Source organism: Myxine glutinosa, chromosome 5 (assembly GCF_964187855.1).
Source record: "Myxine glutinosa chromosome 5, kmMyxGlut1.1, whole genome shotgun sequence".
Lineage (NCBI taxonomy): Eukaryota > Metazoa > Chordata > Myxini > Myxiniformes > Myxinidae > Myxine > Myxine glutinosa.
Window position 1 is genome coordinate 131,791,581 of NC_136265.1, and position 72,089 is coordinate 131,863,669.

Sequence of the window (72,089 nt, forward strand, 5' to 3'; positions counted from 1 at the left end):
CACACACACACACACGTACACACACACACACACACACGTACACACGTACACCGACACACATACACATACATACACATATACACACATATACACATACACACACACATATATATATACACACACACGCAAACACACATACACATACACATACACACACATGTACACACACATGTACACCGACACATGCATATACACATACACACATACACATATGTATACACACACATGCACACACATACACATATACACACACAGACACATACACATGCATACACATACACACATATACATACATACACACACACACACACACACGTACACACACATGTACACCCACACACATGCACACACATATATATATATATACACATACAGACACACATATATACACATACAGACACACACATATATACACACACATACACACGTGTACACACACATGTACACCGACACACATGCACACACATACACATATGCACATACACACATATACACACACATATATATACACATACACACATGTACACCCACACACACACATACATACACACCCACACACACACATACACACACAAACACACACACACAAAACACACACACACACACATATACACATGCAGACACACACACAAATACACATGCACAAAAACACACACACACATATATACACACACATACACGCACACACGCACACACACACGTACAGACAAATGTACATCGACACACATGTACACACATACACACATATGCACACACACATATATATATATATATATATATATATATATATACACACACACACACACACACACACACACACACACACACACACACACACACACACACACACATATATATATACACACATACACATATATGCATGCACACACACACACACACACACACACATATATGCACGCGCGCGCACACACACACACACACACACACACACACACACACACACACACACACACACACACACACGTCCCACATGTATATATCCCACATCCCACATGTATATACATGTTTAAAGTGTACGTGCCCTTCCCCCCTCCCCCGCCCGGCAACGCTGAGTACTTCTGCTAGTAACTAATGAAATAAAAACGAAGAAATATCTCTGGGTAATTTCCTGAAACTCGGTGAAATTCGCTGAAATTCGCTCGGTGTATCGGTGAAATATTTTATTTGGGCGGTGTATAATTGCTTCGAACGAAATATCTCTAAGCAATTTCCCGTCTGTGTTTCATGTCCATGCACACGTGAAATGGAGTTTGTTTTTGCACACGTGAAATGAACATGTGAACCTTTACTTCCGGATAATAATGTTGAATGAAATAAAAACGAAGAAATATAGTGGGGTCACCCGTGGGAATCCCACGGGCATGGACGTGTGTGACATTTCGACATATTCAGTTAGATGCTGCACATTCATTTTTACAAAATGGTTACTGGCAAGTCATCAGATCCAGAAATGGTGTAATGAACACAATTTATTTATTTCACATAATATGTGACCCCTCACTCCTCTTCACCTGACACTCTCCTCTCTCCACCTGACACTCTCCTCTCTCCACCTAGCACTCCTCTCCTCTCCAATCCCTCACCTCTCCAATCCCTCACACTCCTCACCTCTCCAATCCCTCACACTCCTCTCCTCTCCAATCCCTCACTCTCCTCTCCAATCCCTCACTCTCCTCTCCAATCGCTCCTCACTCGCCTCTCCAATCGCTCCTCACTCGCCTCTCCAATCGCTCCTCACTCGCCTCTCCAATCGCTCCTCACTCGCCTCTCCAATCGCTCCTCACTCGCCTCTCCAATCGCTCCTCACTCGCCTCTCCAATCGCTCCTCACTCGCCTCTCCAATCGCTCCTCACTCGCCTCTCCAATCGGCTTTCCCCGTCTCGTTTCTCTCGTTTTTCTCCCGTCTCATTCTTTTTCTTGCTCCAAATGGGCCCGTCTTGCCCGTCGGCCCGTCGGAATCAGAAATCGGCCCGTCTTGCTTTCGTGCTTGCGCGTAAATAAATTGTGTTCATTACACCATTTCTGGATCTGATGATTTGCCAGTAACCATTTTGTAAAAATGAATGTGCAGCATCTAACTCAATATGTCGAAATGTCACACACATCCATGCCCGTGGGATTCCCACGGGTGACCCCGCAAGTTTGCAATGACGTTCGTCGATGGACTCGTTCGGCCGTCTCATTCGTTTTCTTGCTGCATCCTGTTCAAGTCTGCGTTCTTCATCGATCGTCTCATTCATTTTGGAAATATAAGTTTCCACGCAGCGCATGAATTGTCGCGATCCTCAAGAGGAAGTGTCTCGTAATCATCAAATGATAAATGGCAAGTAAATTATATTGTGGAAAATTAAAGATTTCAAATAAACCTATTTAAAGTGTATGCGCACACAACTAATTAAAAAAAACGAAGAAATATCTCTCGGTAATTTCCTGAAACATATTTTACTTCCGGCTAATAATGTTGAATGAAATAAAAACGAAGAAATATATGTCGGCATCATTGTTGACGTTTTTGTGACGACTGTCATCAAACGAAAAAGTAATATATCTTAACGGAAAAGCAAAAGCGAATTTTTAATATATATATCGACACGTTGCCGTCGGTGTCATGTTGGGCGGTGTATGATACACCATGACGCGATTTTTAAAAATGTATCTCTGCATTTTCCCGCGTGTGTGGAATGTTCTCAATTATTGCTGACACCGAGTCCAAAACCATCGATAAAAATGAAATCATATGGTGAGTTAGATTGGAGATATAGGCGTGAGAGAGACTCAATGGCCTTGAAGTTACAGGCGTTTGAGAATTCATTTCGTTCTATAAACGGCAACTTTCATTGGATTTTCTTCCCGTTTTTTTTCAACCGAGTCTAAAACTATGTTAGCGACTGTGAAAAATGAAATGATATATCGAATTTGATTTGAAATAAAACTGGGAGAGAGAGCAAGACACCACGGGCCTACAAAACAGGCCTCAAAGCTATGCGAGTGAATAAAATGGTGGATATTTGTTTATAATTGTATGCAGCCACTCCCAGAATGGGTGGAGCTATGGGTGGAGCTACTCTGCAAACCGAGTAAGCCACACCCCGGACAGACGCCCAACAGACAGACAGACGGACAGAATCATCTACGGCTATTATAATATAGATAAAGGATCACGATAATTAGAAAAACAAGAATACGTCATGCAGAGCACGATACTTGCAAAATCCACCCCTCCCCAACATAAAATGTTGCCATGGATACATAAAATTGTCCATTTCATTAAGATTAAAATTGACGATCTTAATCAAAGCTCGGGCCAATCGGATTAAAATTGATGATTTTTCAAATGAAAATTGATATTGGAAGTTTGATTTTGAGTTGACCTTTGACCTTTTGATCTTGAGTTGACCTTTTGCCGTTAAATTGTTCGTTTCCAAAATCAGGGATACACTATGTAATTGCTGTTTAATTTCCAAGTTAATAGGATGAAAATTGATGATTTTTCAAATGGAAGTTGATGATTTTAGAAGTTTGACCTTGCGTTGACCTTTGACCTTCTGACCTTAAAAATAGTTGGTTTCTCAATTCAGTGAGGTACTGTGCAATTGCTGTATAATTTTCAAGCCAATTGAATGAAAATTGATGGTTTTTCAGATGAAAATGGATTTTAGAAGTTTGACCTTTGACCTTTGACCTTTTGACCTCAAAAATAGTTGGTTTCCCAATTTAGTGACTCGATATCCAAATGCTGTTCAATTTTCAAGTCGATCAGATGTAAAATGGCGATTTTAGAAGTTCGACCTCCAGATGACCTTTGACTTCAAAATCAATAGGCTTCTCAATTGTGACGACCTCTACAACTCGGTGAAGTTTAATGATGATCGGTTTAGAATTGTGACCTGTAGGCGACTGACAAACAGACAGACACAGAATAACAAACGCAACCGACCAATATACTGAAATTTTTATTTATTTTTGCAAGTAAAAAATATTTATAATCGAATGGCATGTTGGGAAATGGGCCTAATAGTCCAAGCCATTTAGCATTTGATGGGGAAAAAAACTGCAACACTACCGATCTCATTAGTATTGATTACCCTCAAGGTACCTTTATAACATACTAAAAGTATAAAGGTCTAAAAATATGGGGTGACTCTCAAATAATGCAATCAAGTTTTCTCCATTTAGCCCCATGTTAAAAGACGTACATATGCCGCATGCTATGATTATTGTCGCTCTCTGAACTTCTATTGCTTATTTTATACACTGGACCTAATCACTAGCACGATATAATAAATAAAGGATATCATACTGTACAATATTGTATATATAAGTGAAGTTTTTACTGTTTTAGTGTCTTATTTAACCACACCCCGTTTTACAAAGACTGCTCACTCCACAGCAAGCGACGGTACATCATTATTTGTTTGTGAACCATATATATCTTAGTTTTTAATCCCATCAATGACATGTATTTAGTATGTTTAGGTCTATTGGCAATAACATACAGTAATAGTATATTCAACTTTTCTATATTTGCAGGTAATCCAACCCTGAAGAATGGCGGCCAATTCGTGTGTGTTCTGCAATGAATCTGTCCGGTTTCTCCCAATGATTGATTTGAGCTCGAGCGACACTACATGCATCTACTCCACTCTCAACGACATTGCGCAACATGCTAAACAACATGATGTACCTACCATCATCACCTTTGATCAGCCACTATGGTGGAAGGCATTGTCGATCATTCTCTCGGAGCCAGATGGAAGCCCCATGCGACGTATTGTGGTAAGGCTAGGTGCCTTTCATATGGAAATGAGCTTCCTTGGCAGCATAGGGCACCTCATGGGTGGTTCTGGGTTGAAGGAGCTGCTAGAACTCATATACGCACCAAATGCAGTGGATCACATCCTAACAGGAAAAGCAATTTCCAGGGCTGTACGGGCACACATCCTCCTGGATGCTGTCCTGAATGCACTCCTCCTGTCTGATCCTCTTGGAGGAACACAATACAGAACTGCAGAAGACTTGCCAGTTCGGGATGAAGATGCAATGAGTGGCTTGGCCGATGATGATGTGATTCATCCAGATGTGAGTAAAGCAAGGACCCTGTATGATGCGTTGATGAAAGGCACACGATCTTCCAACGATGTAGCAAGTGATCCAATCCTTGACAAGATCAGCAAAGTCTTTCAAACACAGACAGAATCATTGACCAAAGACCGAACAGCGAAACTGTGGTTACAGTATATGGATATGGTGAAGATCTTAAGAAAATTCATCAAAGCCGAGCGTATGGGAAACTGGTCCCTGCACCTCGAAGCTGTATCTGATATGTTACCATATGTAGCAGCCTCAGGTCATTCACTCTATGCTAAGTCTGCCAGGATTTACCTGCAAATAATGCACAGCTTAGAACAGGACGATCCAGATGTGCACCGTAAGTTTACTCAGGGCTTCCATGTCGCCCGAAGAAGTAGTAGAGCTTGGGCTGGAATTTCCTCAGACCTGATGATTGAGCAAGTACTCATGAGAAGTATGAAGACCAGCGGGGGGTTAACAAGAGGAAGAGGAATGACAGAGCAACAACGGTTAACATGGCTTTTGTCCATGCCGGCTTGTTCGGAGACGAACAGATCGATGCAAGAGCTCACTGGAGTGAAGTACAGCACAGGTGAACAGAACAAAGAGATGGGCAAAACCAGGCAGCATCGCGACATGCAAGATACAAGTACACTACAGGTCGCTCTAGTTGACAGAAATCCTTTCAAGTGTCATCCATCCCTCAGGAACATAATGACTGGTGTCAACGCTGGCAGTAAGGTTGATGTCGACAATGCCAAGCTCATTGGAGACAAGATCATGCACTCCATGACAAATCAGTTAGTTGTCCACTACACGTTCAAGCGCAAAGACCAAGCCACCACATTTCTGAAGGCCAGATCATCTGTGCGAGTTGGTAAAGACCAGGTACAGATAGACCCAGAACTGCTATTCCAGCGTCTCATCATCATCTCAAAATCTGCTGAAGATAAGGAAGAGATGTTTCGCTTTGAGTTATGCCCTCATCCACCTGCGCTGTTTGATGAAAAGCTGATGCTACGTGAAGCCCAGAAGTCCGTACTCGGAGATGCTATCTGGTCTAAACTTGAACCAGGTACCATAGAGTCAATCAGCGAAATCCAGTATGTCTTGGATGGTGGAAGTCTGCTGCACCGTATACCATGGCCACGTGGTTCACCAACATATCGAGAGATCTGCATGCTCCACTGTGACTATGTTACAAGAAAGTACGGAAAGGCCATCATAATATTTGATGGATATCTTGGTCAATCAACCAAGCACATGACCCACCAGAGGCGAGCAGCAGGTAGAGGTGGACCAGAAGTGACTTTCACTGATGACATGAAGTTGACCATGAAGAAAGACATCTTCCTGGGAAACCTCAACAACAAACAGAACTTCATCAACATGTTGAGCAGATACCTCCGGCTTTCTGGATGCCAGACCCATCATTCCCAGGAAGATGCTGACCTGCTAATCGTCCAGACCGCAGTCAGTTCGGCGAACATGAGGAACACAGCCCTTATAGGAGAAGACACAGATCTGATCGTCCTACTCTGCTTCTACGCAAACCTAGAAGCACACGACTTGTTTATGTATAGTCAGGCAAAATCCACTACAAAACCAAACCACATCTGGAATGTGAAGTCCATGAAACGTCAGCTAGGTGCAGCTGTGTGTGAAAGCATCCTATTCATACACGCAGTATTGGGATGTGACACGACGTCTCGACTGTACGGCCTTGGCAAAGGAGCGTCACTGAAGAAATTCATGATGAGCACACTCTTCCAAACTCAATCCCAACAGTTCTTGGCTGAGGATGCATCACCAGATGTGGTCGAGGCTGCAGGAGAGATAGCACTCGTGTGTCTCTACAAGGGTAAACCTGATGAAAGTTTGGATTCCCTCAGGTACAAGAGGTTTTGTGAACAGGTCGCAGTCAAGACTTCGAAGATACTCCCACAGACCTTACCGCCCACATCTGCTGCAGCGAGATATCACAGCAGACGGGTGTATCTGCAAATACAGCAGTGGAAAGGAAACAACAGCCTACAACCAGTGGATTGGGGCTGGAGAATGAGCGACGGCAATCTTGTTCCTGTTATGACCGACCTCCCTCCAGCACCTCAGGATTTGTTGAATGTTATCCGGTGCAACTGTTCGACCGATTGTGGTTCCGCACGGTGTACATGCCGCAAGAACAACTTGGAGTGTTCTCCTGCTTGTGGTCAGTGCCGTGGATCTGGCTGCACCAACTCCGTCCTGGACAGTTTCAGCGACGACGATGACGAGGAAAATGATGATTAGGTAGTGGACTGTTGTTATAGACTGTTACATGCAGATGAATTAGTTAATTGTGGACATTTTTTTACTTTTAAGCGAATCCTTGACTTCCGACAGTATTTTATGAGTCAGTATTATTAGTTTCTCTATATGTGATTTTATTATGAGTTTGTGATTTTAATCAACAAAATGTGCCATAATTCTGAAACAGTCATGACAAGTGATTCATGTATTTGCATATCAGTGATCAGTATTTAGCTATTGGGAATTTTGTTTACGTGCTTATTTTTTTGTTCCGTACGGGCCGTACTGGGGCTGTAACATGCTGTAATTCCTGATATTAAAAGTATAATTATATACCATGTGCTCGGAATGTATCGCAAAATGTGAACAAATCGTACCGCAAAAGGATGAAAAGGGGGGTCCATGTACCAGTGATTTTGACAGACACCCCATATTTTTAGAGCTTTAGACTTTTGATATGTTATCTGGTATATATTACTGCATACAATTTCGCACTGATATGTAGTGTTGCAGTTTTTTCCTATCTGGGCCCATATTTGGGCTAAATGGCTTGGACTATAATGCCTGAAAATGAAGCCGTGTTCTATACTGGTGTAGGGGAGTTGCATGGAGTTTTCAATCGATGAACGCAAGGTTCCAATTTGCATATATTCATTGACTATACGTCAATTTAACAGTCATACATGTTACTGCTTGCTTACCTCATTGCTGCTAAAGTTTCACCAAAACTTGGCCTCAGTCTGGAAGCCTTTTCCCTCCACGAGAGGTGTTTTCCTCCTCCCTCATTTTAATTAAAATAACGATCCATCATCAAAAGACCTCGATCAATGTCTCCACGTTTTACTTGTTTGGGTCACCAGCTTCTTTGTTGGGTTTAAATTTGGAAGAATTTTGAAATCTTTGAATTTACAACTATTAAGAAGCGTTATGAGTATTGCGCTGCAATACATGTCCCCTCCCGGCAGTCTGTCGTCCGGAAAACTGTTGGGGAAATTACCAAAGTTCAAAGTGCCATAACTTTGTCAAAAATGATCGAAACGTCGTGAAGTTCGAACTTGATCTGTAACTTATCATGAGGAAACCATGTGCCAAGTTTGAAATCATTAGCATTAAGAGTTTAGGGAAAACGTCCGGAAAACTGTTCTTTGTGTGACAGACAGACAGACAGACGGAGGGACGGAGTGCAAACCTATAGTCCCCTCCGGTGTACACCGGTAGGGGACTAACAATGACGATGTCTCTCGTGGTGTTTTTCATTTTTCTTTCGTTAGAGGAGGGAAACATTCGCTTCTTGCTCCGTGGCCGGTCGGTCGCAATGGCCGTGCCTACAGAACAGATGGAAAGTTACAGCCCGGACAAGAAGCCGAACGACCCCTCGCACCACCTCGCCCTTGAGTGGGTGTATCCTTCCGAGAGTAAAGCTTGTGGTTTCTGTGGCTACCTTTAGAATTGAACACCCTACCAGCATGTGAAACAGCACCATCTGTCAAATGATTGGTGCTGATAGTGTTTAACTTCTGACGAGTAGTCTCTGGTTTATATATTCATTTCCTTGTTTTATTAGTGTGGCTGTTGTCCTTGATCATTATTGGACTTTAGCTATGGCTATCGTGGAAAGGACTGCCGCAGCAACGTGCAGCTCCTGCCATCGGGTGAGCTTGTCTATTTTGTGGCTGCTGTCGTGGTTCTACACAACCTGGAGTCGGGCAGCCAACGCCACTATCTGGGCCACGACGATGACATAAAATGGTAATATTGTTGCAGCAATGTTTGGATGTTGAGTGATTCTGCTTGCTTGTTGTTACCAGTTTTGTACCAATTTGTGACTCATTCTGTTTATTTAAACTGTTTCCTGAGTTATGCTTTGTCTATCAGCGTCCGGAAGGGCATCCGGCCATAAAAAAAACATTGCCTCAAACAGGGAACCATGATTGTCATGGGGCCCACAAGGCGAACCCCTGCTCTAGCGGGGAAAAATGGCCTTAAAACGATCATTCATTCATTTCATTCATTCATATCAGCGATTTGCATTGCGTTCTTTGATTCTCAGCTTTCTTCTTTTTCTTTGGCTTTCTTGTCTTTGTTTTGTAGCTTCGAGGTTGCAGTAACTTCCTGTGACATGAACATAAAAATATTGGCATGACATTTCCATTGTTCTTTGTTGACGTCCCACTTTATCAATTTCCTCCAAACTCTGAACCCTCCCATTGTGATTACTTGTTAATCAATATATCATTGTTCATGGAGCAAGGAAAATTCAAGGTGATCCATAGATTCTTGGTGGTGAAAATGAATGCAAGAAAATCTTTGTTTCCCCTTGCTGTTCTCTCCTCCGGCATCCAAAGTTTGGCTGTGCATCCTGATAAAAGTACGATTGCAACGGGACAAGTGGTCGGTGCAACCAAAGACAAGAAGGCAAGGACTTCACCAGTTGATGCATCAATTTGCTTGGATAGCATGAACGTTTTTGCTCCCAAACCCATTTGCGAATGTGTATTTGTTGCTTGTTAACTTTATCTCGAGTTTTATCCAATTTCCTGTTATTGCAATCTGATATCAAGATAATGGAAAGCTCAAAGTGGGTTCATCTATGACATAATGAGTAATTTTGTACGAAGAGATTTAGGATTGCATCAATTTGGAATGTGGAGAATTGAATTTTTTAAAGATAAATGTTATTTTTCCAACCGACTCTAATAAAGGCACAATATGACCCTAATGCACACACATGTATAATGTATATACCGTATATGTGTATGTGTATATATATATATATATGCAGGCAATCAACTGTGTATTATAGTGCATTTTCTGCTTTTCAATGTTTGTACGAGGCCAATCTGTTAGACATGAACAGTCATGGAGGTGGTTTACAAAAGATTGTCCATGTGCCCCCATCTCCTCATGTGTGCCTATACTTCCTCTCCAGGCTTTGCCTGCACACGTGCGTGTATGGGATTCTGCATCATTGGAAACGTTGCGTGTGATTGGGGAGGAAGTGCTGGAAAGAGGTGTCCTTTGCTTGGGTTTCTCCAAGGCGGTAAGAGATGGCATGTTCTTGTCACTAGAATTGGTTATGGAGGTTAAAAATCCCATTGTGTTCTTCCTGGAGAGTAGGTGAGCCATTGCTGGCAACAAGGGTGAAATCCCAAATTCTTGCTCTGATTCACAGAGGGGACTGCGCAGCTGCACATCTAGCAAATGACGTTATCTGCAGCGATGTGCTGCATATAAAGGAAGCACATGACTTTCATGTATTCAGCAACCTCAAAGGTCATGGCATCCACTTTAACTCCGTGTCTTCATCGGCACCCAAGAGGTCCTAAAATGCAGTGCTGTGGGTCTGTGTGTGGTGCTGGTGGAGCCCAATTAAAGTACCAATTTGAGGGAATTTCCATGCCCCATCCTTCCCACACCCCAGCCAGCACCACAACAGCTTCCTCAATGTGTACTTGCCGAAGGGGGTCACCCATTGGCCTTCCTTGATGTTCACATGGTTGGTAGAGGTCTTTCCTGCCACGTCAATGAATCTGACTCGACTCCAGCAGATTCCCATCTCCAGTCGCCTGCTGGATCAACTGGGGGCGAGGCAAAGTGGAGGGGCAAAACGCTCTTTCGGAGAGTTCACCAGGCCTGCGGGCACTTACAACACACCCCTACCATAAACCTTACAACACAATTTTCCTTCCTGGATGCCATACCATTCTACACTACTCCATTAGCCAATTGGGGATTTTCCCTGACCCCTTTTGAAACCCTGACCCTCCTGTATTGGGGCTACACATTCTCCCAGGATAAGCCCTTGCCTTACGAGCATTAACCCAACCCCTAGAGTGTTAAGCTGACAAGTGCGAGGGTCGACACGATGAAAGCAAGGGACAACTTGACGATCCCTCAGACGGTGCGCTCCTCACTGACTGCTGCCAGTGGTGCATTTCTGGCTCACCACTGCACTCCTTGCTCCATACACCTCTCACCACTGTGCTCCTCACTCCTCACACACCGCTGCCGGTACACTCCTCACTCAGCATTGGTGCAGCCCCGCATCCAGCAGTTTCTGGGTTGCCCCCCAACAGGGCTATATGTGCTTCTGTTGATGCTGCGTCTCAGACTGCAGATCTCTTGAGTGCCAGTTCGACCCATGTGGCATCCACGGGCACCATGTCACTCACTACAGGGGTTCAATCATATCCGTCAGAGGCTGCCTGTGTCTTACAGTTCCTGCTAAACCCCCTAGTTGCTGCTCAGTATCTTGGTTAATCTGTCTTTTCTGGTGTCAGGTGATGTTACCATGATAAAGCTCCTGGTCATCGTTTTCTTTGGAACATCATGGAACATCACCCATTGAAGAGGGTCTTCCACGAGTGGCAGTGGTGTGGGAGCTCTCTATGATAAGCTCCTCCCTGCTATACTCCACTCCATTGGCCTCGGTTAGTCATGGCCCCGAGCGCGAAGTGGATGGGGCACCAAATGACACCCTCAAAAAACTTTTCCATGCTCCATTTGATTGTACATAAATTACAATACGTACAACAGATTCCTTGTGAGAGCACGAGCCATAACTGTCAGAGCCACATTTTACATTTTAAACTCCATGCTAGGTATTAGTCATGTGACGTTTAGTCACATGACTCCAATTAGCGATGGCCAGGATCACGCGACAAGTTAGTTCTTTAACAATTTATTGTCCCTTTCTCTTTTTTCCTTTCAACGTCTTGGATTGGAATCCACTGATCTCTATACAAACTGGATAAGGTGCCAAATGTTAATTGGTCGGGCGGTCCTGAAGGCACCGGGAGCACTCCATCCGTGGTCCTGAAGGCACCGGGAGCACTCCATCCAACCTTATTCCTTCTCTCACAACACAGTCAATACAAATACTTGCTTCAAGGTGCATATTACCTACAAAAATTCTACCTTCCCACTTGATTTTTCTCCTTTTCGACTTGATTTTAGTCCATTCCTGGGTTGAAAAATGCATTGTTATACGATTTATGAAATGCTATCGTGTGACGCTTATGATTGTAAAAAAACACAATGGTCGGTCATGATTGAAGGAGAAGAAGAATATCACATTTCATCAGTGAGTGGCATTCACCTTAGTTACTTTGAAACTCATGGGAACTCTTGGTACAAACTCTTACAAACTTGTTGTGCTATAGTGTCAAATTCGTTTTGGTGTTGCTCAAGGCCGACAAGGGGAGATGGGTTAACAAGATTTTAATGTTAACCCCCAACAAGGGGGTTAACAAGAGGAGATGCAGAAAATAGGGCAAAATGGAGAAGATTGTCATGGGGCTCGCAAGGCTAAAAACCCGCTCTTGCAGGGAAAATGGCCTTAAAATGCCGGTTGTTGTTGTTGTTGTTGTTGTTGTTGTTGCTCAGGGCCGACTCCTTGGAATGCCGACGTGCAAATTCTGTCCCTGTTTTGACTCTGTTCCTCGTTCTGCTTGCCCTTTCTGCCTCCTCAGTGTCATCCTATCCTCCTCTCTTCAAAAAAAACAAAACAAGAAACACAAAACAAACAAAAAAAACAACTTTATTTTTCACTCCAATATGATCTCAATCTGCCTGAATTGATTTCTGCCTGTATTTCCTGTACTTCATTCTTTATAATATCTTTCTCAATATTTCCAAACTGAATCTTCATTGAATGAACTTTTTCCTTCATCCTCTATAAAAAAAATCTTTTTAAATGCTTCACTTTCCTTCTTTCTCTGTCACTGGTACACATTCCCTGTGGGAGCGACAGGAAGGGGCATTCCTTTCTGGAATATATAGATTACTGTAGATGTTCTTTCGGGCCTCAAGAACATTGGAGGTGTGGTCATTTAACATTGGAGGGGCTCTTCTTCTTCTTCTTCTTCTTCTTCACATGGATTATTTTCCAAATCTGACTCAAAGAAATCTCTAAACATGTCGTTCCTTCTGAAATTCTACAATATGTAATTGTATTTTACAGCGAGCTTTCGACCACTCGACTTATTATGAAGAAAGTTTGGTCAAGTGGTCCAGAACTTTCATTATCCTCCTACTGATGTGCATAGTTTCTTTAAAACATTTTTTACACCACTTGTTGTTGCATTACAATTTAAGATGTAAACCCATTGTTTGTTTCAGAATGGCGGAACACACTTGTGTGTTGTTGACAATGGGAATGAGAAGAAGCTGTCCGTATGGGACTGGAATAAAGGGGTGAAAATCTCTGATTCCAAGGTCAGGGGAATTTTTAGGAAGTATAAGCATAATTTCAGTGGATGTGCCTGTTTAAACTGTGAGGAGCATATGTAGCACATGCAAGCCATTAGTGTGCTTTATTAAAGCATGTTACTTGCTTAAAGTTTGCAGCTGATTGTTTGAATAATTTGTCTTTCTCGTGGACAGTGCTCTACAGAAGTTGTTTTTGTTGCGGAGTTTAGTCCTCATGATGATGCCTTTCTCGTGACGTGTGGAAAGAACAACATTACCTTCTGGAACCTTGAGGGCAAAGACCTTGTGAGAAAGCAAGGCATATTTGAGGTGAACATAATCTTTAGTTTTCACTCGGATTTTAAGGATGGTCACATTTTGAATTTCTCTCATGTAAGTGACCGTGTGGGCCCAGAGCCGCGAGAAGCCAAAGTACATCCTGTGCATCGAGTTCACCGAGAGTGGAGACGTGATATCGGGCGATTCAAATGGAAACTTGTACATCTGGGGGAAAGGTACGGATACTTCCTGCTTCACACCGCTTGCTTCAAAGTCAACGTATAATATAATATACAGTTACAGTGATCGAGTGGAATACAGTTTACGAGCCTTGCCTTGAGTTTTGAATACTAGGGAGATACCCATGCTACGCACGGGTGGGAGGCCAGAAGCAAACAGGTAATGCAGATACGGCGAATGCTAAAGCATGAAACCAATAAATTCCACATTCCTGTAGCACCTTCAGTCGCACGTCAGACATGGACAGCAAGTTCGTGAAGGACTTCCATGAAAAACGTACCCGTTCGCAAACAAACGGGTACGTTCACGTATAGAAACATCGATCCATCGATCGTGGGACCGTGGCGAATCTGCATATGGCGATCCGCGAAGTTCTCATGCAGAAAGTAGAAACCATCACGGCATGTCGTCATTCACTTGAACTCGATATCTCTTTTTTCATTCCAAACAACATAACTGTAATTAATCACAAAATAAACTTTTAACAACATTGTTAATGTTTCCTTCATTGTAAAAACTACCAAATCAACAGTTAAAAGGATTTTGAGCCAATAGCTGTTACGGCCTTGGCAAGATCGATGGAGACGGCGATCTGTTAGCGTATTCACCGCCCAAATAGCTATGTGGAATTCTCTCATGTAGAGATTAAATGTCGTTTGAACTTTGGCCGAGGTCATTATTTACTTTTAATGATGGTTATATACGAATGATGTTTAATGATGTTTATATTGATTTTTGGTCGTCCTTTCCGCATATCTCGTGGGATTGTAAGTTGGAGAGACGGCCGTGATGGCGGGGAGCGAGGGGGTTGGAATTCTCTCAAGCAGGGATTCAACCCGTGTCCTTATAAAAGGTCTTCGTCCGAGGTCACCGAGTTCGATCGGTGCAGCCGTTTGTGCAGCACCCGGGAAAACATCATCACAATGAACGTTATGCGAACGCGAATGTTATGCAGGAGTCCAAACCTGAGAATGCTGGCGACCAAAGCTGAAATTGGGAAAACTAAATAGCTTACTTTACTCTTGGAGATCCCAGGATTACCCACCCAAAATATCGTTGCGATCAGTTCAGCAGTTTTTACGGTACCTACGGATGGGCGGACGGACAGATGGATGGACATTTGGTGAATTATAGTAAGATGGATATTCTCAACTACAACCTTCTTTTTTTTTTTTTTCTTCTTTTTTGCGAGTGCAGTATATGCAAGTAGTTCTGAAAAGTACATTTCAAATTGAAGGCTGATCAAGTGTATTTGGAAGACCGCATTCGAAAAGATCCATTCTGACAATATAGTCGATAGCAAGTGCAAAGGTACAGCCACCCAGAGGTTTTATCCAAACGCAACAACTTGTAGGTGAGATGGTCTGCGCACAGAGTAACCTCAGCTAGGACCAAGCAAGCCAATTGTCCCATAGACATTGAGGAAGAGGAGATAGCAAAGGGTGGTGAATAAAGAAGAGGAAGCAATTGGATGACCTATCGCCAGCACCATGGCCAAATTCCAAATTCCTTCCTTAACCAGCAGAGGGCACTGCATCAGTGACACACCAACACCCTCGGTCAATGATGCTACTCAACAGCCTTGCTGCATATGAACGAAGAGGAAGAAGAACCTTCAATCTGACCTGGTTCCTTCTATTATTCATTTTTGTGCAACGTTCCCCCTGCCCTTGTCCTCTTACCCATCCATTTCGATCCTCATCCCAAACAGTATTTTTGTTACTCTTTGAATGTACTTCCAGGTTACAAGGAATGCACACATATATCTACTTTCAACATGAGCTGGGTTAATGTTGAGGATATTTTTGTTTTTCTCGGCTAGGGACCAATCGCATCACACGGGCTGTTCCTGCCGTACACAAGGGGGGTGTGATTGCAATGTTGTTGTTGCCTTCTGGGACGCTCGTTACTGGCGGGAAGGATTGCTGTCTCACCTTTTTCGATGCGGATCTGCAGAAGCAGGCCACCAGTGAGGTAGGTGAGGCTGATGCTTTGGCACCAGCAGTCCAGCATGTTGTGGTTTCCAAAAAGCTGCTCAAACTACTCAAACTATTAGGTTCCAAATAATGTCTTTTCCAAATGGCACCAAGTCGGACGTTGATGCATTTAATACACTCGAGCATTTATCTGTGATGGTGATTGGAAAATGCACCATTAGTGCACATTAATTATTAATTGTCAGGTTTTCTGTGTATTTGCACACTTCCGTTTTCAATGTTCTTCATGCAAAATGTCTTCAAATTGAACTGACCTTGCCTCGTGTCGTTTTTTAAAATGAAATTACTCTGCAGCTCTCCCCCAAGAGCATTTGCAGAATGTCTTCTTTGTCTTCTACAACTTCCTCTTTGACTCCTTATGTTTGACGATTACTTCACAAATTTCAGCACAAAATTAGGCAGCTGCATGGGCAGCACTTTAAGTCAAAACAAATAAGTAAAATGCCTTAAATGGTGATTGATCCGCTGTGAATAAAAGACGCTGACGTTTTGGGCCTTGTCCTTCCTCGGAGCAAGAGAGGGTTTCGGGCCTTGCACTTTCCTTTCGACGGAGCATTTCAGGCCTTGCCCTTAACTGTTGGTTGGACATTACCTTCCGCTCATTTTGCTAGATCTATACTTCGTTTCTCGGCATACAGATAGGTCAAGCGAGAATCTTACATTTTATCCGGATTGTCCTAGAAACAGGATGGGAGGCCGAGAGGGGGCTGGGATGATCCGGCAGTGGTTTTACAAAGCCTCTTGTGAGGCAATGGCACCAAATTCCCACGGTTGTGCTTTTTTAACCACGCTAGGGTTAATAGCTGAATGATGAACAGTGAACCAACCGACAAGTTAGTGGAAGTTCAGTTTCAATCCCGGCGGCAGAGGGAAAAGGGCACGTTTTGTTCTGCACGCCAACCGAGGAAGGAACCAGGGACGCAGCTTGTTCCACGAGGCGTGATACAGTAGCTTGTTGGGAGTTTTGGTATCCATGCATCCAGCAGCACCACGACGAAAACAAAAATCTTCTTCAAACTCCAGGGAGCGATTCAATCCACGTCTGTCTTTCAAAATCACTTCTCTCAGCTACGTCTGCAGGCGTTCTCCAACGCTTCATCACCGACCGATCTTGACCTCTTTTCACTCTCGTTAGTTAACGGCCCAACTTGTGAAGAACGAAGTCTCGTGACTTCTCCCCGCCCTTCCCCTGCTCCTCCCTTCCCCACCTTAATACATTGTGATCCTTGTACACAAATACCATACTCTTATGCTGAGCATTTAATAATGAAATAACTATACTGTGTTATCCCCTTTAGCCCCTACCACATCCCCACCAACAATGTATATTTTCTCTATTTTAGCACTTTTTGTTTGCCCCAGCTTGAGGAACATTGCGGTGCAGTACGTGCTCTTGCTTCTGGTGGGGATGAAGACGTTTTTGTTGGGACTTATAACAACTTCATCGTCAAGGGTGGTCCAGGAGGGCCATTCCACACCATAGCTAGAGTAGGTTCTTGCCTCATCCTTGCTGGGTCTCTGAAGGATGTGTTTCTGAATGAAAGCTCCATTTTAATTGACAAGATTCTTCGTAAATCATAGTTTTTGGTATCCGTGAAAATCGGAGTTGTATTCAAACGCATTAATTTCTCTTAAAGTAGCCTTCATGTTGCTTCAATTTTTTTTGTACAGTCGAGGCTCGTGTAAGAGCTAACACATAAAACGCAAAAACAGAAACAAAAACACACATATAACATATAATAAAGGGAGCGGGAGACAAGAGGGGGAGAGAGAGAGAGAGAGGCAAGCACACAAGCACAACCACAGTGGAGAACAGGGGCATCGGTAGATCTGTGGAAGGGAGAGGGCTAGTGTGGGTTAGGGGGGGAGGGGAGAGGGGGTGGAGTACATGGTATAAAACAAATGGATACTACTAGGAATTTCAGGAATTAAGTCGGAGATTGAAAGAGGTGGGTTTGGGGTTTATTAATGAGAGTAGAAAAGATCTAGGTTTTGTATGGGGGAAGAGAAGAGATGGTGGTGAACAGCAGTTTTAAAGACCTGGAGGGAGGAGTGGGATTGAAGAGAGTGGGGGAGTTTGTTCCAGAGGTGGAAAAAAAAGAGGAATGAAGAGAGAAGGTGAGCAGGGAGTCTTTATTTTGGCACTTTCAACAGAAGAGGGTTGCTGGCAGATCTTGTGCGACCTGAAGGAATATTTGGGGGACCTAGCACAGACAGAGCAGGGGGTGCAAGGCCAGAGAGGAGTCGCTATAAGACAGAAAGACCACCAAACCTGCTTGCGGTGAGTGAGGCCCTCAGAATTGGCTTCATCGCGGGAGATAACAATGATTCTGAAAGCTTTCGTTTCAGCAGCGTGAAGCCGAGCCAGGTGTGAGGCAGGAACACCAGCCCAGAGGGGAGAACAATATTCCATTGAGCTGTGGATGAAAGCCTTGTATGTGGTGAGGAGCTCAGGTGTGCCAAGGAAGGACTTCGCATGACGGAGGATGCCCATTCGGCGACTCGCTTTGGAGGCCAGCTTGGAAATGTGGTTTTCCCAGGAAAGATCCTGGCAGATAATGAGACCCAAAAGTTTATGTGACAGAACTTCTTGGAGAGGATTGTTGAGAAAGTAGATAGGAGGTTTTTCCAGACGGTCTTTTCAGAGAGACAAAGTGAGTGTGAGAGATTTGTCAGGAACTTCAAATGTTTTCATCCATTTGTCTAATCATGACAAAATAATGTTGAACATGCTGGAAATTTCATTCCCAATATACACTCATTCATACATTATTTTTCAGTTAAACCACTATTTTTTGTTTATCAATTTTTGTTTGAGGAGAGTAGGCTGATTTTGCAGGTGAATATATTTCTCCTAATTGGTATAGTTTTTATTTTTTTGTACCATGTTTGACAAGTTTAGCTATTTCTGCATTCTTGTCACAATATTAACTAGAGCGAATTCGATGGCGCACCATCGCAAATCCCCATGCTTCCCACCTAAAGCAAAGTTGAAAGATGGCAGAAAGTTCCATCAGGAAAGACGCAATATCAAATTTTGAGTTGAAATGTTTTCCTGTTTTGACCCGTGACCTGGGGCATGAAATGAGGGTCAAATCCAAAATAATTATTACATATTTCATGCGACCCGCAATGTTGATTGCATATACAAAATTTCATGAAATCATTTTTAAAATGTGCCTGAAATGGCATTTTCTTTTTCTTTTTGAGTTTTTAGTGTTCAACCTTTGGGTGGGGTCACACCCAGGGAGCAGGGCGAAAAATGACACTGCTCTCGCACCTTCTTGCCTTGTGGTGATCATAACTACCAAGTTTAGTGAATTTCTGCACATCCGTTTCGGAGATAGCATGATAGACTGCAATGGGGATAACTGGAATTGTGTATTCCATTGCACAAGCAAGGAATGTATTTGAATGCATTTGTTGATGAATTTTCTGAGATTTCCTGCTCTTTACACTGTGCTTAGGGTCACACAGATGAAGTGTGGGGCTTGGCAGCTCACCTGTCTCGTAACGTCGTACTCACTTGTGGTGCCGATAAGCAAGTTTTCCTCTGGGACACTCTCGAACATCAGCTCATTTGGAGCGTCATACTGGAGGTCTGTCGGAAGCTTCCCAAGGAAATGCATATTGCTTGGCTTGTTTTCCCTGACCTGCTTTTGGAGAAATGCTGCTATTGTTTAGTGAGCATATATCTGCTGGGGGGTTTTTTTCCTGCTGAAATATAAAATATTTTTTGAAGCTGCCCTCCATACACCCCCAACTCTGACCCCAATATTCTCCCTTCTGTAGATATTGTGCTATCCTGGAACCCTTGCTCTGGCCCTTCCATGAAGCTAAACTAAGGGATGTTCCACCAAAGCCAGCACTACACAGCCATCTGATTACCGTTTAAGGATATTTTAGAGTTTTATTAATTTATTTTTGGTTGCTCTTTGAAATAGGAATGGTGATTTTTTAAAAACAAAAAAACAACAGATGTGATAAAAAAAATATATAGCATAGGATCTTGCCGCTCTTCTCCCACCACATTTCCACATTTTGGGGAGGGGGGGAGGGGGGGGGGGAAGGTCACAGGTGGAGGTGGGTGGGGAAAGACATTATGCGTAATCAATCCTGCACCATTTTGGATGGATTAACTCACTTTCTTCCACACATGGAGAGTCCAACCAAAAAAGTTTTCCATCACGTCAAACTTTATTAACATAGCATGAATGAATCAAGAATCATTTTGCAAGAATCTTCTTGTTTATTTATTACCATAAATTATTATTTGAAATTTGATCAATAAAATCAACCCTTGTGATTAACTTAAGTTGTAAGGATCTTTGGAAATGTGCTTATCCCTGGCATTTGGCAGACCGAACATCGTCTATTGTTGAAATAATCCGATACATTGTGTGTTTTTATTAATTTATTATTTTTGGAACAAGCAAATAACCCGTCGTTATGGATCGGTTAATTCCCCCACTTGTATGATAAATGTCGTATTTTATTATGACAGAATTCGTCTCCAGTAACCAATCAAAATGTACAGAATTCGAAATGCTTTGTTTATATACACAAAGAATTAAGTTAAGCACCCCTACACAACGAATTAAGGTAAGCACCCCCTAATATATATTCTTTGTGTATATGTATACATTGGCATATATTCTAAGGTATGTGAGATCAAATAATGATTGGTATGACATTAGCAATTATCCATTGATGAAATTGAGTGATCAAAGTGAAAAAAAGTGATTGGTTGAGTCAGTGATCCGATCACGTGGGTCCTACACACGTTATTGACGCAAAGATCGCTAGAGGTCTTCTCAGAACAATGACTGTACGTTAGAAAACATAAACGTCATCCACACTGTCCGTGATGGACCTATAGCTCCATACTTAAATTGAGGTGAAAATATGCCTAAAATTCCCAAAAAATTTCACCTTAAATTATTCAGAATAAAATATTGAAAACGGCATGATTGTTATGTTTTTATGTGACCATAATATCACTTCTCCAGAAAATATAGCAATATCATGGGTATATTACACTGTTTTGACGACAACAAACTTGTAATGTGCGAGGTTGTAAAAAAACGGGGGGGGTGCTTAACTTAATTCTTTGTGTATATTTCAGATTATGTTGGGTCATAGTGAATTGCACATCTTTGAGGGGAAATTTAGAGCAACGTGTATCTCGTCATTAACATTAATAAAACGTGGGAGGAAAAGCAAAAAAGCTTTGGGCAAATATGGAATGTTGTCAAGCACTTGATCTTGAAAAGACAAACAAGTGCGATATTGCACTATTAATACACAGTACTTGCATCACTGAATCTTTATCAAAACACTGACTCTTTATCAAAACGCCGAATCTTTGTTATCAAAACGCCGAATCTTTGTTATCAAAACGCCGAATCTTTGTTACCAAAACGCCGAATCTTTGTTATCAAAACGCCGAATCTTTGTTACCAAAACGCCGAATCTTTATCAAAACGCCGAATCTTTGTTATCAAAACGCCGAATCTTTGTTATCAAAACGCCGAATCTTTGTTATCAAAACGCCGAATCTTGATCGAAACGCCGAATCTTGATCGAAACGCCGAATCTTGATCGAAACGCCGAATCTTGATCGAAACGCCGAATCTTGATCGAAACGCCGAATCTTGATCGAAACGCCGAATCTTGATCGAAACGCCGAATCTTGATCGAAACGCCGAATCTTGATCGAAACGCCGAATCTTGATCGAAACGCCGAATCTTGATCGAAACGCCGAATCTTGATCGAAACGCCGAATCTTGATCGAAACGCCGAATCTTGATCGAAACGCCGAATCTTGATCGAAACGCCGAATCTTGATCGAAACGCCGAATCTTGATCGAAACGCCGAATCTTGATCGAAACGCCGAATCTTGATCGAAACGCCGAATCTTGATCGAAACGCCGAATCTTGATCGAAACGCCGAATCTTGATCGAAACGCCGAATCTTGATCGAAACGCCGAATCTTGATCGAAACGCCGAATCTTGATCGAAACGCCGAATCTTGATCGAAACGCCGAATCTTGATCGAAACGCCGAATCTTGATCGAAACGCCGAATCTTGATCGAAACGCCGAATCTTGATCGAAACGCCGAATCTTGATCGAAACGCCGAATCTTGATCGAAACGCCGAATCTTGATCGAAACGCCGAATCTTGATCGAAACGCCGAATCTTGATCGAAACGCCGAATCTTGATCGAAACGCCGAATCTTGATCGAAACGCCGAATCTTGATCGAAACGCCGAATCTTGATCGAAACGCCGAATCTTGATCGAAACGCCGAATCTTGATCGAAACGCCGAATCTTGATCGAAACGCCGAATCTTGATCGAAACGCCGAATCTTGATCGAAACGCCGAATCTTGATCGAAACGCCGAATCTTGATCGAAACGCCGAATCTTGATCGAAACGCCGAATCTTGATCGAAACGCCGAATCTTGATCGAAACGCCGAATCTTGATCGAAACGCCGAATCTTGATCGAAACGCCGAATCTTGATCGAAACGCCGAATCTTGATCGAAACGCCGAATCTTGATCGAAACGCCGAATCTTGATCGAAACGCCGAATCTTGATCGAAACGCCGAATCTTGATCGAAACGCCGAATCTTGATCGAAACGCCGAATCTTGATCGAAACGCCGAATCTTGATCGAAACGCCGAATCTTGATCGAAACGCCGAATCTTTATCGAAACGCCGAATCTTTATCGAAACGCCGAATCTTTATCGAAACGCCGAATCTTTATCGAAACGCCGAATCTTTGTTATGAAAACGCCGAATCTTTGTTATGAAAACGCCGAATCTTTGTTTGTGTGATCATTTTGTTATCAAAACATGATCGTGAACAATTAATGTCCTGTAAAATGTCTTCTTTTTTTTCCTCCTCCCTGCAGGAACCAGCTCGCTCTGCTGATTTCCATCCAACTGAGGCCCGGGTTGCAATTGGAACGTACAGTGGAAGGTGAACAGAGAAAACATAAACCAGAAGATCTCTTACCCTCTTTGGTCTTCATGTTATACAAATAATGTGACATAACATGTTACATGTGAGAGCTGTAAAAGCAGAAGAATTGCAAACAACCTGGTATTATATCCTTGAAACTAGCCTCTCAAAGTGATTGTGGTGGTGGTCCTGGTGGTGTTAGAGGTCTATACCCTTACCAGATCTTTGGGCTACTCTTGACAAGTCATGAACATTCCTGTGGTGAATAACTGGTCTTGTTGGATAGGATCGCAGGGTGTGTAAAGTCCACAGAGCAGCAATGGCAATCTAACCTACACCAGTGAGGGCACTACAACGAGGCTTTAACCACTCTACCACCAAGCCACTTTTGAGCAACAAGGCCAAAATCAAAATTCATTGCATTACCTCAATTGACCCTTATAGAAACCCCGGAACCCTAATGCAGATGTTTTCTTCATCACAAAAGGTTTTTGGTGGAGGGATTTCAGATTACATTCATTTTTGTATCATAATAGTATTAATTGAACTAGTGAGGTACCCATGCTACGCATGGGTGGGAGGCCAGAAGCAAACAGACAATGCAGAAACGGCGAATGCTAAAGCATGAAACCAATAAATTCCACATTCCTGTAGCACCTTCAGTCGCATGTCAGACATGGACAGCAAGTTCGTGAAGGATCTCCATGAAAAACGTACCCGTATGCAAATAAACGGGTACGTTTGTTCCATTCCCAAGCAATGGCGAATCTGCATATGGCGATCCGCGAATTTCACGTTTAGAAAGTAGAAACCGTCATGGCATTTCGTCATTCTCTTGAACTCGATATCTCTTGTTTCATTCCAAACAACTTAACTCCAATCACAAATTAAATAGCAATAATATAAAAAATAAACTTTTAACAACATTCGTGACATTAACAAATATTTAAATGCTGATGTGAAGTTCCGTACGGTTGGTTGAATACAATTACGAATTCAAAAGCGTAATTGTATTCACTCAATTCCAATCATCAATTGATACTTTAACAAAATGATTAACACGATTAACGATTTAACATTACGATTGAATGACGGTTGTATTGGGATATTATCAAACCCACGCATTGCCGTAATCTGTCCACTTCCGCATTCGTGGCAGGTTCATAATTCTCATCAAAATCTAGAGTATTTGTAGAATTTCAACAAAAGCCACATCACTGTTCATATCGGTAAATATTATTCCATCGTGTTTGGAAAAACTGGAAAATTGGAAAAATTGGAAAAACAATATAGCTTATTTTACTCCAGAGGGTCCCAGGATTACCCATTCATAATATCGTTGCGATCAGTTCAGCTGTTTTTGCGGTACCTGGGAATGGACGGACGGACGGACAGACGACAGACGGACATTTGGTGAATTGTAATAAGATGAGGTTCAGAAAAGCCTTTTTTTTTTTTCTTTCTTTTTTTATATCAATGGAAAAATTGTTTTTATTGTTATTCTTTTTTTTTTTGCATTTTGTGATGGGGCCGGGTTGTTTCTGATGCCAGGTGGTTTGTGCTGGATGCTGAGACAGGCGAGGTCATGACGCAGCACACTGATGGTGATGAGAAGCTTTCTGTGGTGCGCTATTCCCCGGGTAAGAGTTCAAACCCATCCACTTGCTCACCAATAAATATAACTTCATTAATCACATCAGTGAAACTTATCGTGGACTGGCAGGGTAGCCTAACCATATACATACTCACCTTTGAGGTGTCTAGCCTGGGTTTACATCTCGACCCAGCTATAAACTGCCATCCGGGTGTTTCACATACAGGGCAATGCATCAATATGGTCATCGTCCCTTGGGTGGACGATACCCCTGATGTCCAATCTGCTAGCATTAGTTGGTGGACATTAATGAATCCATGGTGTCTTTAGCAAAGGGTGGGTGAGCTATAACCAGCATCCTGAACAACATGAAATTCCACTGGGAGGGCAAAGGCAAACCACTCGGTGTTATTCTTTCCGTGGGGCTGTTTTTGGCAACACTGATCGTTTCTTCGGGCAGAACATACCAGAAAGAAGGAAAATTAATTCGTCATGAGACTTGGTGCATATAAAAAAACGCATACAGAACACCAATATAAATCATCGTGGATAGTGATGTGAAGTAATAAAAATCAAGAAAACCCATCGATTACACACAAATGTTAACACCACAAAATGAATTGCTTATTATAAGCCAGAATGGCACAAGAAACAAAATATGTATATAAATGTCCAAAAATAAATATATCTTAATCACCACTCCGAGAAGATGGAAAGGTAAAATAACAATGGAGTGGGTGTACAACAAGGTGCAACACCATTGGAGGCCAGGAGTGCAGGACTGGATGTGAAACTCCTCCAGGATTTGGACATTTCAACCCAAACGTTTGGCTCATTTAACATTACTACCTCATGTGTCATGTGTGTTTATCCCAATACAATCCCAATACCAATGCAAAAACAAGTTGCAGATTGGACAACCGTTTGATTAAACAGATTCAAAATGGACACCTGTACATGCCATCTCAAGTAATCTCAGGGCCTGACAAGGCAGCCGACCTACCTCCTCGTGGTTCACCTTGTAAGACTTTTAGATGACAAAAGGATTGTCATCATTTTGACGATGTGTCGCGATCTATTTGTTATTCTTCCTTTAAATTTGGAGTATTGTATGAGATTTTGTTCTATTTCGTGGTATGTGAGTGTGCAACGGAGTGCTTGCAACACTAACACTGGATGAAGCATTGACACCTGTGCCCCAGGAATATTCCAACTGAATGTGGAGGGTTTAACCCCAGCTAAAAAGGAAGTGCTCCATAGAATGGCTGCCTCACATGACGTCTCGGAATCCTCCTTCAGGAAACCTGCATGTGATAAAATCATGTCCTACCAGCAACCTATGTGAGATCTACTGTTGGAGATTGCAATGTAGTTTCTACGTCCCATCCAAATGCTGGCCTCCAACAGAACGTAGCATGTATCCAGGGTCTACAGGTTTCCGATGTGTATAACCCCCGTTACTACCACTCAAGAATGATGAGCTGCCTACAGTTACCTCACCTGCACTTGTAGTAGGAGATTTTAACTGTCCACACTGAATGGTGGTACAACTGCTCTTCTGCTGATGGAGACACCGTGTGTGAATAGGCACCCAGTGTGACCTCCTGTTGCTATTTGATAGACAAGAACCAGAAACTTTCTACTCAAGCTGATGGGGCGCTCGTATCAACCCTGACCTGGCCTGGTGATCCATTTACTACTCCAAAAAGGTCAGTGCTAGACTACCTTCCCAACTCCCACCATCGTCCAGCCCTCATCAAAAGTACTTCCTTAGCTGCCCCTACACATACATTTCCTGTAAAGTGTTGGAACTTCTGAAAGGCCAACTGGAAGAAGAAGCAGGCTATGGCAGGAAAAAACTTGGATTTTCTCCATCCCTTTGACTCTGAATATGACTCCAGTTGTAATGCTCTCTGTGTCAATCCACCATGTCGGTCTATAAGTCGAGCATTACATTCCTCGTGGTCACGGAAAAGGTGTACATTCCTGGATGGGACCCCAAATGTGTGTGGTTGCACCATCAACGATAAGGCCGGTGCTGCAACCGTGGAACTGAAATCAAGGCTGGATGAGGCCCATAGGGCAAGATGGCAGGAAACTGTAGCAAGCAATAACCTAACCCATTCCAGTCAGAAAGCTTGGAATATGATAAATAGACTCACCTGCAGGTCAGCTAAGAAGCAAGTCCATCCAGTTTCACCTGACATCTGATTAAGGACCCTCATTAGCAATGGCAGCTATCAACATACTGATAGATCTTTCTCCCATCAGGTAAATGATGAGCTCGGAAGTGTTTCTGGACAGCATCATCCGCTGACAGTGGACAAGCATAAAGAACAGCTGAAGCGTGGTCACCTTTGCCTACTCAACTGGCTCAGGACATGCATGTCTTATCAGCAGAAGAGCAGCGGTGGAAAGCCGATGTTGTGACTACTCTTTAGCCCAACAAGCCGAGCAATGATCTGAAAAGCTATCGGCCAATATCACTGTTATCTGTTCCTCAAGGTCTTCATGAGGGTCATCTTGAACTGGGTAGAGCCACTTGTACAGAAGATACTCCCCCCCATAACAAGCAGGCTTCAGGAAGAATTGTAGCACTGAAGATCAGGTCTTCACTGTATCTGACCTTATTGAAGCAACCTTGGAAGCTAATCCGTCTTTGTTGACCTGTCATCCGCATACGATAGTCTGGCACCGCGGTCTCTTTCTGAAACTGCACAATACAATATATTTCAAGACTGCCATCTGGTCCTCTTCATCTAGGTGATAATTTGCAACCACTGCTTCTGGGTTCTCCTGATTGGACAGTCCAGTAGGACATACCCCTCAAGGCTTTGTCCTAGCACCACTCCTATTCGACATGTATACATGAGACCTCCATAAGAAAAGAGGAACCAAATTTGCAGATTATCTTGCCATTGCACGTGAAGCAAGACCTTCAAGTTAGTTGAAGACCCACTCAGTTGAGATGGTGCAACAATGAACCTGAACTCTCACCAATGACGTCTACATCTCAATGCTCAGAAAACAGTTTGCTCTGTCTTTCATCTGCATAAAAGCAAGGCAAGGAAACTGCTGAAAGTCAAGCTGAACTCCATCCCTCCACTTCCTTCATCCACACATCTACCTACCTTGGCATGCAACTGGATCAGGCCCTGACCTTCAGGTAGCATGCAGAAAAAGTAGCAGTGAAAAAACAGTCGACTTTATCCACAGTCTATGCAGCTACGACTGGGCAGCTGACCTCTACCCTCCGAACACCAATACTCGCATTAGTGTACACCCCTGCAGAATACTGTCTTGGCCTGGGGTAGAAGCTATCACACAAGAGGTTGATATACATCTGAGGGCCATCTATGCATGTATACGACCCATGCCCACTGTCTACCTCCCAGTTCTTAATTGCATTAATCTCCATCACATCAAGTGTGCAGCTACTACTAGACGGGCAGCTCTTCTACCAACCGAGAAAATCGCAGGACAGCTTTTATTTCATAAATCCCACACCTGAGCCATGTGAAAGAAGAATAAGTAGAACAACAACAGCAAGAAGGGATCAAAGGAAGTACATTGTCAGCTCATCATGCATCATAAATCCAAGATATTTGTGACGGACAACAACTCAACTTGCACCCCTTTAATTGCTCGAGACAACGCTGGTTGGTTCTTTAGAACATCTAAAATTGATGATCATCTCTAGTTTTTGTAGCTTGTGAATAAATGTGATGCTTTTGAATTTGCATTAATTGACTGTCCCACCTTTAACTGATTGAGTCTTGCTGAACCTTCTGATACAAACAAATCTGTAAAAAATTTATTTTAATTTAAAATACCTTTTGGGTCTCCTTTCTAGATGGCAAATACCTAGCCATTGGTTCCCATAACAACTATATCTACCTGTACAGCGTTTGTGAAAATGGCTGCACGCACAAGGAGGCTGGGAAATGCTCTGTGAGTTTTCTTCCCTTGGCAAATATGTTTGATTTCTAGAAATTGTATCTTGGCTTTAATGAATCGGATCCTGCGTCGGAGTGGCGACCCATCCAGGATTGTACTCCTTAGGCCTCAGTCACACTGGATCGTACGATTTCTGGATCGTGCGATTGATGGCAATCTGGCCGAGGTACGACCAATCGTCAATGTTTGCTTCGCTCTCCATTTGCGATCGCAAACAGCGTTTGGTCTTAGGGGTCATCGTACGATTGGTGGTACGCGTGGTTGTGCGATCACCAACGATTGGAGAAGATCGATCGCAAGATCAATCGTAGGTAATCGTGCGAATAGTGGTGGCGATCAGCGACCAATCGTACGGTCAATAGTGGCGACTTGCGACTGCTCGGACAATCAATCGTGGCGACCTGCGAACGCTCGCACTACCGATCGTGAGGTTGAACGACAGGTGGCACCACCAATCGTCAGGTGGCAGGACCAGTAGCACGACCAATCGTGCGACTACTTGACCCGCAATCATGCACAACTGGTGGTGCGTCCATGCGCGACTGGTGGTACGACCATGTAAGACCTGTCTGCGACCTCTTACGATTTGGAATCGCAGGTCAGAAGTTTTGAACATGACCATCGACCTTGCTGCGACAGATTTTGCTATGGCGATCACCCACGACCTCTGCGACCAGTCGCGCGCTCTTTCTACGATTTGCCCGCGATTCACAAAATTTTTCAGTCGTAACCTCGTCGCAGGCCCGGTGTGACTGGGGCTTAAGGAGCTGCCAAGGCAGTTTCATTGGCTATGTGCCTCATGGCATGAAAGGAATGGTTATTGTTATTATTATTATTATTATTATTTATTTCATTAAGCGGACCGGTTTGTAAAGACTTATTTTTGTGTTAACTCTGTTGCTGTACTATTATTTGAGCGATTACTACATGTTTGGATCATCTATTGCATCGCTGAAGGTTCCCTTTGTGACTGTTTTTGCTTATGACGAAGACCCAGTTCCTGTGGCTGTCCGACTTTGACAGCTAGAATAAGTCTGCTATTTGTCCGATTTGAAATTTGTCTGCCAGATTGAAGCCATTTTTATATCTTGGTCATGTATTGGTAACAGGTTCACCTTGCGGTTAGCATTGAGCGCATTGAGTAGATGACAGCTTCACTTGATCCTATGATACAGCAAATCAGCTTCCAAAATAAACCTATCGAAAATTGCTTAACGGATTAAAATCTTCCAATCATTATTTGTTTAAGGTGAATTGAAGAGTAAAAGCTTCAACATTAGTTAGGAAGACTACTTGTGGCTTGTATAATTACCTCTGATTAGCAAGTCGTTGAAGTTTGGGAAAATTGTTGCACTGGTAGAAAATATTCTCAAGTAGAAATGGATGTTTTGTGTGAAATGCTTGAGAGATGATGCAAATTATAGACTGGACAAGGAAATGTTAATGGTAGAGAACACCTTTTGGCTAATTACGCCTGTGCCTTGTTGACATAACTTATGTCTATGTAAAATCTCGTTCTTATCATTTTGTTATGCCTCCGCCTCCGAAGGTGGTCTGTCCGTCCGTCCGTACGGGCTAAACCTTGTTTTTCTCAGCAACCACATGTCCGATTGAAACTAAACGTTCAGGATAGGAGTGACACCAATGCAGAATGTTTTTATAATTGTGACACCATAGGGCACGTAGTATGGCAGCCATCTTGGATTAAACACAAATAATTAAAAATATATTTCTCGGAAACCGCTGAATGGGAAAATTTTAAACTTGGCACATCGTCAAGTCCTCCCAATGGGGAACAAAAGCATGATAATGATATCATCGGTGAAGTAGTATAACAACGATAAATGTTTTAATTGCATGCCTTATCCTAAAAATCAGAAATTGCATGCACATGATCTCTGACCCATTTGTATTGAAATGTTAAATTTATGGCATCATAGGTCACATGGACTGGCAGCCATATTGGATTGAAGGAAAATATTAAATAAATAATATCACTGAAACTGCTTACCCTATCGATGCAAAATTTTACAAATGTCATTTAACACCATTGATGCTTATAGTTTGAAAATGATGTCAAAGGTCACGTGGTTTGGTAGCCATCTTGGATAGAAAAACGAACTTTTTTTCAATCAACACGAAACTTCGCAAATGTGATCCCCTACCCATACATATACAGAGTGTACATTTTTGATGTCATATGTAATGTGGTTTGGCAGCCATATTAGCTTGAAAGCCAATATTTAAATTGACACTAGTGGAAGAACAAAGCGACATGGGGCAGCAAGTAAGGGAATGAATGAAGAGGAAGGGGAGCAAATGCAGCAATATACACAAATAAGGCCGACAAGATCACAAGGCCCAGATAAAGACTTACCCAGCCTAAAAACACTCATGAAGTCAAAAACTCTCGCTCAACGATACGTGCAAATACATTACATCATTGAACTCTAAGAATATCTGCTTTGGAATGTTTGAAATTGACAACTTTGGGTTATTTCTCTCTCTCTCTCTCTCTGTTTTTTTTTTTTTTTTTTTTTTCACCCTTTCACCCTTTCACCCTTTCACCCTTTCTCCCCTCACCTATTTTGGATAATCGGGAGAGTCTGCTATTGTGTAAGCTGGTATTGTTATTATGTTATTTGAAGAATTTGTGCTTTAGCACACATGCAAAAATAAGTATGTCAGAGTTCTTTGCCTTTTTTCTTCGACCTTATTTGGCCTGTTTTGTAGCACAGATTGTGTTATGTGATTTGAAGCTATATTGTTGACTTTGTTTTGTTTTTTCAAAGGGTCACTCGAGTTTTGTCACTCACCTCGACTGGACATCAGACAGTCGGCACTTCATGTCCAATTCTGGAGATTACGAGATTCTCTACTGTAAGTTGCAAATTTTTCCAACTTATGAAGAAGGGTCGTGCATGTCGTCTTTTATTCTTGTACGCTTGGTGGTGGTGATTGTTATTGTGTGATCAATTAGTCAAAATATAGCATCCGTTAGAGTAGTCAAAGTCCCATAGTGTAGTGAGTGGCACTGTCCTTGCAAGCAAGATGACCTGAGTTTTGTTCCTGGGCACTGGGTACAAACCTTTGGCAAGTGTTCCTGACTCCAAATTGCCCCTGCTTATCTAAGAGTAAGTGGGAACGTGGTTGTTCGTCAATTGGCGGATCATTTTTGGGGAAATAGTTCTGAGTGTGGATAGCAAGTGGTCTCGTCTTCTCGGATACTTCTTGACACTAGGTTACACTGCTTGATGTCTCAGACTGAAGTTTCTGTTTGAGCAGCAGCGGATTATACTGAAGATAGCCATTGTTTGTCTCGTCACTGATTTATTTATTTTTTCTTTACAGTAGAGAGGCTCATGGAAGAGCAAGGTAGAACTGACTAAACAAACGTCAAGAGAATGAATGAACAGGGAAAGAGGAGAGGTACAAAACAAAAACCACTGATCTGCCTGTAATGTCAGAGCAACCGACCCTGGCTGGAGCCTCGGCACTTCCGCCTTTTAAAATTGAAAGTAATTTTTCAGTGGTATGTAATGTTAAATCGATTAACGTGATCATAGTCAGGGTTGTCCTGTAAACGCAGAAGCTTCCTGCTCTGTGCCTTTGTCATAGATACACTGATAATGCTCATGAAGACCATCGGTGAGTTCAAGATCGTTGACCCTCCTCCTCTCCTCTCCCCCCCCCCCCCCCCCCCCCTTTCAAATCCTCTCCGTGTGTATTCAGGCAGAAATTTAGAATCTGGCCAAGATGCATCGCACCAGGATAATGGTTTGTAGTCAAGCTGGTAATCTGGGAAACAAAACCAGATTAGACATTTAGGGGAGTCCAATTCTGCTGAACTGTTCTGTCATCTTGTACGAGGGCGTTTTGAAGAGTAATGCCTCCTGTTTTTATTTTTCTCTAAAACAGGTAGAGATATTCAAATGAAACAAACCACAGTCTGCACATTATTTATTTTCGCCCCTGGGTGTGGTTTCGTGATTCTGACACTAGATGTCTCAGTGCGACGTTGGTCAAAATGGCAGAGGGTAGCACGACATTGTCAGTCCTGTGAAATGTGAAGAGCTGGAGTTGAAAGTTGGGGTGACGGCCTGGAAATGACTGGAGATGCGAGCAGGGCTGCACCATTACGATTTGGAGAGTAAGAAAATGGTCGATGGAGTACCACCACAAAGGATCACCAGCCCTGACTTGGCTCCGTCAGATTGTCATCTCTTCCCAAAACTTGAGGAACACCTTCGTGGAGAACATGTTTTTTCCCCAGGATGTTATGTTCGTTATTAGTCCCCTACCGGTGTACACCAGAGGGGACTATAAGTTTGCACTCCGTCCCTCCGTCTCTCTGTCAGTCTCATGCAAAGAACAGTTTTCTGGACTTTCTTTCTAAACGCTTAATGCTAATGATTTCAAACTTGGTACATGGTTTCCTTATGATAAGTTACAGATCAAGTTCGAACTTCACGACGTTTCGATCATTTTTGACAAAGTTATGGCACTTTTAACTTTGGGAATTTCCCCAACAGTTTTCCGGACGACAGTAGGGGACATGTATTTCAGCGCAATACTCAGAATGCTTGTTTCTTCTGATCATTCGCCCTTCTCCTTCCTCTACTAACCTAGTCTGTTCTGAGTGTGTACCCGATGCTCATGTAGCATGTGAATCCTTAAGTTATGATTGGTTGGGTTCATATAGAATTCAGGGTGAAGATAAACAGGAAGAAAGAACACCAAAAGGGAAATTCTGTTTTGAGGGTGCGTGTGCAACGGAAGAGAAAATGGATAGGTATTGCATCAGTCTGTTTGAGAACGGGGAAAATCTTGTCAGGACTTGGAAAATCAAAATGTGCAGTTAAAAAGAAGCTTATCTGGTCATGTGACGGGTCGTTCTGCTTCGTAAGTAAGAGAGTAGTTTTGCAAGTCAGAGTAAATAAATGAAGTGAGTTTGCATGCCAGGAGCACTGCTTGGCCTGGGAACAGCACTACTATTCTTTTGTGTCCAGGCTGAGATGGCACGCACTACTAAGGGTTGCAATTCCTTGGGCCTTGAACATTGCCTAAATTTGGCCGACCCAGCGCTCTGGGCATTGGAAGGAAAGCTGTTCCCAGTGGGAAGATGAACTTTTCACTCTAACTAGTGTTTGCATGCATGAGTGAGCGTGCACAAATTTAATCTGATGCTTCAGATCTATTTGATCTTTTGCATTCTCTTAGTCATATACTTTATGGGTCTAACGGCATCAAATGAAAGGCCAAACACTGCTTTGGAGTCATCAGAAGGAATCCGAATAAGGAAAGAGTAAAGAAAGAGTCATCAGGAGGAATCTGGATAAGATTAGGGTTTCAGCTGCTACTTCTCTACCCTAAACCCTATCCAGGCGCAGCCAAGTGAATCTTCCAGAAAGGTTTTTGTAAGAATTATTGGCCAGATGGATGAAGAAAGAAAGAAATTAAGAGTAAGAGAGAGATAAAAGTGGGAAATTAACAAAAGAAGAGAAAAGGCACGAATAAAGAGAAAAGTGTGAAAGACTGAAGAGATGTGAAAGAGAAAAGAACAACGATGTCCGGAAGAGCCGTTCAGCCGGATAGAAAGATTTCAGCAGTTACTCCCAAGGCTCAAACGCAGCAACAGGTACAAGCTACCTGAGGTCCGTCAGCGGAGTATTGCAGTCCACGCAGCATCAGGATATGGTACAAACATGATCAAAATGAAAGGCCAAATACAGTACTACATTCGAGTTATCAGAGGAAACCCGAAGAAGCAAAGATGGAGTCATCCAAGGGAACTTGGTTAGCATTCGGGTTTCAGCTGCTCCTCCTCTACCCTCACAGTAGCGATGCAGAGGGAGTGCGTACTTACTGTATAACCGACTAAAAACTGTCGGGTTGGTGCTTCGCAGGCAGGGTGTCACATCACAAAGTGCGCAGTTCTTCAGATGGACGTTAAGTTGGATGTCGCATTAGCTGATGCATATTAAAAGTCACATGGTGTCTTTCATGAAGAGTAGGTGAATTAATGAAGGAACCCTGAATAAATGACAAATTCTTCCTCAAATCTGCTCCAGTCTAACATCAGGCCTAGCCAGTCAGTTAATGAAAGTTTGCACAAGATGGAACTACAACGGCCCTCGGTAGAGCGCATACCTCCGCCACTGATAGGCCGGATGTGGATTCGTACCTGAACCAAAATTGAAACCGCTTGTTCTTGTCACCTAACCAACTCGTCCGCAAAGTTTTGTCATAACTCGGCCACAACTTTTTGAGTTATCTTGCTATATATTGCTTTCGGCCCTAATCTCTCGATGGTGAAGAATCACTTAAGAAATTCTCATCTCCAGATCCGGATCTTCACCAATATATCATCAATTAGTCCTTGTCACACACCCAACCTGTCCACCAAATTTTGGCTGAATCTGTCCACAACTTTTTGAGATATCAGGCTCACAGAGACAGGTGTGCAAACAACCTCCGTCCACCTTCGGTGGTGGAGGTAAAGTGACAAATTGTATTCCTTTAATTTCTCAATATAAATGCCTCCATTTTTGCACCATTCTGTACGCTATCTTCATTTTCATTTAGTTCTTCACTCCTTACTTGTCCCTTTTGTCGGTTGTGAGCAGGGGATGTTGAAGACTGTAAGCGCGTAACTTCTGCTGATGATGTGAGGGACCTGGAATGGGCCACAAGCAGCTGCATTCTACGATTCGATGCCATTGGTGAATGTGCTTTGTCTTCTGGAAGTTTCCAACCTGTGTGGCTTCATTTTGTTTGCTTGTTGGTTATTTGAGGCTAAATGCATGACTGGACACACAGCACATTTGAAGGCTGAGTATTTATTATTGTTGAGTATTATTGATTTATTTATTTTATTTTGGTACAGGCATCTGGTCTCAGGGAATGGACGGAACAGACATCAATGCGGCGTGCCGTGCTCATGGCCTTCCGATCTTGGCCACTGCAGATGACTTTGGGAAGGTGCACGTGTTTGCATGGCCTGCACATATTCCTCAGGTATGTAAAGTTCTCTGAGAAATAGGCCTGTGGCTGCGTGAGAAGTGGCATGATATATATTTTTTGTAACTAAGGTTGAGATGCACACAATGAAAAGGCAATGGGGTAAATAAAAGCGACGATACTGTTTCGGTTTCTTAATCACATTTCCAGATGAGACGATGTGAAAAAATGTGATTTCTATCGAGCTTCGAATGGTTATAAAATGTTTCGCCCTGTTCTTTCTCTTTTTCGGCCCCGCAGGCTCCCTCTCACGCCTATGGCGGTCACTCCAGCCATGTTACCAACGTGACGTGCTCGCACGATGACAGCAAATTGTTCACTACTGGGGGGATGGATGGAAGCCTGTTGCAGTGGCGTGTGATAGGCTGAACCCCTTTGCGCACCATACCGATGTGGTTCCCCTGTAGCCTGTGGAATTTGTTATTGGATGGTACTCAGGTGACATGGATATTTAACACATTTTTCTGTTTGCACAGGCCATAACCAATTCCTTTCAGTTAACTTAATGACACCGCGTGTTGATTGGATTAAAATACAATAGCTCGAAATATATTTGAAATAAACCCTACCTGCTTGATGCTGAACTCCTCTAAATATTGATTGTACACTGCTCCTTTCCTATTCCATCTCCAGGCTTGCATGACGTCATCGGGCCTGGTGATGACGCGCGCTGAAAGGGAGTACTCTGTGTTTTCACTCTGTTTGTTTGTTTGTCCGGGCAATATCTCAGCCATCTGAAATTTTGGCACAATAGTGAGCACGTGCTTTGGCAAAAACTGCATTTTTTTGGGGATTAATAAATTCATTGATTAATTACTTGATTATTATCTATTAATTAAGTACTTATTTATTTCCTTTCTCATCTGGGCAGTATCTCAGGCACCTTTTTGACCAAGTGATTTGGCTGTAAAGGCCATTTTTGATTTATTGATTAATCTATTAATTATTTATTGGTTAATCAGTTATTTAATTTTTTAGATTAATTATTATTTAATTGGTTTTCAAAAAGTTACAGCTCCGGATGAAACACTTGTGGTTTGGGTATTGTTATGTTTGTGGGGGGTAGTGAGATTGTAGATCAGGTGGAGTGTATAGATTAGTGTGCTCTGACTGTTGTGAAGAAGAAGAACCACCTCAATGTACCATAAGCAGGGAAATTGGTGTAAACCGAATGTTGGGTAAGCTTGTATCTTCGTCCCCATCACGAGGGATGGGGCTTGTTAATTAGCGAGGGACTATGGGTAAATTAATTCCCCATTTTTAAATGCCTTTGTAATTATTCCTTTGTTCCTTATGACATACGCAACAAACACACCAAGTAAGAAATTGCGCATTTGAACACCCTAATTAATAAAAACCACCGGATGCCGGGCATGAAGCACTACCGCGGATTACCCCGACTTGGTAAGAGGACACAGGACGGGCAGGCCGAGAGCCACGCCCTTAAGAGCAGTGATTGGTCGGGGTTTTGATTGACCGGAAGGACTGGTAAGAAGCGACTCGCTGATTGGTGAAGCACCACAGATGACGTCAGAGCCGGGACGATAAAGAAGCGTGCCGGTGGACATTTTCTCTCTTCCTTTGACATCAGCCCATTCTCGTTCTGGGTGCCATAGCAGACGGTTGGGTGCCGACATCTTCTCGCCCTTTTCCGATTTTGGACTCCATCGCGAACGGCCAGGTGGTGAGATCTTGCTGGTGATCGTGAGGAGGAAGAGCCGCGGCTTTCCAAGCAAGAACGACGGGTGGACGAGCGCTGCTTGCTCGCTGCAGTGCGATGAGGCTGGAAGAGCGGGCTGCACGCCTGCCGTTCGCTACGTGCGGTGAGGCCTAGCTCGTGCTAACGAACGAGCGCATTTACCCGCCAAGGCCTCAGACAATCATTACTTACAAGACACCCCAGCCGATTTGAGCTACGTCCCCACAATAAATCGCACAAATTTAATAAACCTTCATTTACTTTAATAAACCTGTTTATTTTTGTACATTTTAAATCCGGTTCGTTTGAGTTTATTTATTCCAGGTGTGAAGACGTCGGGTGGAAGCCATTCAGGTAAGTGCTCTGGTTCCACCCACCCCCACTTGCCCCCACGCGTATCGTCCGCTATATTTTTGACTGAACACCTCGGAGTTAAAGCTTGTTCGGCAATCCGTTTCTTTAGACTATTTTAATCGCGAGGAACACGACAGTATGTTATTCGCCAATTTATTAAGAAATTAATTATTTTACGGTTATCGTTTATTGATTTTAATTACGCAATTAATTAATCAATCAATTTATTGTACACATCTCCCTCCCAATGCTGTCTCTATGCGCTGCACGGCAGCGTTCGCGTGCTGGAGGACATGTTTATTTATTTATTTATTTTGGCATGGGTGCGGTGTACTTTGTGTCTGTAGTTTGTGTATTTTTTTGCATAAATGTTGTGAGCATCAAACAAGGCTGCTGTGTGACATGCACAATGGTTGTGTACGTTTTCAGGGGCGCAGGGGGGGGGGGGGGCGAGGGACTTGAACCGCATTAACACGATACCAGTTTTTTTTTTTTTTTGCAGAGTTATTTGTCCATGAGATTGTATTCGCTGGACCAACCTCCCAATGCCCCTCAAAGTGTGTGAAACTGCCGAGCGCTAAAGTACGAATGCATTGCTTGCCTTGCATGATGTTGTACACAAGGGGGCATGTGTTGCATTTGTTGAGTTTCTGACATTCGACTTGAAATTATTTCTGTTGCGTGTGAGGTTTAATCGGGTTGGCCCTGAGGAGTGGAGGGTGCGAATCTTGTTAGACGCAAGCTCCGTTGCATCGGGAGGTGTTTCATTTCTGAGCTGAGCGGAGGGGTTTGGGATTAAGGCTCACAGCGACTCGCCACTGGAGACTTTTATTAATGATTTCGTTCTGAGGCCTAGCTATACTGTAGCTCCTTTCATGGAACGGAAGCCAGAATGTTTTTTCGCCGCACGTCGGAGGCCGATTGCACCCGGTTTATGTGGGTTCCGTATGGAAATGAAACGTGGAAATGCCTTCCTTCCCTCGACGGTCCCGTAGATTTTCCACTGGGAGCTCTCGCAGTGCTTTTGATGTGATGCAATTCCTCTGCGCACCTTGTTTTTGGGATCTTTAGCTCTCACTGTTGAGGCGATTTCACTTTCTTGGTGTTTGCACATCATATACATGGTGACCCTACAGGAAGGAGCCAGACAGGATTTGGACGGTTGAACTACAATCATAAATTTTGCTTTGTATATTATTTTAAATACATATATTTAATCAAATTAATTACCCCTTCTTTCTTTCCAGATAAGTGTGGCACAAAATTAACGAAATATGAGAGAGTGGAGCTTGATTTGACGTGTACATAGAATAAAAATGCCTGCGAGTTAATGGCCAACAATTCAAACATCAGCCATAACAGTAAAGCCGCTGTCACAGTAAAGTCGCCGACTGGGCATCCTCCGTCGTGCGAAGTCCTTCCTCGGCACACCTGAGCTCCTCACCACATACAAGGCTTTCATCCGCAGCTCTATGGAATACTGTTCTCCCCTATGGGCCGGTGCTCCTGCCTCACACCTAGCTCGGCTTCACGCTGTTGAGACCAAAGCTTTCAGAATTATTGGAATCTCCCGCGATGAAGCTGTCTCTGAGGGCCTTTCACTCACTCACCGCAGGCGGGTTGGTGGTCTTTGTCTTCTACCGACTCCTCTCTGGCCTTGCACCCCCAGCTCTCTCTGTGCTCTCTCTGTGCTCTGTCCCCCAAATATTCCTACAGGTCACACAAGATCTGCCAGCAACCCTCTGATGGTTAAACTGCCGAAATCTCGGCTCTCTGCTCACCTTCACTCTTTCATTCCTCTTTTCTCCCGCCTCTGGAACAAACTCCCTCACTCCCTTCAATCCCACTCCTCCCTCCAGGTCTTTAAAACAGCTGTTCACCACCATCTCTTATCTTCCCCCATCCAAAACCTTGATCTTTTCTACCCCCGCTAATTCACCCCAGATCCACCTTGTTTGAAATTCCAACTTCTTTCCTGGAAGTCCTGGCCGTGTCCATATGTTTTATACCTCTCCCACCCCCCCCCCTTCCCATGCCCACCCCCCTCCCAAAGCCCTCGCCCTCTCTCAGATCTCTCGATGTCTCCATGTCTCTCGGTCCCTGCTCTCAAATGTTGTGTTTGTGTCCTTCCCCCTCTCTCCCCATCTTGTCTACCGCTCCCGATGTTATATGTTTTTGTGTCGGTTTGTCTTTCTGTGTGATTAATGTTCGCTCTTTCACGAGCCTCGATCTTGTATACAACAAAAAAAAAAAAAAAAAACCTTGACGTTTTAGCCAGCGTATGCCGACGTATGAAAAATTTGGCTACGTTAAGAGCACGCTGAAGCACGCTGGCATACGTCGTAATACGCCGAGCTCGTCGACAAATTTTGTGCATGCACAAAATTTGTCGACGTATGCCAGCGTATGACTCGCAACAGCACTCAATTTTGATACGTCAGCATACGCTGGCTAAATCGTCAAGGTGTGACAGGGGCTTTACATCGCATGATAATCAATGAATAAATAAATTATCTTTGCTATCATGAAGCATTTTATTTTTAGTCCTTACATGTATATTTTTACCCTCGTCAGAGAGGAGGGTATTACATGTGGCTCCGTTTGTCTGTCTGTCCGCACAGAACGCGAGTATGCTTTTCTCGGCAACCGAGATGACGTCATAGATCACGTGGTCTGGCACCACCTTGGAAAAACCCCCAAAAAATCGCACCTCTCTTCGAAACCGCTCCATGGAAAAAATTGAAACATGGCTGCTCATTGTCAAGTGTTCATCATGGAGAATAACATATATTCATGATTATGTCATCGGTGCCTTCATTATGATGTCATAATTAGACAAATAAAATGCTTGATCCGATCAGTTTGAAATTTCTTGAGCATGATCTACACAAAAATTGCATGGGAGAATTAAATTGATGACATTGGTCACGTGGTTTGGCAGCCATATTGGATTGAACATAAATCTACGTCAATAAACCACACAAACACAGCAGCTAATAAACATCACACAAACACGGCCTGGCGAGGGTCTGTAATCTCTGATTGAGTGATTACTCTATCTTGTACTTTATGCAAAATTAACCCTGTGGTTCCTGACTTTTGGGCCACAATGTATATAATATCGAGAAATTCCGATTCCTGCCTTGGCTTTCATATCGTTCTGAAAACACGTGTACTGGAATTTACATATAGATTTGTATTCGCATTTTGGTGTTCCGCCCGAAGGCATGTTCAGTGCTGTTGAAACAGTTTCTTGGCAAGGGTATACTGGGTGGGTTGCCATTGCCTTCCCAGCAGTAGTTCGGGCAGGAATATGTAATCTGTTCAGGCGGTTGGCGATGGCTCACATACTCTTTGCAAAGGACACCATGTGGTCTTTAATGTCCACCAAGTAATGCCATCAGATGGGACACCCGGTTTAACATCCATCTGAGGGATGCGAGACCGTGCGACTCGAGGGATGCGAGACCGTGTGACTGGAGGGATGCGAGACCGTGCGACTGGAGGGATGCGAGGCCGTGCGACTGGAGGGATGCGAGACCATGCGCCTGGAGGGATGCGAGACCGTGCGACTCGAGGGATGCGAGACCGTGTGACTGGAGGGATGCGAGACCGTGTGACTGGAGGGATGCGAGACCGTGCGACTGGAGGGATGCGAGGCCGTGCGACTCAAGGGATGCGAGACCATGCGCCTGGAAGGTGTGCGAGACCGTGCGACTGGAGGGATGCGAGACCGTGCGACTGGAGGGATGCGAGACCGTGCGACTGGAGGGATGAGAGTCCGGGCGACTGGAGGGATGAGAGTCCGGGCGACTGGAGGGATGAGAGTCCGGGCGACTGGAGGGATGAGAGTCCGGGCGACTGGAGGGATGAGAGTCCGGGCGACTGGAGGGATGAGAGTCCGGGCGACTGGAGGGATGAGAGTCCGGGCGACTGGAGGGATGAGAGTCCGGGCGACTGGACGGATGAGAGTCCGGGCGACTGGAGGGATGAGAGTCCGGGCGACTGGAGGGATCAAAGTCTGTGCGACTGGAGGGATGCGAGACCGTGCGACTGGAGGGATGAGAGTCCGGGCGACTGGAGGGATGAGAGTCCGGGCGACTGGAGGGATGAGAGTCCGGGCGACTGGAGGGATGAGAGTCCGGGTGACTGGAGGGATGAGAGTCCGGGTGACTGGAGGGATTGCACTCTTCTTTCTTTGTCAAAATCACTTGAACATGTCGATCCGACATGTGTAATTTCTCCTTTTCTACTTATTCATGGTCTCATTAGTTATGATTTCTGGATGCCTTAGTGTGTGGCTGGAAAGAACATTTCAAATCGTGAAGTATCTTAAGACTTGATAAACAGGTGTAGGTGAAAATGTAAGACTGTGATTTCCACTCCTTCGGGAACAATGTTCTAGGATGTCCAATGTCCATCTGATTGAGAATGTCTCATTTGTAATTTGTTTACTTTTGCGTTATCCAACTTGGGTTTGATCCTCAAAATGTAAACTATACAGTCCGTTCTGATAATTCAATGCACTCAAAGCTCACCATGCTTTGGTGTACTCGGTGCTGTGCTCTCCTTTGAGCTGTGTGGTCGTGTCCTGTGGAAATGGACCCAACCAAAACTGTTATGGTGCATTGCCGGCATGGGGGAGCTGCGTTGTGGAGCATGCTTTCATTCCAATTGTGGGGTGGGGAAAAGGCATAAAATGTCACCGTGGTTCTGTCAAAAAGATCCCACTGTGTGTAAATCCCAAAACATTCCCTGCACATAGGAGGGGAAAGGTCATGTCTAAGTTGTAAAAAGGATGTGGATATTAAATTGGCACAAGCATTATGGGCCAAATGGCCTCCTGTGTCCAAGTTTCTTTGTATATAACTGTACTTGTTGTTATACGTTTATGCAGATGCTTAGTGCAATGGAAACATGTAAACATATCTATATCTTGCACGTTCTTTGCCCGATGCTATTTTTCGAATCTGTAAAATGTACATGGGAAGTTTTTTTGTAAGAATTTTTTTTTTTTTTTGATAAGTGGAGCTAAATGTTGTTTCGATGGCATTCCAACCCACCTGAGCACTATGGCTGGCAGGATACCTCAGAGGTAGCTAGTTTAATTCCTTTCCTCTGAGCTGTCTAGTCTTGGTTCGATTCACAGAACCAATAAGAAACTGTCTGATTGGTGCTGTTGTAGGCACAGTGGTGCATCACAAAGTGTGCCGTCCCTCGGATGAGTATGAAGCTGAGGACCAGTCTGCTGACATTAGTTGGCGGACGTTAAAGATGCCACGGTGTGTTCAGCGAAGAGTAGACGAGTTATTGCCGACGTTCTGGAAATGGAGAGGGGAGAGTGTTCCCTTGATAGTAACACTTACTGGGTGAATTGAGGAATTCAGAAAGCCAGGTAAGAAGGTTGCCTTGAATCCCACAGGTGGCGAACTTTATAGGCAGGGCAGGATGCCAGACAGTGTCGAATTCCCAAGATATGCCCAGGGAGCTGGTCTTGTTTTTGATATTTAGGGTCTCCGATCACTTCTGGCAGAGAAAGCAGCAGCATGTCCAGAGTTGAGTGACTGAGATGGAATTCAAACCAATGGTCAGAGATCAGGCTGTCTAAAAACAGGAAAGACTTGGTGTCAGCAGTAGTGGTGGATTCTGGGACTTTGCTTGTAATGGGAAGTAGGCGCAGTGGCGTAGTTATGGTTTGTGGTGCCTGGGGCCAAAAATCAATACTAGTAACATACAGGCATTGACATAGGAAGGAATTTCTATGGGGGGGGGGGCATATAAAATGGCTCTAAGCTTCCCCAGTGGGCTCAGCAGGAGAGCGAAGGTCTTCTAGTCTTTCCAAAGAACATTGAGAGATCTATAACGTCCGCCAACTAATACCGGGAGACGTCCGCCCATTTTAACGCCCATCCGAGGGACGACACACATTGATGAATCCTCCTGACTGTGGAACGACGGGATGGCGGTTTGGGATTAGAGGTGTGTGCATACTTCGAGGCCATCCTGCCAGCCCAACGCATTCACTGAAGCCCCCCTCTCACCATGTTTACCCTTCTGTCGAGACCCCCGAGTGCCAACACCTTCTTCGCTGTTCCCCCCCCCCCCCCCCCCCACAAATGTTGTTCCCACTGTCATACGTCATGACGTATCTTGTGTGTGCACACCGGCAGGGCTTAAGGAATCTCTACTGTGACATATAAAAAAATAAGGTTACAAGTGATTTATTGTCAATAAAAAAATATTTTCAAATTTAGTACAAAATTACCCTTCAGTGTGTAGAATCACAATTCAACACAAAACAGGGGAAAAAATGTTAAAGTGCCAAAAAATTGAATATTCAGCATAAATGTACATTTGGATTCATTTGGTTTCCATGGCAACGGTGTGCAATGCTTAAAAACATTGCTAGTTCTACACCATTTTAATCAAAAAGTTCACATTTTTCCCTCCCAATGTGAAGCTGATACCCTACCTGCAATTGGAGCAGTTCAATACCGACATTTGGGCTATTTATAGTTCTAGTACACCCGCAGACTCGGGAGGGGCAGGAAGGGGCATTCCTCTTTGGGGTATATAGATTACAGTCGATCTATGGTTGGGTCTCAAGAACATTGTGTGTGTGTTCATTTACCAAGTTTCTTGTGAAGAGATCGCCAAGTGGTTTAAGCATTTGAGCAAGCACTCCATTCAAAACCGTTAAGGAACGGCTGGCTTGGCAAGCGCTAGCTAGCTGTTTGGTAAGGGAGCACAACCCGAGCTTCTCCCTTTCAGTTTCATATGAAACAGCGGGAGCGAGTTTCAAAAGTTTGCTTCGAAAAATGCCACGGTAGCGGCAGAAAGGGCCATGTTATTAACACAACATTTGTGGGTTATATAGAGTACAGTAAATCTTCCACTAGTTCTGGAAGTAAACCTTACTTCACGGATGTCGGGATTCCTCCAAATGTCTTCATTTAGTGTTATAAAGAGCATTAGCGACTGTTTAAAAAGCTAAGCATACGTGTTTGTGGTGTATATTATTTTTACTTCCTGTAGCAGCTGTTGCTCCCACAGAAACGCCATTCTAACTACAAGTGAGGTACCCGTGCTACGCACGGGTGGGAGGCCAGAAGCAAACAGACAATGCAGAAACGGCGAATGCTAAAGCATGAAACTAATAAATTCCACATTCCTGTAGCACCTTCAATCGCATGTCAGACATGGACAGCACGTTCGTGAAGGACTTCCATGAAAAACGTACCTGTACGCAAACAAATGGGTACGTTTGTTCCATACACAGTCAATGGCGAATCTGCATATATGGCGATTTGTGAATTCACGTTTAGAAAGTAGAAAACGTCACGGCATTTCGTCATTCACTTGAACTCGATATCTTTTTTCATTCCAAACAGCATAACTCCAATCACAAATTAAATAACATTAATATAAAAATATAAACTTTTAACAACATTCGTGACATAAACAAATATTTAAATCCTGATGTGAAGTTCCGTAGGGTTGGTTGAATACAATTACGAATTAAAAATCGTAATTGTATTCACTCAATTCCAATCATCAATTGATACTTTAACAAAACTATCAACACGATTAACGATCTAACATTATGATTGAATGACGGTTGTATTTGGATATTATCAAACCCTCGCATTGCCGTCATCTGTCCACTTCCGTATTCGCGGCAAGTTCATAATTGTCATCAAAATCTAAACAGTATTTGTAGAATTTCAACAAAAGCCACATCACTGTTCATATCGGTAAATATTATTCCATCGTGTTTGGGAAAATTGGAAAATTTGGAAAAACAATATAGCCTATTTTACTCCAGAGGGTCCCAGGATTACCCACCCAAAATATCGTTGCGATCGGTTGAGCAGTTTTTGCGGTACCTGGGAACGGACAGACGGACATTTGGTGAATTATAGTAAGATTAGTGAGGTACCCATGCTACGCATGGGTGGGAGGTCAGAAGTAAACAGACAATGCAGAAATGGCGAATGCTAAAGCATGAAACCCATAAATTCCACATTACTGCAGCACCCTCAGTCACACGTCAGACATGGAGAGCAAGTTCTCGAAAGACTTCCATGAAAAACGTACCCGTTCACAAACAAACGGGTATGTTTGTTCCATACCCAGTCAATGGCGAATTCAATCATCAATTGATACTTTAACAAAATACTGTTTTAAATGACTGTTGTATTGGAATATTATCAAACCAGCTCATTGCCGTCATCTGTCCACTTCCGCATTCGCGGCAGGTTCATAATTGTCATCAAAATCTAAACAGTATTTGTAGAATTTCAATAAAAGCCACATCACTGATCATATCGGTAAATATTATTCCATCGTGTTTGGAAAAACTGGAAAATTGGAAAACTTCGAGAAATTGGAAAAACAATATAGCCTATTTTACTCCCAGGGATCCCAGGAATACCCACCCAAAATATCGTTGCGATCGGTTCAGCCGTTTTTGCGGTACGTTCGAACGGACAGACGGACATTTCATGAATTATAGTAAGATATATATATATATATATATTTTATTTTTTTTAAATGTTGTTTTATATGTATGTATTTTCGATGAGTATTTTTTTTTTTTTGTTAATCAAATATCCTTTGTCTTCTGACTTTTGTTTGGTATTTGATAATAAAACGTGCTTCTGCATTAAACCGTAAATTAATGATTGAGCAACATGAGTAAACAGAGACTGCTATTGTACGTTCTGATTAATAATAAACATAAACCGAATCGGTTTGATAAAATAGCTTTTTGAGTTGATTTATCGATTGATACTTTAAAATGAAACGAATCCAGAACACGAGAAATGCTTGTACTCCGTCCAATGGTGAGTTTTTGTTTTTTAATCTAACATAGCTTTTCACTTGAGCAATACCTTCCAGATGTTCGTGTTGGGGATTGCTAACAGCTGTGAAAAATTAGTGCTTGAGGCACTGTGGCCTTTGCAGATGTTTCAAGAAAACAATCGAAAGTGAACTCTTAAACCTGAGCGCTTGCGTTCCTTCAGTGAAATGTTGTTGTACAGAGTTTATACCTCTCGCTCACAAAAATCAAAGAATAATAAGATATCGATTGTTCTGCATTCTTGCTTTGTGAATGCATACATAGCCACTTTAAATCATTTGATCCCCTCCCCCTCTTCTGCACCACTTCATTTGGCCATTTTCCAAGTTCATTGTCATGCTGAACGATGATGGTCCAAGTGCGTTTTGATGGGAAGAAAAATTATATATATATGTATATATATATATATATATATATATATATATATATATATATATATATATATATATTTTAATTCCAAACAGCATAACTCCAATCACAAATGAAATAACATTCATATAAAAAAAGAAACTTTTAACAACATTCGTGACATAAACAAATATTTAAATCCTGATGTGAAGTTCCGTACGGTTGGGTGAATACAATTACGAATTCAAAATCGTAATTATTGTATTCACTCAATTCCAATCATCAATTGATACTTTAACAAAACTATTAACACGATTAACGTTTAACGATTTAGCATTATGATTGAATGACGGTTGTATTTGGATATTATCAAACCCGCGCATTGCCGTCATCTGTCCACTTCCGTATTCACGGCAGGTTCATAATTGTCATCAAAATCTAAACTATTTGTAGAATAAAATAAATAAATAAATATATATATATGTGTTTTCTTTTTGGCACCGGCACCGAATTTTGGTGATTTTGGCACCGAAGACTTTGGGTTGAGGTTTAAGTTTGTTTTTGAAGAAGTGTGCTTTTATCTTTTAGCAGGAGGAATGCAACCAACTTGTGGCTGTGGTGCAGGGGAAGGGAGTTTGAATAGGTGAAACTCATAGGCCAGCTGAGGACTGCAGCACTTAACGCAAGGCAATATGTGCCGGATGCAGGTGACTCGTAGTCGTAGCAATAATAATATTTAAAAATGAGTAATTATATTGAGGCTTATTCTCGTTACAGGGCCCTGTGCGTATAACAAGGCCAGTTGAACGTTTGTAGATGAGAAGCAATCCTGAAGGGTTGGCATTCCGCATGAGATTCAAATTTAAATATCAGGAATTTGTCATTTGTTCAGGTAATAACTCGCTTTCTCTTTGCAAAATACACCATGGGATCTTTCATTGTCCAGCAACTGCTAGTGCTGTCAGACACGTCCTCCAGCTTGACGTCCTTCCGATGGACGGTGTACGCATTATCACCTTGCATGCAGAATGGGCAGCTCAGAGAGGAGTGTGCGGATCTGTAGGGGCCTAGACTATCCTACCAGCCCCTCAGGTGACAGTTTCGATGCTTTATTTCGAATAAGGTATGCAATATTAAAAATGAGCAATCATCCATCATAAAGTAGAGAAATTGGAGATTTTTTTTGTAATTTTGATTCACAATTTTGGAATGGCGTGAATGATGTGTCTGATGTGACCTCTACGGCGTGCCAGGTAAGCGTTCACTCTTGCAGCGATGGTCTGTGTCACCCTCTTGCATGTTACAGGTGTGATGGATCTTGCACATTCATTAGCTCTCTTGAGCTGCTGGATGTTACGAGGATTGCCTTTGCAAACATTGTCCTTCACGTAGCCCCACGGAAAGAAGTCCAGCGGGTTGAGGTCTGGGGAATGGGGAGACCAGATGTGCTCTGCCTTGAAGGAGATTACCCTGTCTGAGAACTTCCATGCCTCGTCAGTGTCTGATAGAGTGTTTGATTTGCACTTTGTATGGATAGAGTTTCATGTCCTGCCTCAGGATCTGAAAGACTAAGCTCCCAGGAGCGCTGGCTAGAGGATCTCCTTGGACTTTGAGTGACAGATTGTCTCACCGCCTCTCTGGTCTCTTCTGCACTCCCAGTCTTCTTCCTTCCTGATTTATTAGGATTGTGAACATGAGTGCCTTTTTTTTCCAGAACTTCTTCTTGTTGCCACATGGGTCTCTCACTTTGAAATGTCTGTGATAAAGCTGCTAAGTCTTGATCACAGACTTTGTCTCAAGGTACCATTCTACCATTTTACTTTGTCGTTGTGCCGTGTCGGACATATTTGCTTCGGACTAATGAAACTCGGTGGAAACAATTTCCCAATCTTGGGGGAAAAAACAAGCAATCTTGGAATTTAACATCAAGAAGTAATAAGAATTACAAGTAATAATTTCCAATAGAGACGCAATCCAAATAGTACAAAGACTTTTCAAACATCCTGCACAAAGGAAGTGCATTGTTCAAGAATGCTGTTCGGTTCATGTCGCGCTCAGCTGAGTTACCTGGTTGGGAATTATGGAAAATTTGCACGACAGATTTTGTTGCATAATCGGTGCTATGGTATCAAGCTTGAGATGTCATCAAATCCTCATCTTCATACATTTGTGCAGAACAGTGTTCACGGCCACCACCTACTTTACAAAAACCAATACGACCAAGGACAATGGGACTGAGGGATTTACAACCAAAGATTGGGAATGTTGACCACCAGAATTTACTTTTTCTTACCAATATGGCCATTTAGCATTATATTTTACAGTACTTGACCAAATATATTGTCTTGCCTTTGTACAGCCTGTCATTGCCATGATGTAAATTGGTGTAAACTTTACCATAAGCACAGATCTCTTATTCCATGTTTTGGGATGGCCATGCTGCCGAGTCCAAGGTACTAGTTACCTGCTCAAAGCATCTGGAAGTTTTGACCCCACAAATTGAAATGCTTAATTAAGTCTGCTTCAAGCTTTTGCCTTTATGGAAAAGGGATTTGTTGCTTCGTTGTGGCACACAGACATTCCGGGCCCGTATAGTAGGGGCGAGGCCTTGAGTGACTTTACAAGGCGCGTATGATGGGAGCTTTCTTTCAACAAGGTTTAGTTAAGCAATCCTTGATGTCCATTAAGAAGCTTGGAATTAAGAAGCTTGGTGAAGGAAGATGGACATGTCACTTCCACCTTCAAGCAGGATTTAAGGTACAAAACAACACGGGTGGCAGTTGGACCTATATTGTGAAATTGTGTGGCAGGGTGATTTATAAAAGTTACAGTGAAGTTGGATAAGTTGTAAGAATTTTGGATTCGAAGGATACTCAGGAGAATAGAGGTGGTGGCTGTTGGTTTGGGGGTGGAGGGTTGGGGTTGGGTTGCACATTTTTTTTTTGTTCAAATCCAACGCTTCCTCTTCTGGAATGGCGATACCCACAGCGTTCGTGCCACACAGTGAGATGGAGACCTTGCCAGGGCAGCCGTTTTTCAGGATGTCCCCTGGGGTGTGCGTTTCATTCTAGCTCTGCGAGGCTCGTCCAAGCTATTTCGGTCGGCAGACCAGCTGGCGGCCCCACGCCGGTTGAGGTCACTGTTTTGCCTTGAACTTCCAGTAAATTTTCATCAAAGAAGAATTTCCTGAGCAAGAGCCTGTTGAGCGCAAAAAAAAAAGATTCCATTGCTACGAGAACAACTACAAAACAAATGTTTGTCATTGTAAATAATGAGACAAAAACACCATTTGGGTCCATCGCACTGCCATTCTTAACAAATAGCCATATTTTATTCTCTAGTGCGCCAAGCTTCTTTTATTCTCTCCAGGTGTGTACCCCGGTTTAGAATAGGTACACCGTTTCCCTGCGCATCGTAAGAGGCGACCAAGGGTTGGCGTCAGGAAGGGCATCCGGCCATAAAAACATTGCCTCAAAAAGGGAACCATGATTGTCATGGGGCCCGCAAGGCTAACCCCCACTCTTGTGGGGAAAATGGCCTTAAAACGATCATTCATTCAGTGCACATATTTATTTATATAAGTGAGATTTAAGTACATTTAAACTTTATACTATTCTCATTCTCATTTTGATGTGCCATACTCGTGTCAGTTCTGAAAATTTCCTAATGAGGGTTAACATCCAACCGAGGGATTTAACACACATTAATGGATCGATCTGCCTGTGAAACACCAGGATGATAGTTTATAGCTGGGTTGGGATTCAAACCCATACCAGGCTAGACAGCTTGGAAGCAAGTGTGCACACATGTCCACCATCTTGCCAACCTATCAAACTATCTTAGGTCTAGTTCATTGGAGAAGTGTTTGTGCGTTTGTTTGTTCGACTTGTATGCACTAATAAACCGCTCAACGGAACAATTTGAAAACTTCTGGTTGTACTTGGGGGATTTCAAGGGAGGTATGGAGGTTTAAAAAAAAAAAGAGCCCCGGTGGGTTTAGGGTGGAGGAAGGCCCCCAATTCTCGATGTAAATGTGTGTCATGTTGTGTCGCTCCAAGAATTCCAAGTCATCCCATCTGTAGTTCTGGGGGAATTAACCCATCCGTTAGGACAGTTGGCTCGTGAGTTATGAGCAAAGAAAAAGGAATGAATAGCAGAAGTTAAGATAATAATACTTGGCTTGTTGGTGTTCCTGTGTAAAGATGCAAGGAACCCAGGTTCAAATACCATATATTACATGTTCGTCCATTGTCTACTACTATCCTTGTAATTAATGTCAAGGGACACTGAAATATACCAATGTCTTTGTCCTGAATGCCATTTATGTGGAAACTCCTCCATGAGCCTTTGGATAAAATAAAATAGGGAAGCTCTAAAAAATCTCAGCAAATGTCAAAATAATTGGGAATGGCATCAGTTACGGAGAATATGTGAGAGTTAAAAGTTGTTTTTGTCATCGTTGGTTACCTTTAACACACCTGCCTGGCTTTTCCCCTGCACCAGAGTGATGACGATCCAGCATTTTAAAACTTGCCAAGAAACTACTTCGACAGAACTAACACTTTGTATAGACTAGCCCTAGAGTATGGTATAGCTGCACCTGTTACTGAGGGTGTGTTTGTCTGCACAAAAATCTACTGCAATCTATATACTCTCGCAAGGCTCTGCATTGTTAAACAATCTGTCTTATTGTTGTTGACTCTTTCACTGAGTGTAATGTTGTTTTTTTGTTTTTTTAAACAAACAACAAACAAACAAACAAACAAATCCAAGGAAAATATCTGAAGGTGGAACGTTGGATGAATGAATCGATTGAACGCATCGGGTATCCCACTGATCAACAGAAGGATATCGGGAATCACATGGTCCAAACCTTGCATCACATGGTCCAAACCTTGCATCACATGGTCCAAACCTTGCATCACATGGTCCAAACCTTGCATCACATGGTCCAAACCTTGCAGCACATGGTCCAAACATTGCATCGCTTGGTCCAAACCTTGCATCGCATGGTCCAAACCTTGCATCGCATGGTCCAAACCTTGCATCGCATAGTCAAAACCTTGCATCGCATGGTCCAAACCTTGCATCACATGGTCCAAACCTTGCATCACATGGTCCAAACCTTGCAGCACATGGTCCAAACCTTGCGTCACATGGTCCAAACCTTGCATCACATGGTCCAAACCTTGTATCGCATGGTCCAAACCTTGCAGCGCATGGTCCAAACCTTGCAGCACATGGTCCAAACCTTGCAGCACATGGTCCAAACCTTGCATCACATGGTCCAAACCTTGCAGCACATGGTCCAAACCTTGCATCGCATGGTCCAAACCTTGCAGCGCATGGCCCAAACCTTGCAGCACATGGTCCAAACCTTGCATCACATGGTCCAAACCTTGCAGCACATGGTCCAAACCTTGCATCGCATGGTCCAAACCTTGCATCGCATGGTCCAAACCTTGCAGCGCATAGTCCAAACCTTGCATCGCATGGTCCAAACCTTGCATCGCTTGGTCCAAACCTTGCATCGCATGGTCCAAACCTTGCATCGCATGGTCCAAACCTTGCAGCGCATGGTCCAAACCTTGCACGCATGGTCCAAACCTTGCAGCGCATGGTCCAAACCTTGCATCGCATGGTCCAAACCTTGCAGCGCATGGTCCAAACCTTGCAGCACATGGTCGAAACCTTGCAGCACATGGTCCAAACCTTGCATCACATGGTCCAAACCTTGCAGCACATGGTCCAAACCTTGCGTCACATGGTCCAAACCTTGCGTCACATGGTCCAAACCTTGCATCACATGGTCCAAACCTTTCATCACATGGTCCAAACTTTGCATCACATGGTCCAAACCTTTCAGCGCATGGTCCAAACCCTGCAGCGCATGGTCCAAACCTTGCAGCGCATGGTCCAAACCTTGCATGACATGGTCCAAACCTTGCAGCGCATGGTCCAAACCTTGCAGCACATGGTCCAAACCTTGCAGCACATGGTCGAAACCTTGCATGACATGGTCCAAACCTTGCAGCACATGGTCCAAACCTTGCATCACATGGTCCAAACCTTGCAGCACATGGTCGAAACCTTGCATCGCATGGTCCAAACCTTGCATCGCATGGTCCAAACCTTGCAGCGCATGGTCCAAACCTTGCATCGCATGGTCCAAACCTTGCATCGCTTGGTCCAAACCTTGCATCGCATGGTCCAAACCTTGCATCGCATGGTCCAAACCTTGCATCGCATGGTCCAAACCTTGCATCGCATGGTCCAAACCTTGCATCGCATGGTCCAAACCTTGCAGCGCATGGTCCAAACCTTGCAGCACATGGTCCAAACCTTGCATCGCATGGTCCAAACCTTGCATCGCATGGTCCAAACCTTGCAGCGCATGGTCCAAATCTTGCAGCGCATGGTCCAAACCTTGCAGCACATGGTCCAAACCTTGCAGCACATGGTCCAAACCTTGCATCACATGGTCCAAACCTTGCAGCACATGGTCCAAACCTTGCATCGCATGGTCCAAACCTTGCATCGCATGGTCCAAACCTTGCAGCGCATGGTCCAAACCTTGCATCGCATGGTCCAAACCTTGCATCGCTTGGTCCAGACCTTGCATCGCATGGTCCAAACCTTGCATCGCATGGTCCAAACCTTGCATCGCATGGTCCAAACCTTGCATCGCATGGTCCAAACCTTGCAGCGCATGGTCCAAACCTTGCAGCACATGGTCCAAACCTTGCATCGCATGGTCCAAACCTTGCATCGCATGGTCCAAACCTTGCATCGCATGGTCCAAACCTTGCAGCGCATGGTCCAAACCTTGCATCGCATGGTCCAAACCTTGCAGCGCATGGTCCAAACCTTGCAGCACATGGTCGAAACCTTGCAGCACATGGTCCAAACCTTGCGTCACATGGTCCAAACCTTGCAGCGCATGGTCCAAACCTTGCATCACATTTTCCAAACCTTGCAGCACATGGTCCAAACCTTGCAGCACATGATCGAAACCTTGCAGCACATGGTCCAAACCTTGCATCGCATGGTCCAAACCTTGCAGCGCATGGTCCAAACCTTGCATCACATGGTCCAAACCTTGCAGCACATGGTCCAAACCTTGCGTCACATGGTCCAAACCTTGCGTCACATGGTCCAAACCTTGCATCGCATGGTCCAAACCTTGCATCGCATGGTCCAAACCTTGCATCGCATGGTCCAAACCTTGCAGCGCATGGTCCAAACCTTGCAGCACATGGTCCAAACCTTGCATCGCATGGTCCAAACCTTGCATCGCATGGTCCAAACCTTGCAGCGCATGGTCCAAACCTTGCAGCACATGGTCGAAACCTTGCAGCACATGGTCCAAACCTTGCATCACATGGTCCAAACCTTGCAGCACATGGTCCAAACCTTGCGTCACATGGTCCAAACCTTGCGTCACATGGTCCAAACCTTGCATCACATGGTCCAAACCTTTCATCACATGGTCCAAACTTTGCATCACATGGTCCAAACCTTGCAGCGCATGGTCCAAACCCTGCAGCGCATGGTCCAAACCTTGCAGCACATGGTCCAAATCTTGCATGACATGGTCGAAACCTTGCAGCGCATGGTCCAAACCTTGCAGCGCATGGTCCAAACCTTGCAGCACATGGTCCAAACCTTGCAGCACATGGTCGAAACCTTGCATGACATGGTCCAAACCTTGCAGCACATGGTCCAAACCTTGCATCACATGGTCCAAACCTTGCAGCACATGGTCCAAACCTTGCATCGCATGGTCCAAACCTTGCATCGCATGGTCCAAACCTTGCAGCGCATGGTCCAAACCTTGCATCGCATGGTCCAAACCTTGCATCGCTTGGTCCAAACCTTGCATCGCATGGTCCAAACCCTGCATCGCATGGTCCAAACCTTGCATCGCATGGTCCAAACCTTGCATCGCATGGTCCAAACCTTGCAGCGCATGGTCCAAACCTTGCAGCACATGGTCCAAACCTTGCATCGCATGGTCCAAACCTTGCAGCGCATGGTCCAAATCTTGCAGCGCATGGTCCAAACCTTGCAGCACATGGTCCAAACCTTGCAGCACATGGTCCAAACCTTGCATCACATGGTCCAAACCTTGCAGCACATGGTCCAAACCTTGCATCGCATGGTCCAAACCTTGCATCGCATGGTCCAAACCTTGCAGCGCATGGTCCAAACCTTGCATCGCATGGTCCAAACCTTGCATCGCATGGTCCAAACCTTGCATCGCTTGGTCCAAACCTTGCATCGCATGGTCCAAACCTTGCATCGCATGGTCCAAACCTTGCATCGCATGGTCCAAACCTTGCATCGCATGGTCCAAACCTTGCAGCGCATGGTCCAAACCTTGCAGCACATGGTCCAAACCTTGCATCGCATGGTCCAAACCTTGCATCGCATGGTCCAAACCTTGCAGCGCATGGTGCAAACCTTGCATCGCATGGTCCAAACCTTGCAGCGCATGGTCCAAACCTTGCAGCACATGGTCGAAACCTTGCAGCACATGGTCCAAACCTTGCGTCACATGGTCCAAACCTTGCAGCGCATGGTCCAAACCTTGCATCACATTTTCCAAACCTTGCAGCACATGGTCCAAACCTTGCAGCACATGGTCGAAACCTTGCAGCACATGGTCCAAACCTTGCATCGCATGGTCCAAACCTTGCAGCGCATGGTCCAAACCTTGCATCACATGGTCCAAACCTTGCAGCACATGGTCCAAACCTTGCGTCACATGGTCCAAACCTTGCGTCACATGGTCCAAACCTTGCATCACATGGTCCAAACCTTTCATCACATGGTCCAAACCTTGCATCACATGGTCCAAACCTTGCAGCGCATGGTCCAAACCTTGCATCACATGGTCCAAACCTTGCAGCGCATGGTCCAAACCTTGCATGACATGGTCCAAACCTTGCAGCGCATGGTCCAAACCTTGCAGCGCATGGTCCAAACCTTGCAGCACATGGTCCAAACCTTGCAGCACATGGTCGAAACCTTGCATGACATGGTCCAAACCTTGCAGCACATGGTCCAAACCTTGCAGCACATGGTCGAAACCTTGCATCACATGGTCCAAACCTTGCAGCACATGGTCCAAACCTTGCATCACATGGTCCAAACCTTGCATCACATGGTCCAACCCTTGCATCGCATGGTCCAAACCTTTTGTTGAGACTTTCAAGGCCATGAACTTGTTCCTTCATAGTTGTGTTCATAATTTAATAATGTGCATATCTTCTTGCGCTCGCATCACCCTCCCAACTTGTCTTTCCACCATAATATCTTCCAGAGTCGACCGCCGCAGTGCTCCCAGTTAGTGCCGGCGATGAACAGAAAGGGACGGCTTGTGGGGAGGAATAACAGCAGCTCTCGCCCTCGGTTCCGAGCACGGGCTCCGGGCCAGAGAAGCCCATCGAGCAAGTATCGGAGCGCTCGCAGAGCCGGTCCAGATGTGAGCGAAAGTTTTTTTTTTTAAAGAACAAGTTTGCAATGACATCGATTAGGACGAGGCTTAATTGTTGTTTTCTATCGTGGAAATTTCACTTGGGCGAATGAAGGAACGTATAACCCAATAGCTCAATCCCACCGATGTATTATACATTTATTACCAATTAATACACTTTGCAGATCCTTTTCAAGACCGTCATAATTTTTCCCAGATGTGAGGTGCTTGCATTTATTTCCATAGTTATGGTTGATTAGACGAAGGATCTCATGTACATTGACGGTGCCAAAACAAACATGTTCTTTATCCCGCGTGCAAAAATGTGCATCTTGACCAATGGAAGGGCGAGGAATAAATTCCTTTACTGTTTAGAACCTCTCCAGAAGGAGATTTGTGTTACAAACACGCGAGCTCTCTCGCGTTTGTCTTGCTGGTTGGAGCAGCTGCTGAACGATGTCCTTTTGTATTTGAGAATCTCCCAAGCGCGAGCTTTTGTCACTTCCATTGCTGCGACCTGATCGTTTCAAATCGCTTTGGATATTCAGGAATTGACTGTTTCTAACATGATTGTCCAGGGCTCGTGTGGGCAAAGCGAATGGAATCTCCTGGGTTTTATTTCACCCAACGAAGTGAATTGATCTGCGCAGTGTGAATGCATGAGAGAGGGGAGAGGAGGAGGAGGAGGCGGCGAGAGGAGGAAGAGAGGAGCATAGGAGGAGGAGGAGAGGAGGGAGAAGAAGAGAGAGAGGGATGAGGAGCAGGAGAGGGAGGAGATTGAGAGGAGAGGGGCAGAGGATGAGCAGAGGAGGGCGAAGAAGAAGAGAGGAGGAGGAGCAGCGGCAGGAGAGGGAGGAGAGAGAGGAGGAGGAGAGGAGCATAGGAGGAGGAGGAGAGGAGGGAGAAGAAGAGAGAGAGGGATGAGGAGCAGGAGAGGGATGAGGAGCAGAAGAGGGAGGAGGAGAGGGAGGAGATTGAGAGGAGAGGGGCAGAGGAGGAGGAGGATGAGCAGAGGAGGGCGAAGAAGAAGAGAGGAGGAGGAGCAGCGGCAGGAGAGGGAGGAGAGAGAGAGGAGGAGGAGAGGAGCATAGGAGGAGGAGGAGAGGAGGGAGAAGAAGAGAGAGAGGGATGAGGAGCAGAAGAGGGAGGAGGAGAGGGAGGAGATTGAGAGGAGAGGGGCAGAGCAGGATGAGCAGAGGAGGGCGAAGAAGAAGAGAGGAGGAGGAGCAGCGGCAGGAGAGGGAGGAGAGAGAGGAGGAGGAGAGGAGCATAGGAGGAGGAGGAGAGGAGGGAGAAGAAGAGAGAGAGGGATGAGGAGCAGGAGAGGGATGAGGAGCAGAAGAGGGAGGAGGAGAGGGAGGAGATTGAGAGGAGAGGAGCAAAGGAGGAGGAGGATGAGCAGAGGAGGGAGAAGAAGAAGAGAGGAGGAGGAGGAGCGGCAGGAGAGGGAGGAGAGAGAGGAGGAGGAGAGGAGCATAGGAGGAGGAGGAGGAGAGGAGGGAGGAGGAGGAGGAGAGGAGGGAGGAGAAGAAGAGAGAGAGGGATGAGGAGCAGGAGAGGGATGAGGAGCAGAAGAGGGAGGAGGATGAGCAGGAGAGGGAGGAGGGAGGAGAAGAAGAGAGTAGGAGAGAGAGGAGGAGAGGAGGATGCAGAGAGGGAGGAGAAAAGGAGGGAGTAGAAGAAGAGAGAGGAGGAGGAAAAGAGAGGAATAGAGAGGAAGAGAAAAAGATATCATGTGACCTACCTGATGATGTATCAAGATGGGCCTTGCAACTGGGTATGTTGTACAATCTGCATAAACCCTCAAGACTCGGACAATGGCTGTAACTGGCGTGTTGTATGTGCTACATACAATACCTGGCGTGTACTTGGTTGTATATGTATCTGGTTGTACCTGGTTGTATGTACCTGGCGTGTTGTATGTGCTACGATGGCTGTACCTGGCGTGTTGAGCGTTTCGATCAACTTGTATAAACGAGGTAGTTGAAGAAGTTATTGGTCTAAAATGTTGATGGAAAATCCTGTTTTCCCAAGAACTTTGTGAACTCATCTCATAATTTATGCTGAGCTGGTCAAATTCACAGCGGGATGAGCCAATACCTGCTTTCTTCCTTCGTTTGTGCACAGCACAAGGCGGGGAGTAGCATCATTGGCAGTGGGTGTGGCTGTGCCACTGATGTAGCGCCCTCTGTTGGCGAGGGCAGGAATTGCAATATATTCAATGTGCCAGCGATGGCTCGCCGACTCTACGCGATGGACACCGTGGGATGTTTAATGTGCACAAACTAATCTTGGCAGATGGGAGGTCAGGTATACCGGTTCATCCAAGGGACGGCACCCATACTGATGAATCACCCTGTCTGTAAAACGGTTTATAGCTGGGTCAGGATTCCAACCCAGACTAGATAGCTTAGAGACAGGTGTGCGTACCTCGAGGCCATCCTGACAGCCCCTTGCTTCTTTATATGCTAACAAATTATTTATTTTACTACTAATAATAAATTATCTTGTTTTTACCTCTTAGGCCCACCTCATTTCACAAATCCATCAGTTTTCTATCAATTTTAAAATGTCCAAAAGTTGGTGATAAAACGACTAATTGAGGAGCTCACAACAACAACAACAACAACAACAACAACAACACACACACACACACACCACAAGTAAAACCATCTGAGGAACTCAGATTCAAATCCCATGTACCACAAATGTTCATCCATCGTCTACTTGTGTCCTTGTGAGTCATGTAAAAATGCACTCATATCTACTAATGTCCTGTCCTGCATGTTATTTCAGTATTAACCCCTCCTTGAGTCTCAGATTAAAACAAATAAATGAATACCAGGACGATCCAAAAGTATTGTCTTTGAAAACTGAACTTTCAAAGTTGGAAACTTTGAAGACCTCATTACAGATTAACATAAATTCCAAGGGAGTTCTATAGACAATGGATAAACTATAAAGTCAACACAGTAGAAGCTAGAACAGCACTCAGTGGAGAGCATACCTCCGCCAGGTGAACATTTTTTTTTATCCCAGAGTAGACCAGAAAATCACAATAGAGAATCACATTTAATCAAAATCATCCGTCCACAACATTTTGAGATATCTTGTTCACAAATGGACAAATGGACAGACAGACAGACAAAGGTGAAAACATAACCTCCATCCACCTTTGGTGGCGGAGGTAACAATTATTGCAAAAAAGACAAAATAAATTATTATTATTTTATATTATAATTTATTTTATTTTATAAATTATTATAAAAAGATATATTAAGAAATATACACCAACAACTGGGAGAACGACAAAAGAGCAGGAAAAAAATACTTGGACAGAGTGGGGAAAGACAAAGAAGGCTCACTGGAATGGCGAATAAGAGGTCAGATCAACTGGGACGGTGAACGAATCATGACAAAGGCCCAAGATCAAGGACACTACACCAATGGATTTAAAGAGATGGCGGGACTGAGCCAGACAGACAAGTGTAGATTCTGCAAGACAGAAACAGGAAGTACTAGTCACCTGCTCTTGGGATGCAAAAAACTATTATCAGAACAACTTTACACACAAAAGCACAACAAAGTATGTAAAGTGATTCATTGGCAAATCTGCAAAAATTTATACATCCCAATTCCAGAAAACGCATGGAAACGCGAATCATGGAAAATGAGGACGTCATGCTCACGTACGCCCTGATGATTCCATCGAGTGTGAACATAGAAAACAAAGCATTACGTCCGGACATTGTACTCGGGAACAAAAAGGAAAAGACAGCATTGATGATTGAGATATCAGTACCCAGCGATTTTGGCCAAAACAATACAGAAATCAAGAAAATGACCAAATACCAGGACCTCAAAAATGAGGTCAAGAGATCTTGGAAGCAGAAGAGCATCGAAATTGTACCAGTGATAATAATTGGAGCAAAAGGAATGATGAAGAAGAACCTCACTGATATTTTGAAAACCATCCCCTGGGAATATTACCACAAATGAACTACAACGGGAGGATATCCAGGGTTCGGTGACGATCCTGAAAAGAGAACTTGGGACAAACTCTGAAAAAGTTGAACAGCTTGGTCCATGAACTGTGATCCTTTAATGAAGAGGAGGTGGATACTTTGGGTTCTGGGAGTACTCCGTTCCACTTCCTGAAACCCGCAAATGGAGAAAACAACCGACACACACACACACGCGCGCACACACGCACACACTGCACACACTGTACACACACGAATATACACACACATCGGTGCCGACCGTGAACTTCGAGCGCACGCACAAGGGGTTTCACCAAATGACGTCATTTCTAGCTGTCTCCCGGTGTGAGATGCTGTCTACCGATGCTACTCTCCTGCTTGAAGTATTTTTGTCCCCCGTCGCACCGCGGAGCGAAAGGGGGACTATGGTTTGTCCGTGCGTGCACGCGTCCGTCTGTGCGTGCGTGCGCGCGTCCGTCCGTCCGTGCGTGCGTACGTAAGCGAAGGACCGAATTCTAATTTGGTGTGTGGGTGCAACTAGGCATAAGGAAGAACACTATTGAAAATTGGGTCGCCACGTCAAAATCCAAGATGGCCACCACCATGTATGTCTGAACCTTGTGAGCGAAATATCTTGAAAAATAAGCGAAGTACCAACTTCTAATTTGGTGTGTGGGTGTATCTACGCATAAGGGAGAACGCTATTGGAAATTGGGTCGCCACGTCAAAATCCAAGATGGCCACCACCATGTATGTCTGAACCTTGTGAGCGAAATATCTTGAAAAATAAGCGAAGTACCAACTTCTAATTTGGTGTGTGGGTGTATCTACGCATAAGGGAGAACGCTATTGAAAATTGGGTCGCCACGTCAAACGCCAAGATGGCCACCACCATGTATGTCTGAACCTTGTGAGCGAAATATCTTGAAAAATAAGCGAAGTACCAACTTCTAATCTGGTGTTTAGGTGTATCTACGCATAAGGGAGAACGCTATTGAAAATTGGGTCGCCACGTCAAAATCCAAGATGGCCGCCTTGCGTCTTCCACTTTGTCAACTCACATCACTTCACCGACGGGAGACCGAGGCGTAACGCTTGTTATTTTAATCTTTCACTATAATCTTACCATCTGATTTTTATTTTTTTGTCCTTTGCAATTTGCATGCACAAGTAGCTTACAATCATATCTGTATATTTTCACCTTCACCAAGTGGACAATGTCTTGCATATAAGCGAATTCAACTTGTACATGGCGATGACGTCTGAGTCCAATCTCCACTCGTCTTGTCAAATGACCACAACGTCTGCTTCGACCACACCAGCTGGCGAGCGGTAAGAAAAATGTTTGGGAACGGAACACACCCCTAGCTGAGTGAGTTTGTTTATGGTGTTGGTTTCACTCCTGTCTGATTGAAGGAGTTGAAGCCACACATGTGTGACGATGCATTGGGAGATATTGTATGTCGATGCACTTTTACATTCATTACAATGACTCTCATGTGCAATGTATGGGATTCGAACCTGGGATTTGGGCATCATGAGCTGTGTGTCCTCGCGTGGGAATGCTGCCAATTGAACTTGAAGAACGGTGGAGAACCTTCCCATAAGATTCAGCATGAAATATGAATTTTAAACTTTATTATGAACAAACTTCCTGTGCGAAGTCTTTTAACTATAAATTCCACCAAAAGTCGTTGGGCACCCTTTAATCCACTTGTCATCATCGTTTATCATATCCACATGTGCGACTCGTAGTAAACCGTAAATATACTCACCAGACAATATAAACGATTTCATTTTTATTGCTCAGTTTCGGAACATTCTGTCCCAAAAGGAGGAGTTCATGAACTTCCCACATGGAATGATACTCCGCTGTCGTATCGAGCGGGTACTTCCATCAGAATGATTTGAACAGCCATAGACATCCTCAAGTATTAACCCGAGCAAATGAGATCATAAAGGGGAAAATTTTGAGAACATTCATCATAACCCGAAACCTCAGGGTCTTTTGGATCCTCTGGGCCTTCTATGGTATTTTGGGTCTTTGGGGTGTTTTGGGTCTTGGGGTCTTCAGGGGCGTTTGGGTGTTTTGGGTCTTCAGGGCCATTTGGGTCTTCAGGGTCTTTTGGATCCTCAGGGCCTTCTATGGTATTTTGGGTCTTTGGGGTGTTTTGGGTCTTTGGGGTCTTCAGGGGCGTTTGGGTGTTTTGGGTCTTCAGTGTATTTTGGGTCTTCAGGGTCTTTAAGGGTATTTTGGGTCTTCAGGGGTCTTGGTGGTCTTAAGGGTCTTGGGGGACTTAAAGGGTCGTCAAAGGTTTGAGGTCAGGAAGATGATCAAAAATTGCCTGAACATGAAAGACATGGATTTTTCGAACGATCATGAATACAGGATCGAGGCTCGTGAAAGAGCTAACATTTATCACACAAAAATCAAACACACAAAACATATAATAAGGGGAGTGGTAGACAAGATGGGGATAGAAGGGGAAGCACAAACACAACATTTAAGAGCAGGGACATCGGGAGATCTGTGGGAGGGAGAGGGCTTGGGGGGAGGAGGCGTGGGAGGAGTATAAAACACAAGGACACTGCAAGGACTTCCAGGAAAGAAGTTGGTATTTCAAAAAAGTGGATCTGGGGTGAAATTAGCGGGGGTAGAAAAGATCAAGGTTTGGGATGGGGGAAGGAAGAGATGGTGGTGAACAGCTGTTTTAAAGACCTGGAGGGAGGAGTGGGATTGAAGAGAGTGAGGGTTTGTTCGTTCCAGATGTGGGAGAAAAGAGGAATGAAGGAGTGAAGGTGAGCAGAGAATTGGTGAAGTGAAGTGAAGTGAAGGTGAGCAGTACTTTGGCTCTCAATTTGCCCGATCGTGCATACGCAGAAAGGATTGACACAATATTTTAACTCTGTCTGGCCGTGAAATGTTTTTTTGGAAAATCATTTCAAACAGTAAAGTTACTGTTTTTAAGGATGTTATAAAGGACACAAACAAGAAGCACGATAAATTAACCTATTATTTTATCGGGAGTGATGTAAAATATGCTGCACTAACGTCCATTGGCAGTAAACTTCCAATTTTTTTTTTACAACTTTTAAAATCTTTATTTTACCTCCATTGAATTATATACTTGAACAGTGTAGTCGCCTTTTTGTCACTTTCAAAAACCCTTCCATTTGGCAATACTTGGACAAAATAATACGGCATTTTACATCATTTCAACCAATCAAATTTTCTGCCTACCGACCCCGCCCATGTTCTTTTTTTTTTTACGCCGCCCATGTCCTTTTGTTTTTACCTTGCCCATGTCCTTTTTTTTAACCCCACCCATGTCCTTTTAAAAAAACCTGCCCATGTCCTTTTTTTTACTCCCCCATGTCCTTTTTTAACCCGCCCATGTCCTTTTGTTTTTACCCCACCCATGTCCTTTTGTTTTTACCCCGCCCATGTCCTTTTTTAACCCGCCCATGTCCTTTTTTAACCCGCCCATGTCCTTTTGTTTTTACCCCACCCATGTCCTTTTGTTTTTACCCCGCCCATGTCCTTTTTTAACCCGCCCATGTCCTTTTTTAACCCGCCCATGTCCTTTTGTTTTTACCCCACCCATGTCCTTTTGTTTTTACCCCGCCCATGTCCTTTTTTAACCCGCCCATGTCCTTTTTTAACCCGCCCATGTCCTTTTGTTTTTACCCCGCCCATGTCCTTTTTTAACCCGCCCATGTCCTTTTTTAACCCGCCCATGTCCTTTTGTTTTTACCCCGCCCATGTCCTTTTTTAACCCGCCCATGTCCTTTTTTAACCCGCCCATGTCCTTTTTTGACACCGCACATGTCTCTTTTTTTTTCTTCAATTAATGTGCGGGATAAGATGGTGTTCTTTGAACTCTCTTATTGAGCATGGAATATTATAGAAGAGAAGCCGCACACAAAACTTTCATCGGTGTCGTCAAAGCATGAAGTTCCTTGACGTGGTGCTAAGATTGGGTATTCTGAGCCCTCAAAGTTTTGTGTAGCGAGGAGTAAAAGTACACATTCCTAAAGTCTGATGGGTCTGTGGTATGTGTTGGAATGCCGATCAGGGTCTTGAATACAATGACCATAAAATAAAAAAAGAACAGGAAAGAGCAATCAGAGATTGCAGACCCTCACCAAGTTGTTTTTTGTGGTTTTTAAGGCTTTTGTGTTAAAACAAATATGGCGGCCGAACCACGTGACTGATGCCATCATCATCTTTTTTTTTCTCCACTAATTTATTCCTAGATTATGCTCAAGAAATTTCATCTTGATCGGATGAAGTTTTGTACTTGTCGAAATATGACGTCATAATGGAGGCACCTATGACATCATCATTAACATATTTTATTCCCCATGGAGAGTTCTTTACAATGAGCCATGTCTCAATTTTTTCTATTCAGCGCTTTCGGAGATATGAAGGTGCAAAAATTTTCGGTTTTTCCAAGATGGCGTCCGAACCACGTGACCTGTGACGTCGTAATTATCATAAAAAAAATTGTACAGGTGGAGTTGCACCGATGGTGAAAATGTCCTGTCAATCGGACCAACGGTCGCGGAGAAAATCGTATTTATTCTGTGCGGACAAATAGACAGACAGACAAACACACGGACGCACATGCAATTCTCCCTCCCCCTGGAGGAGCTAACAATGAATGTGGAACGGTGAAGAATATTCCACCACCAACGTATCCGGTTTTCGGCCTCCAACAGCTCGATGTCAAACTTCACTTATGTTTGTTCCTCAAGTGCCAAATGAAACATTTATATCGAAAGAATTGTTGGAATCCTGGTATCCTTCCAAATCATTGACATGAGCTGTGGGAAGTTATTGTTATCCGCTGCACGGGACTAACTTCACCACGAGGTCATGGATACGATGTGTGGCAGTTTTGTTGGTTTACGAGTCTTGATACGATTGTTTTTGAGAGTTAGAATGAAGAAGGGATCTTGCTCGTGCAGACAAGCGTGAATCTGCGTCGGAGGACAGGTAGATACTTGGAATAGAATATATATTTAATTTTTTTTGTTGGAATGTAACATTTTCACTTTTGATCTCGATTTTGGTCTTCTGTATGTACAACAAACATCACACCTTGAACCCTGAACCTTGAAGCCGCCCATCCTGAAGCATTGCTAGCGGTGTCCCAGGACGATGGCCCTTGATAAAATGGCCGGGATGGCAAGGTTTCTGTGTGGCCACTGTTGGCCGGGATGGCAAGGTTTCTGTGTGGCCACTTGGCCGGGATGGCTTCGTTTCTGTGTGGCCACTTGGCCGGGATGGCTAGGTTTCTGTGTGGCCACTATTGGCCGGATGGCTAGGTTTCTGTGTGGCCACTGTTGGCCGGGATGGCTAGGTTTCTGTGTGGCCACTGTTGGCCGGGATGGCTAGGTTTCTGTGTGGCCACTGTTGGCCGGGATGGCTAGGTTTCTGTGTGGCCACTGTTGGCCGGATGGCTAGGTTTCTGTGTGGCCACTGTTGGCCGGATGGCTAGGTTTCTGTGTGGCCACTGTTGGCCGGGATGGCTAGGTTTCTGTGTGGCCACTGTTGGCCGGGATGGCTAGGTTTCTGTGTGGCCACTGTTGGCCGGATGGCTAGGTTTCTGTGTGGCCACTGTTGGCCGGGATGGCTAGGTTTCTGTGTGGCCACTGTTGGCCGGGATGGCTAGGTTTCTGTGTGGCCACTGTTGGCCGGGATGGCTAGGTTTCTGTGTGGCCACTGTTGGCCGGATGGCTAGGTTTCTGTGTGGCCACTGTTGGCCGGATGGCTAGGTTTCTGTGTGGCCACTGTTGGCCGGGATGGCTAGGTTTCTGTGTGGCCACTGTTGGCCGGGATGGCTAGGTTTCTGTGTGGCCACTGTTGGCCGGATGGCTAGGTTTCTGTGTGGCCACTGTTGGCCGGGATGGCTAGGTTTCTGTGTGGCCACTGTTGGCCGGGATGGCTAGGTTTCTGTGTGGCCACTGTTGGCCGGGATGGCAAGGTTTCTGTGTGGCCACTTGGCCGGGATGGCTAGGTTTCTGTGTGGCCACTGTTGGCCGGGATGGCTAGGTTTCTGTGTGGCCACTGTTGGCCGGGATGGCTAGGTTTCTGTGTGGCCACTGTTGGCCGGGATGGCAAGGTTTCTGTGTGGCCACTGTTGGTCGGGATGGCTAGGTTTCTGTGTGGCCACTGTTGGCCGGGATGGCTAGGTTTCTGTGTGGCCACTGTTGGCCGGGATGGCAAGGTTTCTGTGTGGCCACTTGGCCGGGATGGCTAGGTTTCTGTGTGGCCACTGTTGGCCGGGATGGCTAGGTTTCTGTGTGGCCACTTGGCCGGGATGGCTTGGTTTCTGTGTGGCCACTTGGCCGGGATGGCTAGGTTTCTGTGTGGCCACTGTTGGCCGGATGGCTAGGTTTCTGTGTGGCCACTGTTGGCCGGGATGGCTAGGTTTCTGTGTGGCCACTGTTGGCCGGATGGCTAGGTTTCTGTGTGGCCACTGTTGGCCGGATGGCTGGGTTTCTGTGTGGCCACTGTTGGCCGGGATGGCTAGGTTTCTGTGTGGCCACTGTTGGCCGGGATGGCTAGGTTTCTGTGTGGCCACTGTTGGCCGGATGGCTAGGTTTCTGTGTGGCCACTGTTGGCCGGGATGGCTAGGTTTCTGTGTGGCCACTGTTGGCCGGGATGGCTAGGTTTCTGTGTGGCCACTGTTGGCCGGGATGGCAAGGTTTCTGTGTGGCCACTTGGCCGGGATGGCTAGGTTTCTGTGTGGCCACTGTTGGCCGGGATGGCTAGGTTTCTGTGTGGCCACTGTTGGCCGGGATGGCTAGGTTTCTGTGTGGCCACTGTTGGCCGGGATGGCAAGGTTTCTGTGTGGCCACTGTTGGCCGGGATAGCAAGGTTTCTGTGTGGCCACTTGACCGGGATGGCTAGGTTTCTGTGTGGCCACTTGGCCGGGATGGCTAGGTTTCTGTGTGGCCACTGTTGGCCGGGATGGCAAGGTTTCTGTGTGGCCACTTGGCCGGGATGGCTAGGTTTCTGTGTGGCCACTGTTGGCCGGGATGGCTAGGTTTCTGTGTGGCCACTGTTGGCCGGATGGCTAGGTTTCTGTGTGGCCACTGTTGGCCGGGATGGCTAGGTTTCTGTGTGGCCACTGTTGGCCGGGATGGCTAGGTTTCTGTGTGGCCACTTGGCCGGGATGGCTAGGTTTCTGTGTGGCCACTGTTGGCCGGGATGGCTAGGTTTCTGTGTGGCCACTGTTGGCCGGGATGGCTAGGTTTCTGTGTGGCCACTGTTGGCCGGGATGGCAAGGTTTCTGTGTGGCCACTTGGCCGGGATGGCTAGGTTTCTGTGTGGCCACTGTTGGCCGGGATGGCTAGGTTTCTGTGTGGCCACTGTTGGCCGGGATGGCTAGGTTTCTGTGTGGCCACTGTTGGCCGGGATGGCAAGGTTTCTGTGTGGCCACTGTTGGCCGGGATAGCAAGGTTTCTGTGTGGCCACTTGGCCGGGATGGCTTGGTTTCTGTGTGGCCACTTGGCCGGGATGGCTAGGTTTCTGTGTGGCCACTGTTGGCCGGGATGGCTAGGTTTCTGTGTGGCCACTGTTGGCCGGGATGGCTAGGTTTCTGTGTGGCCACTGTTGGCCGGGATGGCTAGGTTTCTGTGTGGCCACTGTTGGCCGGGATGACTAGTTTTCTGTGTGGCCACTGTTGGCCGGGATGGCTAGGTTTCTGTGTGGCCACTGTTGGCCGGGATGGCTAGGTTTCTGTGTGGCCACTGTTGGCCGGGATGGCTAGGTTTCTGTGTGGCCACTGTTGGCCGGGATGGCTAGGTTTCTGTGTGGCCACTGTTGGCCGGGATGGCAAGGTTTCTGTGTGGCCACTGTTGGCCGGGATGGCTAGGTTTCTGTGTGGCCACTGTTGGCCGGGATGGCTACGTTTCTGTGTGGCCACTGTTGGCCGGGATGGCTAGGTTTATGTGGAGCCACTGTTAGCCGGGATGGCTAGGTTTCAGTGTGGACACTGTTGACCGGGATGGCTAGGGTTCTGTGTGGCCACCGTTGGCCGGGATGGCTAGGTTTCTGTGTGGCCACCGTTGGCCGGGATGGCTCGGTTTCTGTGTGGCCACTGTTGGCCGGGATGGCTAGGTTTCTGTGTGGCCACTGTTGGCCGGGATGGCTAGGTTTCTGTGTGGCCACTGTTGGCCGGGATGGCTAGGTTTCTGTGTGGCCACTGTTGGCCGGGATGGCTAGGTTTCTGTGTGGCCACTGTTGGCCGGGATGGCTAGGTTTCTGTGTGGCCACTGTTGGCCGGGATGGCTAGGTTTCTGTGTGGCCACTGTTGGCCGGGATGGCTACGTTTCTGTGTGGCCACTGTTGGCCGGGATGGCTAGGTTTATGTGGAGCCACTGTTAGCCGGGATGGCTAGGTTTCAGTGTGGCCACTGTTGGCCGGGATGGCTAGGTTTCTGTGTGGCCACTGTTGGCCGGGATGGCTAGGTTTCTGTGTGGCCACTGTTGGCCGGGATGGCTAGGTTTCTGTGTGGCCACTGTTGGCCGGGATGGCTACGTTTCTGTGTGGCCACTGTTGGCCGGGATGGCTAGGTTTCTGTGTGGCCACTGTTGGCCGGGATGGCTAGGTTTCTGTGTGGCCACTGTTGGCCGAGATGGCTCGGTTTCTGTGTGGCCACTGTTGGCCAGGATGGCTAGGTTTCTGTGTGGCCACTGTTGGCCGGGATGGCTAGGTTTCTGTGTGGCCACTGTTGGCCGGGATGGCTAGGTTTCTGTGTGGCCACTGTTGGCCAGGATGGCTAGGTTTCTGTGTGGCCACTGTTGGCCGGGATGGCTAGGTTTATGTGGAGCCACTGTTAGCCGGAATGGCTAGGTTTCAGTGTGGCCACTGTTGGCCGGGATGGCTAGGTTTCTGTGTGGCCACTGTTGGCCGGGATGGCTAGGTTTCTGTGTGGCCACTGTTGGCCGGGATGGCTAGGTTTCTGTGTGGCCACTGTTGGCCGGGATGGCTACGTTTCTGTGTGGCCACTGTTGGCCGGGATGGCTAGGTTTCTGTGTGGCCACTGTTGGCCGGGATGGCTAGGTTTCTGTGTGGCCACTGTTGGCCGAGATGGCTCGGTTTCTGTGTGGCCACTGTTGGCCAGGATGGCTAGGTTTCTGTGTGGCCACTGTTGGCCGGGATGGCTAGGTTTCTGTGTGGCCACTGTTGGCCGGGATGGCTAGGTTTCTGTGTGGCCACTGTTGGCCGGGATGGCAAGGTTTCTGTGTGGCCACTGTTGGCCGGGATGGCTAGGTTTCTGTGTGGCCACTGTTAGCTGGGATAGCTAGGTTTCTGTGTGGCCACTGTTGTTGAAGCGACTGTGCCTTGTGAGGTCTTCTTCGTGGCAGAAAGACCTGCCACAGGAGCAGGGGTAGTTTCCATTTCCACCCACTTCTTTAGCTTTGCACTCATTTTGGCAGTTCCTGTAATTCCATCTGTGCATGACTGAAGCCATAACGCTCTTCCCTGTGAAAGCTCACACCATCTACCTTTAATCCCAAAGGTCTGTAAATCTGATATGAATACCGTCTCAACAACTCTTCTTTGTTCTTCTCCCCCAAAGTTCACTTACAGCTAGGAAACTATCTGTGATGCCTCTTTGCGGTGGTTGTACCCCCCAACGTAAGTCGGGGGCCAAATCTTCCCAATTATTCCCTGCTTTGCAGATTCGTCAGGGCAACATGGTCACGGTCAGAATGTCACTCGGTCCCCATGGACCGACCCCTTTTCCTCTTGTCTCTGTCTTTTCTTTATCTCTCTGTCTCTCTCTCTCTCTCTCTCTAACTCTGTCGTGGCCCTGTCTTCCTGAAGGCCTGGATGTGGGGGGTCCCTGGGTCGCTCCTGTGAGATCGATCGGCTGTCTCCGTGCCGAGGGCTTGTTTGAGAGAACTGTCTGGGGCTTTACAACGACAACACCAACTTACAGCTGAATGAAACTTTTCAGATTTAGGGACGCCATGAATTCCATATTGGTTGTGACAATTGAATTCCAGATTGTTTCAGAACCAGATTGGTTGTGACAGAATCTCATCAATTAATTATTATTGCTATTCCCTATTGACATTTAGGATGTTTAATAAATGCCCATGCCAGCGAGAGCTTACTTTGTCTGGACTTCTGGTTAGATCACCATTTTCTTTCAGTGCTGTGATTGGTCTAGTTGCACTGCACCTGGCATAAGCCACCATTCTGCAGCTTCCTGAATATATTCCACCTTGTATGTCTATACTTGATGGCATTTCTAGATTTGGCATTTCTAGATTTGGCATTTCTAGATTTGGCATTTCTCGATTTGGCATTTCTAGATTTGGCATTTCTTGATTTGGCATTTCTAGATTTGGCATTTCTCGATTTGGCATTTCTAGATTTGGCATTTCTAGATTTGGCATTTCTAGATTTGGCATTTCTAGATATGGCATTTCTAGATTTGGCATTTCTAGATTTGGCATTTCTAGATTTGGCATTTCTGGATTTGGAATTTCTAGATTTGGCATTTCTAGATTTGGCATTTCTAGATTTGACATTTCTAGATTTGGCATTTCTCGGTTTGGCATTTCTAGATTTGGCATTTCTAGATTTGGCATTTCTAGATTTGGCATTTCTAGATTTGGCATTTCTAGATTTGGCATTTCTAGATTTGGCATTTCTAGATTTGGCATTTCTAGATTTGGCATTTCTAGATTTGGCATTTCTAGATTTGGCAATTCTAGATTTGGCATTTATAGATTTGGCATTTCTGGATTTGGCATTTCTAGATTTGGCATTTCTAGATTTGGCATTTCTAGATTTGGCATTTCTAGATTTGACATTTCTAGATTTGACATTTCTAGATTTGGCATTTCTCGATTTGGCATTTCTAGATTTGGCATTTCTAGATTTGGCATTTCTAGTCTTGTCATTTCTAGATTTGGCATTTCTAGATTTGGCATTTATAGATTTGGAATTTCTAGATTTGGCATTTCTAGATTTGGCATTTCTAGATTTGGCATTTCTCGATTTGGCATTTCTAGATTTGGCATTTATAGATTTGGCATCTCTAGATTTGGCATTTCTAGATTTGGCATTTCTAGATTTGGCATTTCTGGATTTGGCATTTCTAGATTTGGCATTTCTAGATTTGGCATTTCTAGATTTGGCATTTCTAGATGTGGCATTTCTAGATTTGGTTTGATCTTCAGCATGAAGATCCCATGACTTAACTGTGATTTGCAAAATCCAAGCTAGTAGTGTACTATCATGTTCTGGACTACACCACATGATACATGTCAGCGGCTGGTCAACTTTAGCCGAAGTTCCAGGAGGATGTATTACGGAAGTCCACAAGAGTTAGCTGACCACAAACCCCTATAGCTGGTCAGCTCTAGCTGCAGTTCCAATACACACACACACACACACACACACACACACACACACACACACACACACACACACACACACTATCTCTTAACTGGAATGGTGGGTTGGTAGGATAGCTTTGAGGTACTCCGAGCTGTGTACTGAGTTTGAGTCTCCATACCATCTATAAACTGTCTTCCTAGTGTTTCTCAGCCAGACAAAGGCATCGATGTGTGTGCCGTCCCTCGGATGAAAGCTAAACAAGCATTACGCCTTGGTCCCCCGTCGGTGAAGTGATGTGAGTTGACAAAGTGGCAGACGCACGGCGGCCATCTTGGATTTTGACGTGGCGACCCAATTTT

At 44.7% G+C, this 72,089-nt stretch overlaps 1 protein-coding gene across 1 annotated transcript; it reads left to right on the forward strand.

Moving 5' to 3' along the window:
• The first annotated feature begins 7,510 nt into the window (after positions 1 to 7,510).
• On the forward strand, positions 7,511 to 36,218 carry LOC137427062 (echinoderm microtubule-associated protein-like 1). Its single transcript, XM_078778730.1, has 17 exons — positions 7,511 to 8,781; positions 8,980 to 9,129; positions 9,726 to 9,795; positions 10,310 to 10,420; positions 13,501 to 13,596; positions 13,765 to 13,899; positions 13,985 to 14,084; positions 15,911 to 16,062; positions 17,448 to 17,573; positions 19,553 to 19,684; positions 23,014 to 23,081; positions 24,615 to 24,703; positions 28,511 to 28,608; positions 31,407 to 31,494; positions 35,241 to 35,336; positions 35,501 to 35,631; positions 35,875 to 36,218. The coding sequence occupies exons 1-17, from the start codon at positions 8,609 to 8,611 to the stop codon at positions 36,001 to 36,003; spliced, it is 1,944 nt and encodes a 647-aa protein (XP_078634856.1). The 5' UTR covers positions 7,511 to 8,608; the 3' UTR covers positions 36,004 to 36,218.
• The last annotated feature ends 35,871 nt before the right edge of the window (positions 36,219 to 72,089 follow it).

What these genes read in the sequence shown, in the direction of transcription:
- LOC137427062 (XM_078778730.1), top strand. Translation starts at nt 8,609, where the DNA reads ATGACGATGTCTCTCGTGGTGTTTTTCATTTTTCTTTCGTTAGAGGAG. An exon ending in CTTGTACATCTGGGGGAAAG is followed by an intron (nt 14,085 to 15,910) that starts GTACGGATACTT and finishes TTTCTCGGCTAG; the next exon opens with GGACCAATCGCATCACACGG. An exon ending in CATTCCACACCATAGCTAGA is followed by an intron (nt 17,574 to 19,552) that starts GTAGGTTCTTGC and finishes CACTGTGCTTAG; the next exon opens with GGTCACACAGATGAAGTGTG.